Below are 72,089 nucleotides of genomic sequence, written 5' to 3' on the forward strand. Positions count from 1 at the left end.
AGAATTCCAGGGGAGACCCTAGGATTTTGGAGCAAAGTCGTAACTTTTGGTAGTTACTGTTCTAGTAGGCAAGGAAAATGAATAACTCTTAACTATAATAGTAATAGTTAATAACCATAATATAACAGTAATAATAAATATAACTATAATAGTAATACAATCATATGCCACATAATGACATTTCAGTCATTGAAGGATCGCATATATCACATTGGTCCTATAAGATTAGTACCATATAGCTTAGGCGTTTAGTGAACCATACTATCTAGGTCTGTGTAAGTACACTTTATAATGTTCCCACAACGACAAAATAGTTTAACCACGCATCCCTGTCGTTAAGTGACACGTGACCATAGTTAATAACTAATAACTCTTTTTCTTTAGAGAAACAACTCCTGGTCTTACCCTGGACACACATATCAACTGGGTGCCTGGTCATCAGATAGCAGCTGACCCTGTAACCTGAGGTGTTCATTTTTAACTTCCCAGGAAGCTAAAAGTCAGAAGGCTGGCAATATTTTATTATTAATTATAGGTGATAATAGAGACCCAACTTGAAAGCACAAATAAGTAATGTGAGCACCTTTTCTGGGCATACTTCTTGCATATTGTCATTCCTGCCCTAAGCAAGACCTATGGCTTCATAACCTGAAAAGGATGCCACTGAAACCTGGATAACAGAAAATGTTGCACTATGTGATGTCATCAACCAGAGGTAAGTGTTGTTACTTCTGTAGCTGGGGCAATCTGAAGAGCACTGCAAAGGGTCATTCTTCTCACGGTCATAATTCCAGGTGGTGCATCTCATTGTCCACTTGTTTGATAAAGACACGTCTGAAGCTATAGATCACTGATACAGAAGCAGCAGCTAACTGTGTAATTGTGGAAGGAATAAGATTTGGGGTGAAGGGGATGATGATGTTTCATGATAAAGAAGATTGGGTAAGAGCTATCTGGATGAACTTCTCTGAGTTTGAAAATATATGTTTTCCATGTGAGCAGTCACGATGAGGCTCTGCTGTGGAAGAGATTTTCAACTCTCAGGTAGATAATATGAGGTACTGTATGGATGTCAGTCAGCCTCCTTCCCTGGCATGGAAGCCACCTCAATTCTTGTTTGAAGGGGTTATGAAAAATGTGGCCATGGTATGAGTAATAAAATTTTGCATGAGCTTCCCAATAGGTATTTATTTTCACCAAGGCTAGCCTGATGACATCATTCACAGGGAACAAGTTTCCTAGCAACAGTGACAAACTCTGAGACCAGATATGGTCCCATACCTTAGATGACTCAGCCAGCTATAAATGATAGTTCAAATATAGCCCTCTTCTTCTGGAATAGATGACTATCTGTGTTTAGATCCTCTTTCCTTGTCTACCATGCTTCCACCAAGGACCTCACCTGTGGGCCTAGTAGATACCTTGTCCATCATTAAATATGAGGTATCTGGCCTTGTGAAAAGATGGTTGGTCTATTGAAGCCTTAATTTCTGCAATTGCTGAAAGACCTTGTGAGATTGGCATCTGCCCTATAGAATATGATATAGAATAAGTCAATGGTTAGTATTTTGTGATTATTCTCCCACGGCCAGAAAACATGGGTCTAGACAACAGTGAGAAATGAGAGTGGCCTCTACGCTCTTGCAGCCAATGGTTCACTTCCAAAATTTTTGCTCCACATCACCTTTTCCCTAGAGTCTACTGATTTAGATGTATCAGGACTCAATGTGTAGATGCTTCCACCAGGGGACATAGCAATGATTCCACTGAATTAGAAGCTGAGACTACTCATGGACATTATAAGTACCTCATGCCATTGAATAAATCAGCAAAAGAGAGGGTCTCTATGCTTAGAGGGGTCATTTTTCCTACTTATCAAGAGAAATAGGATTGTTGCTAAGCAATGGTAAAAGAAAAGAATATTTTCTTGGGACAAGGACTGCCTCTTCTGTAGAAGATTATATAATATCCACATGGGGAGGTAGCTTATGAGTGACGTTTTGAATAACCTCACCCCACAAAGAAGACTGAATCAGCTGAGGTGCCACCGAAGGAAGGCAAATGGAAGATAGAATGGATAGCAGAAGAAGGAACTTATTAGCGCCAGCTATAACCTCAAAACAATTTCAGAAACAAAGATTGTTTTCTTTACTGCCATGGTTTTCCGCCACCTTCTCTTCTCTTGGTTCCCTACTATCTTATGTAGGGTTTAGTGGAGATGGTTAATATCACAGTGTAACTCTCAGATTACAGTCTGTTGTTATATAGTGATAGAACTGGAATGCTGGATACATTAACTGATGAGAATTTCGATTGTTCCTCTGTGAGGAAAGGAAGAGCATATTTGTGTTAAGAAGTAGCATATTGTTGTTATTGGGATGCTTAAGACTAGAAAATGGTGACAAAGCCAAAGAATGGAAGAAAATTGACACTTGTCATTGTTTTCTGGTTGCCCAGAACCATGTGACCACCCTTCCTATGTTTGATACAGTTCCTGCCCTCTAAGTACCATCACCACAAGTCTGAAACCTGAGAACAGCCTTCCCAGCTTCCTTGAGCATTGTGACCAAAGCCCTGTTAGTCTTCATATGAACTGCTAATTAACTATTAGCTATTAAATAATGATTTTCAACTATTCAAACTACTAATGTTTACTATATTATGCTGGAAATTGTAAGGCATAATATATGATGCCTCAATTGTGGTAACAGAAGTCAAAGAAAGGGTTGACTTTGATTTGAGCCTTATGGAAGAGCAGATTTCCTGAGGGTGAGCAAGGTGGGAGGCCCCAAGGGAAACATGAAACTCACAGGGAAGAAACACTTGGCCACATCAACTGGGTACTTCTTGGCTGCAGACATTCTTGTCACAGCTCACCCACTGGATATCCTGACCCATAAGGAAGAGGGCTGTTCTTTTACACTTTCTCTTAAAAACAAGACAAAAAACTTCTATGTCACATTTTTTTCAACATGAAACTTCTATTTCATAAGTAAGAATATACTGTTATTAATAGACCCAGATATCTCCAAACTGATCTAAGTCCTATAGCTAGAATTAAATTGAGGATTTTTTTTCCTCTCAAAGATATTTTGCTTGCAGAAGCATTTCCAAAGCTGTTCTTGTTATATTTGGAAGAGACCAAGGAGTGTGAATAAGTAAGTGCTCGCTTTTGAGTTATGCCAAGAACTAGTCTAGCATTTTAGATTCCCAGGCAAAATAATTTCACAGGCTCTTGAATGTGACATGAACATGAATGCAACAAATCCCTTTATTATTATTCTTTCTTCACTTACTTGACACGGTTTTTCAAATTGTTTAGGAAAAAAATGCAAAACATTCCAGTATACTCTGAGAGTTCTGCACTCTCTTTTAGGTTGAATCACTTTATTCATTCTAAAAGCTCTAATATTGAAATATTTATTATTGTCTTGGGTTTACATTAGAGTATAAGCATTTTCCCAGGAAAAAAAGTGATTCTGACATTATTCATTAAACAATTTAAAATATAATATGACAACAGTGCAAGGTAAGTCAGTTCTCAGAGGTTCCTAGATTCAGAGTTGAAGATGAACCCTTTTTTTTTTCCAAACAAAAAAACTTTTTCAGGGTTGATTACAGAGAAAAAAATAACAATACTGATAGACTATCAGAGTGAAACTTGGAGTTGGTCTGTCTTTGGACATTAGGAGCACAGTAGGAGTATGCTGGATAGTGGTTGGTTTGGGAAGGGTCATGTGAATGAAAGGATACCAAAATAAATTTTAAGTTAATCTGTAATTTTTACCTAGCATGTGAGAAATGCAAAAGGTACAATCCATGTCTTCATTATCTTTAGATTAAATCTGTTTTTCTTAAAGGAATTCCCATTCTCTCAATCTCCCTCTCTCTCTCCTTCTCTTCTTGTCTCTGGATCTTTCTAACTCCTCTGGCAAACCTATGTCCGAAGTTAAGTTTGAGTTGAGCTGCAGAAATTTCTGGCTTAGGACACATTTGGCTTAGAAAGAAGATTCCCATTCAACTCTTGGATCCAAGAAATCCTGCTGGACCAAAACAAACACAACAGCCGCCTACACACTTATGTTCCTCTCTTAGGGCCCTGACTTTCTGGTTCACAAAGATCAAGAGCAAGCATCATTAAAATGGGCATGCTGGGAAGGGGTAAATAGCTATTTTGCAGTAATTTGTGGTTTAATCTAGTGTGGTAAGTGCAAATAGCTTGGCCTTACTTTACCTCCTTTTGTTACGAATTGTACCCCTTGGTAAACACAAATTTTATTTTTACTTAATCACAGCCCATTACAAGTCCATATGGGAATCTTTCCAGTGCTCCATGCCAGTAATGTTGGTTTAAATGCCTGCACAATTTCCCTAGAAAATCAGACTTCTATTATGTCATCACACAGACTGCCTGGGAAGAATGTTTAGAGAACTAAAGCAGGGAGAAGGGTAGGGGAGTTCTCAAGAGTGTTTCCTTGGAAATATAACTCTCTCTACTTTCTAACTACGACTAAATATTGAGGATAACAGGAACTAACACACACATCTTTGCAACAAATTATTTTTTCTCCCTGGCACATTTTTGGTAACTCCCTCTGTGTCTGTTCAAGCATCGGTTCCCCATATGTTGGAGGTGTCTTGGCATTTATTAGTCAGACTGGGTCAGCTACGATTTGCAATGTTTACTTTCACAATAGCCGTGTGCACTATATAATTTTTGAACGAGAACTCGTGCAATGCTTCCCATTTGCCTTCAATCACTAGCAGATGCAGAACAGTCAGATCATTTCCCTTTAACTGGCCTAAGGGACTAAAGGAATTCAGAGGAATTCTAAACCAAGTGGTTGCTCTGCGTTGCCTGACTTCACTTCTTGAACCTAAGGGTAAGAGTCCCTGGTAACATAATCTGACTCCCTTCTGAAGTATTCATTTCCTTTCCTTTGTTTTCCTTCTGAGCATCAAACTTTATAAACTCATTTATCCTTAGACATTCATGCTACATGTGAATTGGTGTTGGAGGAAGTAGGGCATTGAAAACTAATCTTGAACTTTCTATAAATGCTTCTTCTGTTGTTTTTGAAAAGGCTTTGTAGCATAGCAGACAGGTCCTTGGAGTCAAGAGGCCTGGGGTCAGTTTCTGGCTCTGCAATTAGCCCCCAGATGACTTCAAGCTGATCTAACCCTCTGGGTCTCTGGTTCCTCATCGATAGACTACGGCTCTTAGACACGGTAACAATGACCTCCTTGTCCCTGGTCACCCTGCTCCAACTTCTGCTGTTTGAAGATTTGCAAATCTGTCTATAGGTGTAAATGCATACACACATACATACACTTATCCATTAAGTCCCAAAAGGGATCTGGGAATCTAGGTGGGGAAGGACTCAAAAGGAAAGTTTAAAGAAGGATATGCCGAAGCAGAAATTCATGAAACTGGAGACGCTTTAGGCGTGTTGTTGAATATGGAGATTAGGGAAAAGAGAAGAAAGAAAAGCAAGAATTAGCCTAGAAAAGACAAAAGGGAATTATAAAAAGAAAAGAATGAAATCCCAAACCTCATTTTTCTCCATTTGTTTTCCTCTAACAAGGAAATTCTAGTGTAGAGATTTTTATTGATTTATCTCTGGTTTGGATCCTGAGCTCTAAGCTCTGGCCAAGAGAGAAAATTCGCTGCTCAGGACGGAGACCACATTTCTTTGTTGCCAGAAGTAACTGGTTAAACACAGAATGTGTTGGGGCCTGTAAAACTTATATCATTCAATGGCTATCCTTTCCAAAAGTCCCTCTACAGTGAGGTAAGTGTTGAATTGGATTCGCTCTCGGCATCCCACAGTTATTGCAAAACAGGCTTTTGTGATTTAGGGTGTTGGTGTTGACCAAGCCTTGTTATTTTGTCAAACAAATTGACCCTTGTTTTTAGAGCTGTCTGTATTGTTAAAGAACTATTAATGATATATTTCCTATTCATCTGCTCTTAACTTCTTATATGATTGTTTGGTAAATACTATTTGCCATCCATAGACATTTGAACCTGCAGTTTTGGACAATAGTTATACAATCAGTATGGGTTGCGAGTCCAAATTTATAAAGTAGAAAAAGAGGAATTCTAAATGTCCAAAGCACTGCATTATTTCTAAGCAAAATTATTGTGGTAATCCAGAAAACTCCTCCAAAACCCAGACATTTACCAATGCAATGAAATATTTTCTCCAATGTGTTTATTTCCATTTTGCAAAAAACCCTCAATTTTGAAAATGAATGCAGTTTTGATCAGTAGTCATGTAGCGTGCTGAACGAAGCTTTCTTATTTCTGATTTCTTGTTGAGAAGGTAAACTTTACACATAGCAAACCTCTCAACTTCAAGGATGCCACAGTTGCTTAAAATGCCCCTCTTCATTGTAGTTTAATTTATAGCTAATTACATAGTACGATTTGGAAAACACCCAAGTGTTAAAACTAGGACTCTGAGTATCTCTGAGTTTTTATGTTCATTCTGTTTGTTACATATAAACTCCTGGCTAAGACTGTCATACGGTTTCTGTTTCTCTCACAATGAGGATATGAGTGGCAGTCTTGTTTTTCACCACCACACACACAGATTAAAGAGAAACAAAATAGCTTAATAAAATAGGTAGATTCTACTTTTTGTCTTCTTATCCTGCCCTTTCTGCACACAGCCAAATTTTTTTCCATGCCAGCATTATTTTGGGTTAAGAATTTTTTTGAGTCATATATAGAAATTTATTAGAATGACAATCTGTACCAATAAATATTTTGCTGGAAGAATATGCCCATTATAATGAATTCGTACATGAAGGGTGCTCAGAACGATACTTGGCACACAGTATACTTTCAAATAATGTTAACTATTCTTGTTATATTTTGTAACTATTAACCCAATTATCTGTACCTCCCCAACCCCTACTCATTCCAAAGAAAAAAACAAGTTGGAAATCAGTCTGCCTAACCCATACAGGAAAGAAGAAAGGAGGATATGGGTTGCAGAGAGTGAGTTTAAGTTCATGAGGCATTCTTAATAACAGCTAGCATTTTTCAAGCACTTCTATGTGCTTTTCATGAATTTTATGACACACTTCTCACAAGAGCTTGTAGGGGAGGAAGACAAATCCTCTACCCTCTAGGTTCTTCTGTCTGGTCTACAAATTAAATTGACATGAAACAGAATAACAGGAGAAAATCAAACAAAGCTTTATAACATGTATATGTGGGAGAAACCCAGGAAAACTGAGCAGTTCTCCAGAATGGCCAAAGTTGCCACCTTAAATATCATCTTCAGCTAAAGACAAAAGAGGATGTTGGGGATAGTGGTTTGGGGGTTTAAAGGGGAGGAAAGCAATTCACATGGAAATGGAAAAGCAAATGTTTGGTAGATAGAATGTCGATAAGAATGGACTTAGCAAGGATCCTCCTAGTCTACCAATACCCAGTTATCTACAGTGATGGCCTGTCCTGGGGACAGGCCTTTATCTAAATTCTTCCAGGCAGTTGGGAGGGGAGGTCAAAGTTTCTTTCAGAGTCTTTTGTTCTTAAAAATAATCAAGGCAAAGAGGCACATTTTGAGGTGGCCAATTCTGATCCCTTACAAGCTCCAAGAAGTAGGTATTATTGTTATTGCTATTTTAAAGATGAGGAAAATGAGGCTGAGAGAGGTTAAATTGTCCATGGTTGCAAATTAGTAAGTGAAAGAGCTGGAGCCCAGGTCAAAAGGTTTCAAAGCCCACACTCTTAGCCACTTTTCCAGTCTGCCTCCTTGTTCTAATCACCAGCCATATTCTCAATTCTGTAGCTAAACGGGCAGGGTGCCTGGGACATAGTAAGCCCTCAAGGAATTTGTATTGAATTTATTTGGTCCCTTTGATGTATGTGGGTGTGTATTTATTATTTTGTGAGACACAATGACTTGTAACAAGATCAACAGTTAAACAGAGCCAGGATGGAACCTAGGGCCATTACAACATGCTGCCCAATAGGACTGACTTTTGTCATTAAGGATCTTTGGATGTCAAAGACCTCATCATTTTTATATCCCCAGTAAACAAGACAGTGCTTGGTACCTATAGTATCTCAAGAAACATTTGTTCACTCATTCACTTCAACGAACAGACTGTTTTCTCCCATGTTCATATCTCTGCTTCTATCTGCAGCAGTCTCTACTCTCATCCCCCTGCCTCCCTTTTGGCAAGTCTTTGCCATTATTCCTATATACCTAGCCCTTTCCTTCTCTAAGCTTAAACCCATAACTTTTCAGCTATACAAATGCTTTCCAGGCCACCCTAAACCAAAGCAATGCTTCCCTCCTCTGACGTTTGAGGGCCCTTATTCCCTGCACCACTCACTTGGCACTTATTGCTGACTGTAGCTGGCCATTTTCCAAATTTTGTAAGCTTTTTTCCCTCCTCACTAGTTTATAAGCTCCTCCAGGGCCGGAACTATTTTATATAAATGTATGTTTAACATAGTCGCCAAATTAGTTCTTTTTTACGTAGTGAATTTTCAGTTTACTACAAAGACAGCTTTATTACCTGCTACATTTCTATGTGGAGGAAAAACATTTGGTCCTTGTGGCTGTTCAGTTAACTCACGTGCAAAATGAAATTTCCATCTTAGAGAAGAACTCTTTCAGTTAAATTTAGGCTGTGTGTGTGTGTGTAAATATTCTGAGCATGTGTATTTAGGCTAGAAGAGCTAAAAATTGTAGAATTTTTTAAAAGAGTTTGTGATGAATGTCACATCGCCAGGTCAAATTAGTACTTATTTAGGGAAGGGTGATAACAGCCCTAGTGATGTGAAACTCGGTCTAGATGCTGGCATTTACTATGCCAGCAATCACAATGGCTAATTCACTACTAAATATAGTGAGAATGTGCTAAAAGGAACTTGTTAATCTAAAGGCAATTTCTGATTTGAAATGGGCAAAGAATTGGCCCTAATCTTGTTACACATTGCTGAGGAGTTTCCTTTTAAACCCTGAGTAGCTTCAAAAGACAGTTAGGGCAAAGGATGTTAAATCCAAAAAAAGATATACAAATGAGTCATCTTGATTATTGCCTGACCTCTACACCATTAATCTTTATGTGTTGTTTTCTAGGGTTGATGCCATTTACTTTGATTCATCTATTCAGTTTCTCTAGGGATCCTGCTCTGAACTAAAAGAGAGAGCGTGCTTTGGAGACGTGAAATTCATGCATTCTGCTAGTCACTCTCCAGTGGAGTCCACCCCTGACATCTTTTAAAATCATTTCTACTCTTTCATCCTGCATCAATTTTCCTTCTTTTTTTTTTAACTTCTACTCTTACCACAAGGTTCTCCTGCTAGAAAGCAATGATTGTGCTAATCTCCACCTTTACATGGAATTGAAGATGTTGTGTTTGTTTCGGTTTTGTTTAATTGGGATACTTTAATTTATAGTGCATCCAAGTCTATAATATAAAAGTGGATTCAACTTTTTCCATACTGAAAAGCACAAGTAATTCAGTAGAAGGATAATTTCTTTCAAGTGAATCAGCCATGTTTGAATATCATTGAAAAGCTAATGCTGACTTAGAATTATCAACAATCAATTCCAGGTTTTAAAAAACCACATTCCTAAAATGCTCCTTGCAGTATATCATCATGTCCATAAATTTCAGTGATTCATCTACTTCCTTAGTTTAAATAAGAAATAATTCTCCACCACTGTTATCCTCTTACTCCCCCGAGCCTCCACCAACACGGAAAAAGTGGGAAGTGTGATTGCTCTGTGATCTATGGTTCATCCTCAGAATTTTCCAAAAGGTAGTAGATCTGGGCCATCTGCCTTCTCCTTATCCTACGCTTTTCCTAGTCACTGTTTTATGTTGCTTTCTGTCTGGAAAGCTGCTCTGATTCCAATATCTAAATACACTAGGATATGGCACTTTGGGCTTTCCAAAGTATTTTCTTTATTTCTTAGATAGCTCCTTAAATAAGAGGTAGCTTCAGGGATCTTTTTACTTCAAAGTCCTCAGAACCAGTAAGTACATTCACATTGCTATTCCTCAACAGTAAAATGGCTGTGTGTTATGCATTTAGAAAACACCAGAAATACACGGGTCTTTCAGATCTACTTTCCTTCTTCATAAATCTAGTACCATTTGGAAAGGAAATGAGAAGAAAGGTTGGAGAGACTCCAACTTATCTTTTGCTGAAAGCATAGAAGGATTAATAGAGAAGAGAGTACCCTCCAGTTAGCTTTCTCCTGTTTTCTCTCTGCAAATTCCCCCGAAATTATAGTTACAATGAAATATCACAAAGATATTATGTTAAACAGTCAGAAAGAAGCTATTATTCCATCCTCTCTGTGAAACCTGAGGGAAATTTATGTTTCCTAAACATGAGAATCTTTCCTACGTTTTTCAAGCTATAAAAGAATAAACGAGAGCCACAAAAAAAGATATGTGAGGTATTTGTCAGATTGTGAATCATTTCTCCATTGAAAGTACAATTGTGGCCAGTAGACCTAGCTAAGGAAAGACAAATAATCCAAAAAGACCATTCTGTGGTGACTGAATCAAGGAAAGGCCAGTATCTGCAAGAGTTAACTGCTGCTCCCCTCCTTCCTTCAAACTGCGTTCCACTGGGCTGGAGCTCAGCCTTCTTCAACACAGCTCCTAGGTTTTGCTTTTCTGATGTCTGCTGAGATATATCAGTTTCGGCAAACATCGAGATTACACAAAGCTAAAGGGAGATGTGGCAGATATGAATCCCAAAGCGACAAGGTCTTCCTTGGAGATGTTAATAGTCAACACATTGAGAAATATCACAGAAAAGGAATCAGATCCTTAGCAAGGGCGCATTTCTATCTCCTACACAGCAACAGCTTTAATACTGAACTCTTAATACAGAGAGTTTCAAATCTTTTCTTTCCCTCTAGTGAAGTGGGATTTTTTTTTCAATGGACTGACAAAAGACAGCCATATGGTTTTAGCAGTCCAGGGAAAAATTCTTTGTGCCTGCTTTGGGCTGAATCACACTCTCAGAACTTGTTGTGTGTGCTACTGTGCATGAAAGAGGGCATATTTTACCCCCAAAAAAAATTGGATAGAGAGAGTGCTTGGGGAATAGATTTTGGATTTGAGACAAAAATGACTGTGTCCTCTATTTTTTAAAAAACATACGAGGCAAATAAGCCTACTGCTGGAATATTTTAAAAAAGAAAAGAAACCTCAATTGAATCACCTCAAAAAATATAACCACAATAGCCCAGCAAAAATTGAACGGCGTCAAGTGTGTGAAGCTACTGGGAAGCTGTATCTTGCAGCTCCAAGAGCATATTCTTGATACAGAGGGGCAAGGTTTGCACTCAAAACTCACACCCCACGCCACATGCCACATCACAGCTGCCCCAGGCTTCGTCTCATCTTTTCGCTCTGTTCTCCTTGACTCAGAAATGAAAGGAAGAAACAAGAAAACCTGTCCCCATAAGGCCGGTGTGAGGCAGGAAGGGGGGAGGTGGGGCTGGAGGGGAGGAAGGAGGTTATGGGGCTGTCAGTCAGCACCAGAAAATGCCATTTATGTGGATCCAGTGCTCACTAAGGAAGCAGAAATAAAGCACTCTGATGTGGCGCCGCCCCCTCCCCCGCCGCACTCTCGCTCATTACAGCTCTTTCTTTAAACTGCTGGGTAGACAGCTGGCAGCCAGTGCCTCAGAGGAGGCTGGAGTAAGGGAGCATATAAATTACTGTTGCATTTTACAGCTAAGATAAACTCAAACTGCAGGGTTATAGCCTGAAATGACATGAAGGGAAGGCTCCAGCAGGCCTCTCAAAAGAACAAGGAATAGAAAATGGATGGAAAGAGTTATTCAGGGAATACGGGATCATGGAGAGGGAAAAAAAAAAAAAAAACCTAAACAAGTTGTATAAAATCTGCTGCTTTAGTGGGTCTTAAAGAGCTTATGTCAGCTTAATTCTATGTGGTGGCATAATGTAAATCTATGGGAAATGGGGCTGCCGGCATCTCTGCTCTATTCCATTTCTGCAGATTGCCAAGCATGGCAATAAATGTCAAGTGATTATTTATTTGATCATTAGAAACTTCATTAGATTTTGATTTGATGCTCTTCAACCTCCCCATGCCCCACCAGTACCTCTGAAAAGAAAGCTCAGTTTTGAAATTCAATCCAGCTAGTTTGACTGGGAAAAAAAAAAAAATGTTATGAAATAAAATCTGGTAAATACCAGCATCTAGATGACAACATTCTGCATAAATATAGAATCTCCTCTCCAAGGAGTTTACAGCACTTTGCTAAAGTGATGAAAGATACATTTTGGCGAGAATGGTAAAAGTTTTGGAAGCCTTTTTAGTATTTTGTTAGATGGAAGGCTGTTTCTGAGGTGAGATCAAACCCCTCTGGCTACAGACAGTCTGATTGTATGTTCTTGGCTTGACAGTCTTAGCTTATAATGCATTTGAACTTTCGCTCAGTTTTCTTGGACGTGGTTTATTTGCAGATTATATTACCTGGGAAAAGAGTTTGTGGGCCCCTAGTTGGCCTAGGTAATCTGGGACTCGGCTGGTTGGTGCCTGAACGTTTGTTTCACCCTTGCTCAAAGCATAGAAGCCAAGCCTTATTATCTGCATAAAAAAGGTCTTGTTACTATCGTCAGCAGTGTCAGATATATTGTTTACAGCTGACTTTTACTGCAGTTCCAGTTTCTCCTGTGCCTTTCATGCTGTAATTTTCCTAAGAATCATGAATAGTACGGGAAACAAAGAAAGGATGAGAGAGAAGGTGCTGCAACTGGCTTGCATCCTCAGGGAACAGTCCTTGCATGTCAACTGGCTCGCCAAACAGGGGTTGGACTGACTTTCATAAAACCAGGGATTTAAGCACAGTGTGGGGTATGTATTATTGCCACAGAGCACATGCTGCAAAGAAACATAAAGAGACAGGCTTTATCTCTCTGCCTGAAACCCTCTTGGAACCTTGTGAGAGCGCACATTCTAAATCAAGAATCAAAACGTTTTCCCAGCACAACTGCAAATTGAAAATAGGCACTTGAACAACACAGGCAGAGATGGAGAAGAAGAATGACTTTGAAATGCCTGCATCCCACCTCACGCCACCCCGGGTCTTTCTGTAGACATGAGCGGTATTCATCTCTGGTAAAGGGTATGGAACACTTCGTAGAAACAAATGACAGCTGACAGAAAGATCCATTAGCTGCCTGAACTTGCCCCTTGCCAGCACAGAGTATTTTTCTTTTCTTCTTTTTTCTATCAGAAAGAAAACACAGATATTTTTATGTCAAGAAGCACCCTAGAGCCATAGATTTTTGTTTTCGTTTTCCTGGAGCACTTTCTAGTATTTGCAATTGAAACAAGCTCCTAAATGATGAATTTCTTTCATTAGTCTAAGTGGTGTGAAACATTGAGGAAAACAAGCTTAGGAATACATTACCGTGTTGCATGTTTAAAAACAACAATGACAACAACTTGGAGGTCAGAAGTCCATCCTCTTTTTGTGAGAGAAGTTGCTACCATAAAAACAAAACAAAACAAAATCTTTACTGCTGCCTGTCGATCAATGACATTTATTGAGTGTGTCCTTGATGAAGAACTCGGCGTTAGGCCCAGCTGGCATGATGAAAAAGCAACGGCTTTCAAGGGCCTGGGGTCCAGTTAGGAAAACACAACCCAGGCAAGGAAGGTGAGTCCTTCCTGAATAAAGTCTTGAAGAAAGAGAAATGGAAGTTAAAGGAAGCGTATGAGACCTGGAGCCTTCCTAAGCAGAGAAGGAGAGATCGGGAGAGCGGTTTCTTCTTTGTGCAGGGGTATTTGGAAGAAGCTGAGAGACTGTTGGTAGAGAAAAGGAGAGACGAAATAAAATGCCCTAAGGCCCAGAGGAAGGGGCATGGTCTGGATGAGAACCAGAAATGGCTTAGTTTTCGTTGATCACAGATTCTCTGTGAGAGGAGTGATACCAGCTATGAGAAAGGCCGGAGTTTGGGCAGAAGATCTCCATAACCCGGATGAGGAGTAGCAATTTAATATGCTAGGCAACAGGAAGCAATTATGATTTTGCGGGCAAGAGTGTCATGTCTAGAGCGAGGATCCTCTTGCTGCAGGAGTGTGGGCGGCAGGGGTTGTGAATCTTTGAACCGGGCTTCTCAGGACACAGATTAGCTGCTGTATCTATGCATTTTATTCTAGGTGATTTGTCGATGAACAGGTCGTGACCCCTACATTCAATCTTGTGGGGGTGAGAGATATGGACTTAACTAACACAAGGAAGTGACAGAGGGCAGGGAGAAGAGCAGAGGGAGGGTGAGGGCTGCAAGGGACGGACTTCACAGTTACTCACTGCAGCCCTGGGGCCCTGATGCGGGCCAAAGCACAATTTCTCTACCTGACAGCAACTTGGGTAGAGATGCAAGGAGAGCAGCATGATGGGAAAGGCTAGGTGTAAGATAAAGCCACAGATACAGACAGATGCTAAAGCTCTGTGACCAATCAAATAAGAATGAACATATAACCTGGTGCCTCGCCAGAGGTGAAATGTTAGTATATGCCTAGGCATGTGTGTGACTGTGTGTGTATGTGTGTGTGTGCGCATACATGCACATTTTCCTTCTAACTAGAGAGGTTGCTACCTGATTCTAGGTGAAGTCGAAGACAGAAAATCACCTTAAGACAAACATTCCTTGTTAGGGCTACTAGGGCACTTATTCACGTAAATATAGAACAAGTATTTATATAAATATTTAAGTATTTATATTTATAATATTTATAAGTATTTATTTACATCAATATTTAAATAGGTAAATATAGAGCAAGTTGTCCTGGGTGAATAGCCTAACAAGACACATGTATTTTGAGTGACTTTTTTGAAACTGCTTTATTGATCATAATTGTGGAAGCTAGGTAATGGACACGTGGAAAGTCATTACACCATTCCCCTAACATATATGTATATTTTGGAAATTAACGTTAATATATATATATGTCTAGAAAACAAAGGGAGCCTGTAGTAGACCCTGGAGCAAGTCCACACCTGGCTTGCTCCCTGGCTAGAGACCATGTATTAAAATGACAGAACTGTAACACTGGGGCATGATACTAAAACACAACACAGAAGGATTTCCCTCTCTCTGTACACCATTGATAAGGGTCCCTGTCACAGGCACCCTGAGCCAGAGCACCGTATTAGATGAGGGAGCACTGTAGATGCAGCCCTTCCAGGGTCAGGGTCAGCTGGAGCATCATGGCCCCTCCCTGCAGCTTGAATCTTCCCCAGACAGACTCAGCCTCTGCCCAGCTCCTGGTCACCTAGAGCTTGAGCAGCATGTGGAAAATTTATAGCAGCTTAGCTCTTCCCTACCCCATACCCTTGGTGCAACTCACGCCAAAGCTATCCCATCTCTACCATCAAATAGGTCAGCCAGGGCTAGACGGAAGTGACTGGAAGAGGAATTAAAAGAGTTTTATCCTGAAGGGCTGCGGAGAGCTGGCTACATCCAGGGGCCTGTGGAACCAGCCAGAGCAGAGGGCATAGCTTCACTTTAGTGCTCTGTGTGCAAATTGCGTGCAGAGCTCCATTGGCTCGCATGATCACTCCATCCCCAAATGATTAAAAGGACGCTCCTGTTTCCTAAGGAAACAGAGCCAGGTTCAACTGGGGGATTGATGACCAAGGAAGACTTTAAAAAGGCTGCATAAATGAGGGGAAGGAGAAAGCCTGTATACAGTAGTTTCAGGACTAAGTTCAAAATTTCCCTTTCCTGAGGTCTTTATCACCCAAACTAGAAATAAGTTTTTCTTTGTTTTAACCTTCTTTTACTGGCACAAATATTCCATCTAAAATTGTAATTTTATATGAAGACCCCCCCCCCCCTTCACGTTGACTGTAAGTTCCTGATTGCAGAAGTGTAGGTTAAACAACTTTGTAAATGCCGTGGTCCATAAACCATGTGTACTGAGTTCTTATGATGAGCCAGACACTGTGCTCCATACTTTTAGATGAATGAACTCACTTAATTGTCACAAAATCCTAGGAACTATATGTGATATTATTATCCCCATTTTACAGATGAGGGAACTCATGCACCAAGAGTTTAATGAACTCCCCAAAGTCACAGGATTTGAACCTAGATAATCTTCCTTTGGAGTCTGCACACAATGATTAAGTGTTCTGCCCTGCTCACAACATGTGCATACAGCACGGGCTCAATAAATATTGATGAATGGCTAAACGGAAGTGGGATTAGTCATAGCATAGGGTCTGAACAAGGTGGGACGGTAGTGGTAGACATGAATAAGGAGTGCTTTTTTTCTGTGATGAGAACTGGGTGGAAGTTAGAGGTAATATGAAAATGAACTAATTTAAGCACTTCCTACTTGTGGAGTAGACAGAGGGTAAGGGGGATGAGAATGGTTATTAGGATAGAAGCAGTAGGCAATCAGTGGACAATAGAATGTAATAAGAACAGTTGATAAGGAAATGGATAAAGATTTTGATTAGTGTTACCAAAACCAAAGCGGGTTTGCCTCCTGGCAAGTTAAATCAGACTCTCTGCCAGAAGTAGTTGTCTCATAAAGTAAAGTATATTTGCAGCAAATAGGAGACCATGCAGAATAATTTCCAAAATCATGGCCTCCCCAAACAAAGGGAAGCAAGGACCTTTTATTTGGGATGGGGAATGAATATTCAAAAGGGAGAAGTGGGCATTCACTTGCGCAGACTCAGTTGGAAACATGCTTCCGCAGACACTGCAGGTTATGGTAACAAGGCCTAAGCTCCTCCTGGAGAGATCTTAGCACTAAAAATAAGGCAAAGGCCATAGGCATAGCTCTTGTGGTGAGGCTTGGTCTGGTTCAGGGTGGTTGGTGATTGCATCTCCTTAACAAAACAAAAGGGGGGTAAAAAAACAATTTGGGAAAACAGTTAATTGCTCCCAAACCCACCCTTGAGTTCCTTAGGGCAATTAGCTGGTGACAGTAGGATGTTTTGAGGACTTTAGGGTTGAGCTTCTCTGGCAAATTAAGTGCCAGAGAAAAACAAGACAAGAATGTAGCCAGAGAATAAGGAAAATCTTCCTAATCAGGGAAACCAATGGCATATTAGTTAGAAATATACTTGGCTGCAAGCAACAGTATGTTAACAAAAATTAGCTTAAATGTTGGGATGTACTTTTCCTTACGTAACAAGATATCCAGAGTTTCACTGTTGATAGTGTTGGCTTATTTGCTCAAGGATGTCTTAGGATCTTTTTTCCTTTCTGCTTTGTCGTCTCAGAATGCTGGTTTTCATCTCTGTGCTTGTCTCACGGTCACAAGATGTCTGCTGCAGATCCAGCCATTACATCGCCATGGGAGACAGAAAGAAACAATGAAGAATAGAACCTGCTTCATCTGTCCTCTTTTATAAAGAAATCTTTTTATAACGCCACCTTTCTCAGTAAAGTTTGGTTCAGATCTCATTGGCTAGAAGCAGGTCCCAGGGTCAACTCTACCATGAATAGCTTATGCATTACCAGGGCATATATATTTCCCAGTTAAGATAGGACACTTAAATTCCACTTTATTTTGTCTCAAAACCTGCTGCGTGGTTGCCTATCAAGCGAGTTCTATAATCACAATGATTCACACCCAGAAATGTTCCAACATCATTTTTGGCCATCCTTTGTTGTTTTGCTATTATACGCCTCACGGCCTTGCTGCTGTCCTGGTTTGCCAATTTAAGTAATGTATCATTGAGTAGTTATAAGACACTTCTCTATGGAGCTTTAAGAGTTTTCAAAGATAATATTTATTGTGGCAACTCAGTGTGGTAATTTGGAACCGAAGTCCTGTTGGAGCTAGGAATGGAATCCAGATTCTCCAGCCTGAACTAGAACTGAGCGCACACTCTTATGGGAGACATCCCACAGTCTCTTTCTGTGGGATGAATTCTATCAAACCCCTCCTGTTCTGTGTGTGTGTATGTGTGTGTGTGTGAGAGAGAGAGAGAAATAAAGAGACAGACAGAGAGAAGGAGTGGGCCACATATAACATCTTTCTTAATAAGTTCAACTCTTGAGTGTCAATGTCAGATCCAAAGTTCTTTCCTCCCTTCCTGTCCTCCAATCACTATTGGTATTTCATGGATTCATGGTTGTGATTTTTGTATAGTGTCCATATTTACCATTGTCTTTAATTCTAGTATCAATTTCAATTAGATATTTCTGAAATTGGTTAGTTTGGTCCAAAATCATTCTAGCAATGTGTTTTTTTTTTTTTCTGGTTCTACAACTTTCAAGTTCATGAAGTTGATACAAAATGATCCAAATAAGAGCAGAAGCAAAATACTTTGAATTCTATAATCCTGGAAAATCAGGGTTTCCATTCTACCACAATTACGGATTAGTTCCCATCTCTTTACATTAAACACTTTCTTTCTTGTAAAAAGGTGTCACATTTGTAAGTGACTCTTCAGTCCCTTCCTGTTTTAGTACAGGAGTAAGATGACCACATTTAGAAAATTATTATAAAATAGTTACAACTATTTCATAGCTGCTTGCTGTTCTGTCTTCCCACCTGAAGCATTGGCTTCTTGTTGGCAAGCACTTCACAGTTTTTCTGTTTCCCACAACTCTCAGTTTGCACTTGTGTAAGCAAAGAGACAGATTGACAGGCCCCGGGGGGATAAAACTGCCTTCTGTCCTTAAATGTCTTTTGTTTTAGTCTGGGACCTGTGATAGACAAACATAAAAATGGTTCATATCACTCACCCATTTCTTCTGTTCTTGGGGAAGAGGGAACAACAATGTTAGATGCTTCCACTTAAGTCCTTCATTCCAAACTCTCCTGATTCTGCTGGGCTCCTGAACCATCAATTACACCATCTCTTTAGTATCTTCAATCTCTTCCTCCCTACTTACGCTTTTCTTTTAGACTACAAATGTTCTCGAATCTTTCTAATCCTAAAAATCCTTCCCCTGAATTTATCCTTCACTCTTTCCCATCACTGTCAATGTCTGTCACCACATTTACATGTTTCAATGACTTCTCACTCCTGTTATACCCTGCCTTTTGCTGGATTAACAACTGTCAACAAGAGGCTTGGATGGATGAAAAGGCCTGGCACAGACTCCACTTGGATAAATTTGTTCTAAAGAAAGAGAAAGAAGTCAGTGCCACTGGAATATGTGGCAAGACCAGAAATATTTACCAGCACAGACACAGGGCAAGCCTCTGGCTCCATATTATAAGAACACAATTACTGCTGCTGATGTCTATGGATGAGGGAAGGTCATATTAGATTTATGGGAAGTTTAACTGAACCCCCAGATCCAACATCGGGTAGCCTAACCTGAATCACCTCATGTGGACCAGGTTCATTTAGTCAACATCAGTTTCTCACTGGTATAGTAGGAATTCTAGAGAATGAAGTACATTCATACTCCAACAGTTATTCTCTGGACACTCAAAAATTAAAAGGCATACATTTGCACACCAAACTCACAGGGAGAACTTAAGGAGACTAGACCTTGAGTCCTTACAGCCACCCTGGGTTCTTTTATCAGAGCCCCATGAGGTATGTTATTTTAGGCTAAATAACCCAGATGTGCAGACGTGTTGCTGGGGAAGGAGGAAACCAAGGAGGAGATCAAGCCCCTTGGGAAGTGGCTGTCGTATTGTAACAGATGGCTGTCGAGTCATACAGCAGATTTAGGGGAGGATCTTTTGGAAAGGACAAGCAAAGTTAGAAACTGGGGTGCAATCGGAACACACATCATGAAAAGTTTAGCTTCTAGACTGCTTTTCCCTTGAACTGTGGGAGATTCAAAATCTTTTCTTCACATATTGTGTCTTGTTATTTTTTTGGACACTTCAGTAAAGCCTGATGTACAAGTATGACTTGTGGAATGGATAAGTGGGGAAGACACATAGAGGAGTCCAAGAGAGGTGGAGGACTCAGCGTTGTCATCAAATCCACGCCCTCCCTCTTTCCAGATACCCTCACTGAGGTGAAACTTCATGAGCAGAGCGAAATGAACACATGTCTCATTAGCATTGCTTTGGGTTTTGTGTGCCGCTCTCTCCTCTGCCAACGCGTGCTTCTAGGTATTCTACTTTATAGCCTTGGCCTGAAAGATCACCATCCTACTGACTCCCAAATCCTTACATTCAGTCCAGAGCTTATATTCGATCCAAGCTCAACTTGATCTTGCTCGTCTCCTCCTGGACGTACTCACTCAATCAGCTCCTGGCTGATTTCTTTACTTTCTCTCTATTACTCCACTGCCTTCCTCCCTAAAAACATTCATGTTTGCACAATAACTCAAGATAAACACAAGCTCTTTTTCTGCGTGTGTTTACAAATGTCACCAAATACTTTCAATTTCATCTCTACTATATTTTTCAGTTTTATTTCTTCCTCTGCATCTCACTCTCATACTGCCTCCATTCCCTCTCACTCGATTGATTCTTCCTGCCTCTGTTATCACCTCCCCAAGCCACTTTCCATCAACATTATATTTCTAACCCACAAATCAACTTAAATACAATAGAAAATAAAGTAAATACATAATAAAGTTTAGAATTTCTGTGTAGCATAGTATTTACTGAGTTTCACCAACCGGCCCATTTAGTTTCATCTTCTCTTCCTCTCCAATTCAGTAATGAGCCCTATATTCCAACACTCTGATATCTAGCTATTCTTTTAATATAATATATTCATTATTTTTTCTCCATGATTTTATGTATATTATTCCTTCTAACCAAAATACTGCTTCTTCCTTCCCCCTTTTCTCCAAATATCAAGTGCTTAATCATCCCACAAAATCAAATCCATATGTTATATCCTCAGGAAGAAGCCCCTGACTCTTACCATCAAACTTCCTCAGAAATGCCCTCCTTTTCCCCCAAGTGCTCTGTACACAGCTCTATGATAACATTTTTGGGGGATGATGTCTCAGGGGTTTTTTGACCTAGTTTTTTTGAGCTCAGGTTGTCTTTTAAAGCTGTGTCTCTATAACATAGCACAATATCTTGTACATAATAATTGCCTGATGTGTGTTGAGTAACCAAGGAGAGAGCAAATCTAGGGCCAAGTCCTGAAGTATGGTCAGTAAGAATGGAACTCAAATCACCGGTGGAGACATTTGTTGTCGAACAGAGAGAAATTGCCACCTAATTCAATCAGCAAGCATAATACACATGTATATAAGTGCTCTCTCCCTTAGGTAGTTTTTCACCAGCCCATTAGGATAGAGACAGAGAAAATCTCAACACATATCTCTAATTTTATTTAGGATTAATGTGCATTTTTCATTCCCACACAAGAACAGGATTTTTCCCTGAGGTTGCTGGTGTAAGCGTCAATGATATATTCATGACACTTACCTTCAGCAAGTAATGATTCATCTCCCTGGATCTCGCTGAGTCTGTAGCAGATCTGGAGAATTTTCTGAAGTTTCTTTTATGTCCAGCAAGACTGGCTGAGACTGGACATGAAAGCTGTCTAAATACTATAATCTATTCCCACCCCACGGAAATGCAGGCTTCACGCTCTCTCTGTTCACTGTCATGAATCATGATGCTGACAAGTAAGTCAGATTCATAACATTAAACACAAGCTGATAGGAATAACTTCTTCCTGTATCCATTGGGAAAGGGCATGGTGTTCTTCCATAGATCTGAGCTTCTCCTGCCAAGTAAATGTAAAATTAGAATAGAGCAGGGCCAGTTTCTATTTCATTTCCCTGGCATCAACAAGATTCATTTTTTGCCATGAGAAGTCCCTATCCTGTTTTCTTTAAAGCTGCTTGCTGCCTTCTGTAAATTCCATTGTGTCATTGCTCTAAAGTCTATTCATATTCTATTATTGGGTTGTTATTATCATGGCCTTTGTTATAATGAATAATAATACGCTGTAGCTACATGACATCTTTCTTCTTGGATCATCCTGCTCAGCCGCATAAAAGAAATTAATCAAGTTCCACCTTTAAGGAAAGCATTAAGCTATTTCATTGTAAAAGCGAATTGGCTTTGTTTGCTCTGTTACAATTGTGTGCAGTTTTCTAAAGAGGCATGTTAAAATATCAGGGGAAATTTTGCGTTGGCCGTTACTTAAACTGATTGACTAGTCTCCTCAAAATTTTTTAAAAAAATAGTGTTTTGAAATGCTAAGTATATGAGAAAAACAGATACATGCACCTGAAGCACAACAAAGAGATCAGTGCATACATTAAGTATGTAAATGTAAAGTTAGCCTTTTTCTCATGCAATACACATTTTTAAAGGTTTGTCAAGAACAGTACTGTACCTGGAAGTCTTGAGCTGGCAGTGGTTCTCTTGTTCTCCCTGCTCAGAATACCTGCAGGAGTCTATGCAGAAGCCATAGACAGGAAATGTTACTGACAATATCTCATAATGTGACTCTTCATCACCTCTACCACCTCCCCAACTAGGGTAACTGGTACCGTTCCATCCTCTATAGAAGGAAACAAGAAGGAAGGTAATTATCATATTTAATTTACATATGATGAAATTTCTAATAATATCTTCACTGTTGGGCTTAGATTTGAATTTAGTTTTTTTGTCCAGTGAGTTTTGCTAAGTACTTGGCATACTACCCCATCTCTTAAATTTATGTTTTAAATTTTCTACGTCTGATAGAAGAAAATAGTAAGGAGATACAGAAGAATTTCTGTCTTGAGCTATCTTTAGCTCCATCCACCTGCCATCTGTAATCGTGGTTGTTTGCAGGTTCAGCACCACCTGAGTCCACATTCATGCAGTAGGGTCTGGTAATAGATCATTTTCACATTGGAGATGCTCCATTTACAACCTGGGCTTTTGGCTGTATAGTCTTTGTTTTAGGGTCTATGTGTGTCTAGAAGCAAGTAAGAATTTTCTATGTAAAATTACAGCCATAATCTTGAAGTATATATGTACTAAGAAGACCTCAAAGCACTTTTTTCCATATAAAACAGAGAAAGTATTGATTTAGTCTTATTTGAGAAATGACCCATAATTCAGATGTGAAAAAGTGTGGGAGAGTGAGATCAAGAGCCACAACAATCGCTTCTAATTCCCATATGCAATGCAGATACTTCTCTTTCAAATTAATTGTGACTTACTGTGGTAGGGTGAATAATGACCCCCCAAAGATGTTCATGTCCTAACACCCCAAACCTGCGAATAAATTACCTTACATAGTTCAAGGGGTTTTTCAGTTGTGATTAAGTTAAATATTTTGTGGTGGGGAGATTATCCTGGATTATCTGGATGGGCCCAATGTAGTTAAAAGGGTCCTCTCTCTTATAAGGGAGGAAAGAGAATCAGTTATAGAGGGAAGATGATGTGATGACTGAAACAGAGAGAAATAGACTTTTGAAGATACTACTCTGCTGGCTTTGAAGATGGAGGAAGGGGCCACGAACCAAAGAATGCAGATGGCCATTAAAAGCTGGAAAAGGCAAGGAAATAGCTTCTCCTCTAGAGCCTCTAGAAGGCACACAGCCTTGCCAACATCTTGACTTTAGCCAGTGCAAGCCATTTCAGAAATTTGTGTTGTTCAAGCCACCTAGTTTGTGGGTAAGTTGTTATAATAGCAATGGAAGAGTAATATAGTCGCTAATGATGAAGGAAGTATAGAGGTTGGGATCACATACTCTGGATCTGGCCTATCTGGGTTTGAATCTCGGCTCAGCCATTTATCAGTTGTATGACCTTGAGCAAGTTATTTATACTCTCTGTGAGAATAGTGCCTGCTATAAAATAATAAGAGGTCAACAAATGTTAGCCATTTGAGGAAAAGATAGCAAGAGTTAACCAGTGCATAGATCAGGGGAATTTTGTCTCAGGTAATAATTAGTAAGGAATTTAAAGCTTGCCTTATTAGTCTCCATCTCTTCACATGAAGGATATAGATGTTATGTTAGTAGATGTCTCAATCTCCTGTGAATTTTGACTCTCTGTCCATCATTGTGCTAAGGTTACTATCTACTTGTATTTAGTTCTTTAGTTCATTATACAGGAGTTGTTTGGCTTCTGAGCTCTAACTTACAAACTGAAATAACTTATCCATCCAGGGAGCCTATGAAGTTTGTTAATACTTACATACATTTGGCTTTAATTGATTTTATCAAAATCTTCTGTCTTAGACTAAGTATTATTAATAAAAAAAAAAAAAAAAAAAACCTTGACTTTCATGCCATTTATTGTTTTAATGAGGGAAAGAGTAAAAGCATTAGAGGTAATAAGGGCAGAAGAGTTTGGCTACTTCCAAGGGCGTCTTTGGAGAATTATTGACTGAAGATGTGTGGTTTCTCAGCATGTTATCAAATGTTCTTATGGTGTGGATTTCAGAAAGACGGATGGTGAGAAAAACTAAAATTTACCCTAGTCATGGTCTGAAGACAGCTTTCAGAGTACTGAGTTGAAGATGCAATGTTGACAACCAATCATTTGAAGAAAACCACTGTATAATTACTTTGTGCATCTCAAAAATCGAGACACGAAAAAAATAATCAGATGAGCACAACGTGATCCTTTGTTGCAAAGACAGTATATCACCCTGGTTGGTGGGAGAAGCAAAAAAAGAGAGACAGAGACACATCATTTTTTTCCTTGTAAAAGTTTCAAAGATACTTTAATTTCTAACAAATTACCCATATCTTCTTGAGTAGTGAATTTCTCTTTATCACCACCACCCCCAAAACAAAACAGTGAAGGGCTAATATGAGACTAGGAAAGGCTCAAGGAAGAATGCTGGCAATGAAACCAGACAGAGAATCAAAGTACCGAGGAAGTGAAAACCCAGAGAGGGTCAGATCCTTTCAATGAAGAACCAGTGAGTTCCAAATTGCTCTAGAAAATATGGAGTGATTTCTCTGGACATATTATAGAAAACAAGTGGACAGGAAGGATTTGACTTAATTCCCTATAATTTATTCATAATTTCTTTGAAAGGATTTTTTTTCATCAGAAGGATCACTGAAATAAATAATTTTATACCACAACAACAAGCTAGCATTACATAGAATCACACTATAATTGATATTGATGTAACCTAATTATTGCCTCTGGTTTATTCCCAAAAGTCCTACTCAATTTGCTATATTGTCACAAGGAATTTCAAAGAGGGAAAAAAGATGTAAAGAATTCTTTATTCACTCACTGAAAAGTTATTGTGCAGTATGTGGTATTAGGCACTGTGCTGGTCCCTGGAATGTGTTAAAATAATTCCTTCTAATAATGGATGGAAAAAATAGAAAACATGACTACAGTTGACTGTTAAATGTTATAGTTTACTGTTGAGGAATGTAGCAAATCAACTCTATGGAAAGGCTAGGCTAAGACAACAGACAGCTTCCAAGCTGAGGATTAAAAGAAAGGGCAGTGAAATAATAAGGACGGTTTTGGAGAGAGGCACCCAGTGCAGCTCAAAGATCTTGAAGAGGGCTTTACAAGTCTGAAATCACGCGATCCCACAAAATGGTATGGATATCATGAGTTGCTGAATTTCTTGGGTTCTATTTTATTTTATTTTTAATGTATTTTCTTCCCATTAATGATTATCTTAGGAGTCAATAAATTTTACAGCTTTGACATATTTGTATTAATATTATTCTAGGAGAAACAGTCCTAACTGTTACACAATGTATTTGGAAAAGAAATACCCACTGAGACCTCTACACCTCCATGTCAAATAAGAAAGAGCCATCAATGTGTTTGCTGCTCCACTTGTGGGGCTAATCAGTCTGCGCAGCCTTACAGGATGGTCAGAGTAGTTAATTAAGAGTCAGGGGAACTCAGTGCTACGGAGCAGAGAGCAGTTTACAGCGAAGGCAGGGTGAGGTAGCTTATGGCTAGTGCTAGCACATTAATCCCAAATCGGTCAACCAGCAGAGTTTAAAGAACAACAACATCTAAATTGAGCTTTGAATAATTGATGACAGCAGCTGAACTATTACAGAAAAATGTCTCTTTCGTCAAGGAAGCCTATATGCCTGTAATTGCTAAGCTTATTTTCTCTCTGATTGGATACACGTTCTCACAAGAATATTTTCTTTCCTCTGAAACATGAAGAGGAACTCCAGTGACATATTTTTGATGGAAGTGATAGAAAAATGATATGCATTAAAGAGGCTGCCAAATTAACTGAACTGACTTCAAAAGCTCATGCCCATAATTTTGTTGTACATGTAGGTACACAACAGGAGAAAAATAGAAATTGAAGATTAACTATTTTGCTGAGGTTGTTCGGTGTGAGGGGGGCATGATGAGAGCATCCACCACAACACAGAATTTGAGATAAAAAGGAAATGCTTTTTAAATCAAATCAGAAGACAGACAAGTTTTTAAAATATAGTGATTGCAAAGAATCTTACAAAAGAACTGAGTGTAATTCATTACAAACTTGTGAGTCATTCTCCCAGATGAAACAATGATCTTTCTATCCTTCTAACTCTGTCTAACATTCGGAAAGAGTATTATTTGCTGAATTAGTTCTTGCCGAGCTATGAAACAGTGCATAATGCAAGTGACACTTCTCAATCAATTTTTCCTATTACCTCTTTTTCTTGTGCATTACAGATATTACCTCTCTAATAGTTTCCATAGAAACAGTTAATGTTGGACTTTTCAAACTGCAGTGGTAAGGGATGGAAGAGCAAAGAAGATAGTTTAGGAATGAATGACCAGCAGATGCATTAAAATAAAGTTAAAGATGTGAGACATTTAAGTGCTGAATGAAAAGCAGAAAAATTTCGTTGGTGCAGCATGAGGTTTTGCAAACTTGGTGAGTAAAGATTAGACATGACAAAGTTGCAAGTCAAAAGTCTGGGCACTAAATTCTGATCTTAAATATATATGCATTTATTTATATGTATACAATGTCCTAAGATTCCTTAGTAGTCTTCTACTACTACATGCCTTACTCATTTATGTAAAAAGGCACAACTAAAATTAATGAATGATGCATTCTTTCATTCAGTAAAGACATATAAAATGCCTATTGTATGCCAGGCTCTCATCAAGGTGTTTGGGATATATCAGTCAACAAAGCAGAAAAGATCCTTTCACAAAGCTTATATTGGGGTCAGGGGGTATAGACAGTAAAAGGAGTAAAAATGCTATAAATTGATAAATTCTGTGAAAAAAGGGAAAACTTCAGTGGAGTAAGACAGCTATGGGTTTGGGTTGTAGCTCTAATGAGGGTGGTCAGGGGAAGCCTTATTGAGAACATGAGTTAGGAGTTGAAGGAAGTGAGGAAGTACACTATTGAAATATCTGGGGATATCTGCCCTCCAGGCAGAAGGGACAGCGCCAAGGCAGAAAACTGCCTGCTTATTCCTGCTGCAGGCAAGTGTGTGAAGCCAGTGTGCTGGAGGGGAGCGAGCAGGTTGGAGGTTGGAGGTCAGAAATGGCTGTAGCCAGATCATTTGAGTTTTTAAGCCATTATGAGGATTTTAACTTTTATTCTGAGTAAAATGGGAAGCGAGTAGGTCATTGGTTCTCACAGTATGGTCCCCGGACCAGCAGCACCAGCATCATCTGGGGAATTGTTAGAAACGTGAATTTTCAGGACCTACCACAGACCAGAATTTCTGGGGATGGCACCCAGCAGTCTGTGTTTTAATAAGTGCTCCAAGTGATTCTGATGCATGTTCAAGTTGGAGAACCACAGCACTAGACAATTCTAAGCAAAAGAATATCATGATCTAACCTGATCATTTAAGAGTTCTATAGACGGACCATAAGTAGGATGGCCACATGAGTTACACTCCAAATTTGGACATTCTTGGGAGTAAAAGGGAGCTAAAAATAATCACAGTTATAATTTATCTACTGCAGGTTATAAACTGGGATTTTCCAGGGTAGGCCAGGACATATGAAGTTACAAGCCTCTCATTTATTTCTATAAGATACTACAGGCTTTTTCTCTAAAAAGAGATCTAGTCACCAAGACAGACTGCTACAAGTTGAAAAAGAAGAGGAAGAGAGAAAGTACTGCAAAGCGTCTCTTCCCAGTCTGGAAATTTTCACCCTCATAAGCTATACCCAGCCTGAAGTTCACAGCAAAGACATCTCACTTGAAAATGTGGACAACTCACCATACATAATCTGAAATGATTTAAAACGAAGCCGGAGCTGGAATGGGATTTTTATGGAAGCCTGACCTTTGGTCTTGCTCATTTCATTAGCAAGTATTTTACTGCTGACATTTCATCTGGGCCAAAGTTTGTCCCTGTGCATTTTGAAGTCATGACATTTCATCATGTGGTATTTTGCTTTTGATTAAGGGGCTATAGCGTTAGTTGCCTTATAAATTTAATAGTATTTAAATATTTTATGCGAACATACTCTTTTTAAAAAATTGTGGCCATGGAAAGGTACTAATTTGATATAAAGTATTTAAATGAGGGATCTCTCAAGAGTGGACTGTTGCTGTGATCAAGGCGGGCTGAGACGCACTCTAAACAGGCCCCACCATAGACATCAGACGGGGTCACGTGATGTGCCCAGCCTATGACCTTGCCTACGCCACCCACACCCTTGCTTCCTCCCTCTGACCCTGCGGAATGTTTCAGGTCTCACGAGAGCTCATTTCAACGTGGTTGAACCACAGAAAGTGAAGATGCCAATCTTCACTATTAAAAACGTTGCCTAAGGAAAATGTAAACTAGCTAAAAACTAGAAAGAAATGCAGAATTTAAGCTTGAAAAGAGATTAAGGATTGAATCTAATGCTTCTCAAAGACAGTCCGCAGACCACCTGTGTAAAGGTCACCTGGGGAGCACATTAAATATACAGACACTCACAGACTGCCTGCTAGACCTGCTGAATCGGAATCTCTGGGCAGGGGCCTTAGAAATCTGCATTTTTAATAAGCGCTCTAGGTGATTTTTATGCACCATAAAGTTTGTGAAGCATTATGATATGAACAGTGCCCAACAAAAAATTATTCAGAGCAACAAAAAGTAAAGATAAGAACAGTTAATAATACCAAGATAATTTTCTATATAACTGGGTTTAGTTTGAATGACTGTAAATTAAGGAGAAAGAGAGAAAAAAGAGATATACCAAAACCCAAAGGACTCACTGTGGCAAGTTGCAGGAAATGTTAAAAGCTTGAGAAGCAGCCAAATAATTGCTGAGGGGTGGGAGGTTGGTGGAGCCTGCCTGGAGACCTCTTGGGACTAACTTCCCATCACTAATTTACAATCACATGCTACATCTGTCACTTTTACAAATCACTGGCAATGCCCACCCTTTAAGAGCAGGGGGTGACTTGCAATGGTTGCTGGTGTGGGCCATCCAGACGAGACCTTTCAGGATGTCAGCAAAGAATGTTGGTGACGCACATTAACACACACACGCTCCTTTATGTCACTTTCAATTTACTTTATCTTAAATTGTCAGCAAGAAGAACTCACGCCCATATTAATAACTCGAGGTTTGCATTTAAGCCAAGAAAAATAAACCCCGCTGATAGCTCTGCAGACAGCTGGTTTGCACTAACTAGAGCCAAAAAAAGACATGGCTCTTTGTATTTGTGGAAATTTTATAATCTTTAGGGAAGGGAAGTGGTGGAAGAATGGTTTCAATGTCTTTGTTTAGGAAAGGCATTTTGAAAAAATAATCGAGATTGTCATTAAACATGATTTTTACTGTAAACAGCAGAAAAAATGGAAACACTGTGAAGATAAAGTCATGACGAGTTTCAACCATCTGGGAATCTAATTGTGCTAAAGAAAGGATTTAACATATTCTTTTTACTTTTCTAAAGATAAATGAAGAAATTAAGATGCTGCTTCTGTGAATCTAATTCTGATCAAAAAGCAAGAAATTGTTCATGATAAGAAGTGCTTTAAGAGGAACTAAATGCTGACCCTAACCAGAGATGGGACCAAAATATTTGAAAAGTCAATTTCAAAATTTCTTCAAGGAAAAAAGCAGGTTTGTCTTTTGTACGAGCCTTATAAGGGAATGTTGCTCAAGGAGTAGGGTAGAAAAATGAACTTGAGTTTATAAAACCTCCATTCTAATGGGGAAGAAAATATTTCTAAGGAAACTGATTGAGTTGCACAGGAAGCTTTCTCAAGAGCTGGGAATATAAAAGAACATGCGGAAGAGGTGGAAAGAGGGGCACATAGCAAGGAATGAAAACAAAAGAGCTGCCTAGGCTTAGAGGAGCAGTGTCGAAAAGGTTAGAGGCCAGAGTTACCGTGGCTGGTGGAAATGCTGAAAACAAGAAAAGTCTTTGCAAGCTGTGTTCAGAGACAGACTGTGAACAAAGAAGGAATAGGATCACTACTGGGGAGAATGGTACACTGTTAACAAATGACCGAAATGTTTACCAGACTAGCCATCTATTAATCTTTACAGGCCCCTGCCCCAGCGCATTGCCTGTTACCTATCAATGACATCACGCATGTTGAGGGAACGGATGGATAAAGAATTCAGGTAGTGAGAATGATTTTCAAAATGGAAAAGTAGTAAATATGATTTTTATAGAAGAAATTTTAACACCAAGACAAAACATGAAACTAATAAAGGGACTTGGTTATTTAAAAATTCTCTCTCTCTACAAACTAAGAAGAATGACATCTCAAGAGGCAAGAATCTGAAAATCTGATGTTAGAACTGTCATTAACAATGTTCAGGATCAAAGTGTAGAAGTTTCAAAGATGCAATCAGAGTACTAATCCAAAATTTCAAAAGGGGAAAAAGATGGATTTGGGATATTTCAGAACAGTGATCTATTTCTGCTATAATTTTATAACATCTTATGAAGCAGAGAACTTGGAATGATTTAGATACAAATGATGTTTAGAATTTAACAAAAAATAAAAGTGTAAGAAAAACTAATAGAATTTGTTTTTTGTAGGATTAACTAGTCTATTTATAAAGGAAATGCTGTCGTCATTATGATTTCAGTAGGGCAACCTGTAAAACTTCTCTTTTATACTTAGAGAAAAGATGGAGAAGGGTTAACGTGGTGATGATACAAACAAATGGATTCATAATTCCCAAGTACACTCCACTGGACCAAAATGCAATGAGACATTCACAAGCTGTGCTATATGACTCTGTGTCTGGCCTTGTCTTATTCAATATTTTGATCAATGATTTGAATTAAAAAAAAAACAGAAAAGGTACTTATAAAATCTGAATATGAGGGGCTGGCCCCGTGGCCGAGTGGTTAAGTTCGTGCGCTCCGCTGCAGGCGGCCCAGTGTTTCGTCAGTTCGAATCCTGGGCGCGGACATGGCACTGCTCATCAGACCACGCTGAGGCAGCGTCCCACATGCCACAACTAGAAGAACCCACAACGAAGAATACACAACTATGTACCGGGGGGCTTTGGGGAGAAAAAGGAAAAAATAAAATCTTAAAAAAAAAAAAAATCTGAATATGACACAAAGCTAGAGACAAAAATAATATTAGGCTGCCTGTCCAAGCAAGATGGCATGTACTCATTGTCTTAGTTCAGGCTGCTATAACACGGTACCATGGACTAGGTGGTTTATAAACATCAGAAATTTCCTTCTCACAGCTCTGGAAGCTGAACTTCTGAGATCGAGGCACCAGCACAGTCGGGTTCTGGCGAGGAGCCTCTTGCAGGTTGCAGGCTGCCATCTTCTCACTGTGCCCTCACACGGTGAAAGGGGTGGGGGAGCTTTCTGGAGTCTCTTTTTATAAGGGCATTAATCCCATTCATGAGGGAAGAGCTCTCGTAACCTAATCCCCTCTCAAACTTCCCAGTTGCTAATATCATCACACTGGAGGTCAGGATTTCAACATCTGAACTTGGGAGGGACACATTTAGTCCATAACACTTGTCGCATCTTGCCCCCTGCACTCAGTGCAACTACAAACCCTAGACACAACACAAAAGACAACCAGAGAAGAACTCTGAAAGGTGATGTGATAGCTGAACAATACCCCCCTATAGATCTCTACAGGAGCAGCTCTGGTGGTCTAGTGGTTAAGATATGGTGCTCTCACAGCCACAGCCAGGGTTTGTTTCCCAGTCAGGGAACCACACCACCTGTCTGTCAGTTGTTATCCTGTGGCGGCCGAGTGTTGCTTTGATGGTGAAGACTATGCCACTGGTATTTCAAATACCATGATGAACTGGTTTCAGTAGAACTTCCAGACTAAAAAAGACTAGGAAGAAGGACCTGGCCACCTACACAGGGTCACTAAGAATCGGAATCGATTTGATGGCACTGATAACAGCAAAAGATGTCTATATGGAATCTGTGAATGTGTTACCTTACGTGGCAAAAGGGATGCAGATGTGATTACTTTAAGGATCTGGAGATGAGAGTATCCTGGATTATCTTTGATTATCTAGGAGGGCCCAATGTAATCATAAGGGTCCTTATAAAGGTCAGGCAGGAAGATCAGAGTTAGAAAGGGAAAGCTACATCATGATGGAAGCAGAGAGTGTTTGAAGATGATATGCTGTTGGCTTTGAATATGGAGAAAGGGGACCACCAGGGAAGGGATGCAGGTAGACATCAGAAACTGGAAAAGGCAGAAAAGAGATCCTCCCCTAGAACTTCCAGAAAGAACCAGCCCAACGTACACCTGGATTTCAGCCAGATGAGAAGCAATTTTGGACTTCTGGTCTCTAGAACTGTAGGAGAATAAATTTGTGTTATTTTAAGCCATCGAATTTGTGGTGGTTTGTTATAGAATCAATAGGAAAGTAGCACAGATGGTAAGAAGAGGAAGGACTGATTAGGGACTCCAGAGCTGGAGGAAACACATAATGGAAGGGTGTCTCGTGACTTTCCCTTCATCACCCAACAGAAGAAGATGACTCATACGTGTTCCAACCTTTAACCTAGTAGCCCAGCTGCCCAGTTAAGCTCATTCCTCTAAATGATTGAACAGGAGAATAGCTAAAATAAAATATAATGACAACATTAAATGTCAGTGAAATGTAGGGAAACTAGGTCAATTGTACAGGTTGATAGGAAGGTAAAATGGTACTCCATCCTGGAAAACAGTTTTACAGTTTCCTATAATACTATACATCCAAGTCTGATATGATGCAGCAATTAATCTCTTGGGCATTTATCACAGAAAAATAAAATCCATGCTCAAATAAAAACTTGTATACAAATATTCATAACAGCTTTATTCAAAATAGCCCCAACTCAAAACAACCCAGCAGTCTTTCAACAAGTGACTGGTTAAATTAGCTATGAGACATCTATAGTGTGGAATATTACCCAGTAATAAAAAAGTATGAACTACTGATACATGAAACAACTTGGGTGAATTTTAAGATAATTATGCTCAGTTAAAAAAGCCAATCTTGGGCCAGCCTGGTGGCATAGCAGTTAACTTTGCATGCTCTGCTTTGGCGACCCAGGGTTTCCTGGTTTGGATCCCAGGTGTGAACCTATACATTGCTCATCAAGCTGTGCTGTGGCAGGCATCCCACATATAAAATAGAGGAAGATGGGCACAGATGTTTGCTTTGGGCCAATCTTCCTCAGCAAAAAAAAAAAAAAAAAGGAAGAAAGAAAGAAAGAAAAAAAGAGGAGGATTGGCAGTGGATGTTAGCTCAGAGCTAATCTTCCTCAAAAAAAAAAAGAAGCCAATCTTGAGCCAGCCCTGAGGGCTTAGTGGTTAGAGTTCAGTGCTCTCACTGCTTCAGTAACCTGGGTTTGTTTCCCCATTGAGAAAGCACACCACTCATCTGTCAGTTGCCATGCTGTGGCAGTGGCTTACATAGAAGAATTAGAAGAATTTACAACTAGGATATACAACCATACACTGGGGCTTTAGGGAGGAAAAAAAAAAGAGGAAGATTGGCTACAGATGTTAGCTCAGTGCAAATCTTTCCCAGCAAAAAAGAAGGAAAAAAGGCCACTCTTGAACGGTATTTTGATTCCATTTAAATAACATTCTTAAAATGCAAAATTATAGAAATGGGGAATAGATTAATTGTTGTCAGGGGTTAGGGATGGTGGGAAGAGATGGGTGTGGCGATAAAATGGAATTGTAAGTAATCCTTTTGGAGATGGAACTATTTTTTTTGTTGACTATATCAATGTCTGTATCTTGCTTATAGTACAGTTTCGTAAGATGTCACCGTGAGGGAAAACTTGCTAAAGAGTACACGGGATCTCTCTGCATTGTTTCCTACAATTCCATGTGAATCTATCTCAAAACAAAGAACTTAATTTAAAAAAAAGATTTTGTAAAAAGTAAACCAAAAAAAATTTTGTAGATGGTAGAATATTCAGCACTGCTCCTAATAATGAATTTTCTCAGCTTTTATTTGCCTTAAAAAGATTTTATTTCTTGTATGTTTTTAACAGATATTTTCACTGGGAACGGGACGCTGGGATGACGGTTTTATTTTTCCCTGCCTTAAGAATATCAGTCTGTCGTCCTCTAGCTTGTATAGTTTCTGATGAAAACATTCCTTTGTGCGTAAAGCTTCTTTTTTCTCTCTGACTTCCTGTAGGACTTTATCTTTCTCTTTGATTCTTAGCTGCTTGAATATGGTGCATCAAAATATAATACTTTTGTTATTTTTTCTGCTTAAGATTCTCTGCATCGTTTCAACAATCTGGAAAATCTGAACTAAAATCAGGTTTTGAGGGATAAATCCTTCACTTAGCCACAAAAGTCAGTTGTAGGGAAGTACTTCCAAATGGCAGACTAAGAACCTCTGAAAATCCTTTCCTCCATAAAAGCACTAAGAACCGTGCAAAATGGTCAAAAATCAACATTTTTCTGAACTCTTCAAATTAACCAAAATCTTCCAACAATCAAGGAGCATTTATTCAAGAAAAATGGCTGAATCTTGGTATGAACAGCAAGATAATGGTAATGAACTTGCCTTGTGTCCATTCCCTTCTTCCCAGCTTAATGGAAGCCTCGGAAACTATTAGCCTCACAGCCATGATGGCTACGAAATCCAGAGTCTAGCGGCCACTGTAGGGGCAACATTTGTTTGGAGCTGCCTTACAATCCATATCACCAAAGAATGGTCACTCTTTGCCTTGTATGACAGCTCTCTGAAAAGCTCATTTTCAAGAATTCGTCTTTATTTGACTTGACTCAGAACTCACTCCGTGGGAAAGGCCCTATCCATAGAGTGTTCATTGAAAATAATTTTAAAAGTTTAGAAAAATTCTTTAGACAAAGTGTTAGGAAAAAGAGGAAGAAGGAGAAGCAGGAGACAGATCATCCTGCCTGCTGTAATGAGAATAGAATTTACAGGTAGGTGGGTGGAAAGAGGATAGAGACATAGGGAGTAGTAAGAGGACTGAGAATGGATCGTTGCATTCAGAATGTGGATGTTATTGGGTATTGTACGTAACAAGAGCATTTGTAATGAAGTGGGGAGGGCAAAAGCCTGATTGGACAGAGGTTAAGGGAGAAGGGCAAGGAACTGCAAACAAGAGCAGACAATCTGAGAATCATGATACTTGTGACCTCCCTGGTACCTTAGGTAGATGCTTCATTTTGTAGGTGTGGAGTGGAAACCTTCAAGAAATTGACCACAAAACATATATATAGTTAGTTACTGGCAAAGAGGGAGCTAGCACCCACATTTCTCACTCTCATTTTAAATATCCTTCAATCACACAAGATTGCCTCCTGTTGAAAAAAAGAAAAAAGGTAGATTACTTTTATTTATTATTAGTTAAAAACAGAGACTCTGGACTTTATAAATTAAGTATTTTTGCTTTGTCCAGGAAGAAGCTGCCCATTATTCGGTTATGATATTCTGGAAAAGATGAAAGTACAGAAATGGTTTCGCCTTCCCTTTTCCATCACTGCTGTCTTTTTCAGAGTGGTTTCAGAGTGGTTTTTCAGAGGGGCGATCTTCCCCTTGGTGACTTATGCAGATCCCACATTCAGCCATTGTTTGACCTAGGAATATTAGCAGCAAAAGGACAATTTCATTTTTGTATTTTAGTCACTTTTTTTTAAGCCCACAAAAGAATATTATCTCTGATTCTTAAATCTTTTGCTTAGAATGAGTTATATCCTGTTTTAGAATAATGAGACTTGAATTTCTCTTTTTACTCAAAATCAAAGCCTTCTAAAGACCTCTCTGCACCCCGTTCCCCCAAACTCTTACTCAGTTTTGATGTTCTCCGGAGAATATAGGCGGGTGAATAATCTCAAATTTTTGTCTATGTATCACCCAGCTCAGTGTGATGTCATAGAAGAAAATGGAGAGAATAATCCACAGTGGTCAAGGAGCTTAAGACTAAACTTGATCCATAATTAAATAATATATGCATGTGACTGAGCAAAGAGCTTGCAGCTATTGCTAATCTCTGATGTTCTTTTATAAGGCTTATCTCCATTTGAAAGCTTTCTTTTAAAACATTTCTTTGCCAAATAGTCTAAATTATTCACTGCTTCCAATATTAATTTTTGTTATATATTTATAGTGTTTTCTATACAACGGGGTAGAAACATTTTATGCAGACTTTTAATTAAGATTAGTCAAAGCCACTATGCTAATAATAATAACAAATAGACGCACACCACACATATACACTGTGTAGTTCTGGCTCATTAGACAGAATATGTAGAAAATAGCAATCAAAGCATCATTTCTTTGAACATTTAGTTTAATTATGATACTATATACTACATGTAATATTTATTCTAGGGGTGTGTAAAGGATTTTAAGATGAAAAAGTGTAATTATGGTAATTATGATTTGAGGGCTTTCTTTCTTGAATATTTCCTTTGGAGGTATATGTGCCATGAAAAACTATGAAGTAAAAAAAGGCTCTGGGCATGAACAAACACTTCGTTTTTCAATAATCCTCCTCGTATTCAATGTTGCTGCCATATTAGCATATTGTCATTTCTGCTTTTTTCTTTTCTTAAAAAATCAATTTGCATAATTATGTAGAGTGCAATCTCTCTTTCAGGTTGTTCTTGGGTGTGGCGCACTTAGCATTGCATATTCCTACGGGAGACAAGCTTCTGTAGATATTCATGACTTTTTGGATGTGAAAAGAAAATAAACGTACGTGTTTTCTCTTTTTTGCTGGTTTCCTTGTGAAGAGGAAAGCTTTGGCACATTAGAACAATGAATGTAAATTTGTCTTATTCTCTTTCTGAAATGCCATGTGTCATATAAAAATACATATGTATACACAGGCTTTCATTTTTGTTGTGACGAGAAATAGTTACGTGAAATTCTGACCTCTACATTTCTTTCTGTTCAGATACATAAATGAGTTATGAATACATGATTAAAAAAATAGGAAAAAATTAGTTAACTAGTGGACTTGTGTCCAACGATCCTTAAATAGCACACACACAAACACACTCATACACCCACAAGTATACACTCACATGCGATGAATTGCCTACACAGGGAAAATTATTTTTTTATGTCAATAAATATTGTGAATGAAACTGTTCACTTACACCAATTTTTACTGTAATTATTTATGGCTTTTATAAGAAATATCCACTCATATTTAAAAAGAAAAATAGTAAGGCAAAATGGAAAGTTACAGAAAAGAAAACAAAAATTTATTACAAATCTCATTACTCATCACTCAATAATTAGTTTTGGTGGCCATTGAACTACTCTTCCTTTGTTCACATGTAAGCAGTCTAAAAGACAGGAATAGTTTAGACAATGAAATAGTATCATCACAGTATTTTAAACTTAAAATTAAGTTTAATTTTATTAGACTTTAACTGAAAAAGGAAACTAAGGTGAGACAAAGAAGTAACTAAGCTTGTGTGTGTGCCAAGCACAGACGTGCATGCATGGAAGACATACCTCTTAAAGATAGCCTTTAAATAGAGAATAACAAAATTTAGAGTCCTTTATTTTTAGCAAAAATGTCCAGTCTAGTAAAAGATATTATGTAGCTTACAGAACAGTTGGGAGAGCTGGAGGACCAGGTTTATGACTAAAATTCAACAAATAATATGCAGAACCATATCAAAAATCCAGTGTAATAAGAAGTCACTCCCACCACTTCTACCGTTCATATCTGAGATGCTAGAAATGTTACTTGACAAGTATTACCAAAATCTGAACATCTTTGACCATCCATTCCAGAAAAAACAAAAAACAAAAAACAAACAACAACAAAACTAAACAGCTGGATTTGTTACATTTCTTGATTTGAAATTGAAGACTCATGTGGAAACTTCTCTCTAGCAGATCCTGGGCCACGTGCCTGCACGCTAGCTGCAAGGTGGCTAGAGAGGCCAGCGTTCTGGATGGTACCTGTGGGAACACAGCACTCATAATATGGGAATTTATCATTCTGTTGGGATTTTTGAAGGATTGGATGGTCACGTATCACAGTTATTCATTGCATATCTCTTGTTTCCTGATCTTACAGTTTCCTTTTTCATTACTTCCTCCTTTTCATGGATCACACTCAACAAAACTTACTGAGAAATTGTACATGGGAGGTTTAATTTTGAGCACTTGTATGTCTAAAAAAATAGTTATTTTTAACTACATATTTCAAGCTTGAAAAATATTTGACTCTGCTGAGAAATATGAGGAAAATATCACTAATACTTCCTCCTACATCTGCTCTTTTAGCTTCCATTTTTAATTATATTATCATTTTAACATTTCCAAGAATTATTCACACTAGATCATATAACTATAGTTGCTTTGGTTCTTTAATCTTTGGTGTTGGCATAAATGAATTCAACTCTCCCAAACTGTGCTTTTCTACAGTTTCTATTTTCCTAAGCTCTTTATTTTGTGTTATCTCTTGTTTGGCTAAGTTTCATTATGCAGCTGTCTTTTACTTTAAATATGAAGGACAAATTCACCAGATATAAATCTGGGGTAACATTTTTTCTTAGAAATTTATAGGTATTTCTAGACTTTTTCTGGAACTGAATGTTTCTTTGGAGACCTCTAAAAACTACCTGACATTCCCCCTTTGAATGTGACTTGCTCTTTCACTCTTTGGTAAATACCCATATAATTCTTCCTTTGTTCTTAAAGACTGAGGAATTTACAAGAATGCATGTATTTTTATCAATCCCTTTATATCCATTTTTCCTGGAATACTGTGAGATTTCATCTTTAGATTTAAGACTACCAAACTCAGGAGGCATTAACTATGGACTTGACTTCTATGATACTTGCTCTGTTCTTGAGAACACAAATTGCACATAGCTAGGTATCCTTTGCTGTAGCCATCATTTTCTCCATAGTCATGTTCATGTTCTGTTTTGTTTTCTACTGCTTAATTATGTGATTTACTTCAGCCCGTCCGCTACACTTTTTACTTTGTTTTCAGTGATGTTCATTTTTGTGTGATGTTTTTAATGTAAACTTTCAGAACCATTATATTTTTATAGTTCACGTGATTTGTTTCCTAAGATTTATAAGCTCACTTTTTTTTTTTGTTTTGCTGAGGAAGATTAACCCTGAGTTAACATCTATGCCATCTTCCTCCACTTTATATGTGGGTTGCTGCCACAGCATGGATGACAATTGATGTATGTCTGTGTCGGGGATCTGACCCTACGAACCCGGGCTACCGAAGCAGAGCATGCCAAACTTAACCCCTGCACCACAGGGCCAGTCCCTATAAGTTCACTTTTCAACTCTTTCTTTCTTTTATATTCCTTTATTTGAACATGTCTAACTCTTTTTCCATTTGTTAAATTTAAACTAATTCTATCATCTGTAATTTCCTTCTGTTTTTCTGATTTTACCTGTGTTTCTTTGAATAATTATTTTCTCTCTCTTCTTCATTGGCCTTTTTTAATGCTTTTAATCTTCTATATAAAGTATGCTTTAAAGAGTGGTTTTTATGCTAGAGCCCATCTGATTACTTGATGAGAGACACATCAGGATGGCCCTGGAGCCTTCTCCCTTTTGATAGCTTAGCTGATAGCCGGGTTGGTGGACTGAACTGACTGCAGGGAGCCAAGATCTTTGGCTCATGTCAGCATTCCTGGTATCTAAGACTGTTTCCAGGGCTCTTGGTTTGTATATCTTGAATTTTTTTTAGTAATTTTTATTTAATTAATTTTTGAGGTAACACTGGTTTATAACATTACATAAATTTCAGGTGTATGTCATTATATTTCAACGTCTGTGTAGGCAATATCATTTTCACTACTCAAAGTTTAATTGCCATCCATCACCATACTCAAGTACCCTTTTACATATTTTGCCCTGCTCCTTCCCCCCATCCCCTCTGGTAACCACTAATCTATTCTCTGTAGCTATGTGTTTGTTTGTTGTTGTTTTATCTTTTACATATGAGTGAAATCAAACAGTATTTGGCTTTCTCCGTCTGACTTATTTCACTTAGCATAATGCCCCCAAGTCCATCCACGTTGTCCCAAACGGCAAGATTTCATCTTTTTATAGCTGAGTAGTATTCCTTTGTATATGTACCACATCTTCTTTATCCATTCATCCATCAGTGGACACTTAAGTTGTTTCCAAATCTTGGCTATTGTGAATAAGGCTGCAGTGAATGTAGCAGTGCATGTACCTTTTGAATTAGTGTTTTTGTGTTCTTTGGATAAATACCCAAAAGTGGAATGGCTGGATTATGTGGTAGTCCTAGTTTTAATTTTTTGAGAGATCTCCATACTGTTTTCTCTAGTGGCTGCATCAGATTACATTTCTACCAGCAGTGTATGAAGGTTCCCTTTTCTCCACATCCTCTCCAACACTTGTTATTTCTTTTCTTTTTAATAACAGCCATTCTGATGGGCATGAGCTGATATCCCATTGTGGTTTGGATTTGCATTTCCCTAATAATTAGTGATGTTGAACATCTTTTCATGTGCCTGTAGACCATCTGTATATCTTATTTGGAAAAAATGTCTTTTCAGATCCTCTGCCATTTTTAAATCAGATTGCTTGGTTTTTAGTTGTTGAGTTGTACAAGTTCTTTAAGTATTTTGGATATTAACCCCTCATTAGATATATAATTTACCAATATCTTCTCCCAATTGTTACATTGTCTTTTCATTTTGTTAATGGTTTCCTTTGCTGTGCAGAAGCGTTTTAGTTCGATGTGGTCTTGTCTATTTTTTCTTTTGTTTCCCTTGCCTGAGGAGACATATTCAAAAAGATACAGCTAAGATTGATGTCAAAAAGTGTACTGCCTATGTTTTCTTCTAGGATTTTTATGGTTTCAGGTCTTACATTCAAGTCTTTAAACCATTTTAAGGTAATTTTTGTTTATGGGGTAAGATAATGGTCTACTTTCATTTTTTTGCATTTGGCTGTCCCGTTTTCCCAACACCATTTGTTCAAGAGACTTTCCTTTCTCCATTGTATGTTCTTGGCTCCTCCATCAAAAATTAGCTGTCCATAGATGTGTATAGTTATTTCTGAGCTCTTGATTCTGTTCCATTGATCTGTGTGTCTGCTTTCTGCCAGTACCTTGCTGTTTTGATTACTATACTTTGCAGGACCTTTTGAAATCAGGAAGTGCAATACCTCCAGCTCTGTTCTTTTTTCTCAGGGTTGCTTTGGCTATTCAGAATCTCTTGTTGTTCTGTATAAATTTTAGGATTCTTTGTTTTCTTTCCATGAAAAATGTCATTGGGACTTCAATAGAGATAACATTTAATCTGTAGATTGCTTTAGGAAGTATGGACCTTTTAACTATGTTAATTCTTCCAAAGCATGAGCACAGAATATCTTTCCATCTTTTTGCATCTTCTTTGATTTCTTTCAACAATGTTTTATAGTTTTCAGTGTACAGGTCTTTCACTTCCTTGGTTAAATTTATTCCTAGATATTTTATTCTTTTTGTTGTGGTTGAAATGAGATTGTCTTTTTCATTTCCCTTCTGCTATTTTGTTGTTCTTGTATGGAAACAAAATTGATTTTTGCATGTTGAACTGGTACCCTTCAACTTTACTGTATTTGATTTCTAATAGTTTGTTGGTAGATTCTTTAGGGTTTTCTACATATAAAACCATGTCATCTACAAATAGTGACAGTTTTATTTCTTCCTTTCCAATTTGGATACCTCTTATTTCTTTTTGTTGCCTAATTGCTCGGGCTATGTCTTCCACTACTATGCTAAATAAGAGTGGCAAAAGTGGGCATCATTGTCTTGTTCCTATTCTTAGAGAGGTAGCTTTCATTTTTTCACTGTTGAGTGTGATGTTAGTGGTAACCTTTAGATATTTATTTTCTCTTGAGTACAAGGAAAAGTCAAAATATTTACAGAAGGATATGTGTCATGCTTGAAAATTATTTTAAATTCTTTTACCTTTGTTCAGAATTCTTTGATGTCTAATAAATGTTATTTTCTAAGAAAAGAAAATATTAAAATTTTAAATATGATGAGTCAAAACTTTTGGTTAGCTCTTCTTTACTTCTTCTGTTTCCCAAGTTGAATAGAATTTGTGGGTATAAACAAGAAATTACCAAAGATGGCACAGCACAAATTGGAAAAACCTCTCATTACTAAGACAGTTGAAAAGAGCAAATGTTTATTGGATTCTTTTCTTCCCAACTCTTTAATGAAAAAGGATATCAAGAGAAATTGTTTTCTTTCCTGCCCTAGTGATGGAGAATTATTAAAATGAAATAAAAAAATAATGCACCCTGCAAAGATGTACAAAAATTCCACATTTCTACTGGTCTTAGTTAACGAGAAGTCTTGATATATTCTCACAATGCCAATTCTTTCCACATAGTTTGTCTTCTGATATTTATAGCATTATAACTTACATTTCATTATTAGCTACCACAGTAAACAAGTTCTTTAATATATTTAAGGAGTTTCTCCCTTATTCAAAGCTAAGATTTTTACTGTTTACATATAACTCAAGAATTTTTGTTAACTCTTTTTTCCAATGAGTTAATAAAAAATATTGGTTTGCCTTGTAATATGTGGTTATGGTTATTGGGCTATATTGCTTAAATGGATATCCTACATTGCCTTTTTATATCAAGAGACAACACAATATGGCATAAATACTACACCATTTCTCAATCACAAAGATTTTATTATCTTCATTAAATTGTCTTCTCTTATGTCACTAGCTTATGCATTATTATGAATACTCATAAACGATATTTTCCATTGAGGAGTCAGTCTCTACACAGAAAACATGAAGGTGGGAATGGGGGAGAAGACATTGCATCCATGAAATGGTAATATGTAAGTACTATTAATAAATTATTATATCCCCATTGTAGGAAGGACTACTGAAATAGCTGTGTTGTTAATTAACTGTGTATATCAGAGGAAAAAAGACTTGGAATAATTAAGAACAAAAAGGTATCTGAATACTTCCAAGTTCTGAGAACTACTGTAATCCTATTTATGCAAAATTATGCTACTTGAATTCCAAAACTTCCTTTCCTCAACAGATATTTTATATTCCACAAGACAGGGTGTCTAATGTGAGGCAGTTCCTCCCAAAAGGTGCTTTTGATTCTAATTAGTCGTGAGCAGTAAAAAATGTTTCTTTGGAGTTATCAACAAAATATTAAATTCCTGGAGTAAACCTCTTTCATTTCCAGGTATGTTGAATTACCGTTCTGCAGATTAAAGCTCCTTCTTAGAGCAAATGTAAAGTTAAATAAAACACAAAAGTCTTCTGTTTGAAGGCTTTAGAGAAATTCCAAGGGAAGCAGGCATTAGAATGCCAAGATTCCAGATGGAAGGGAATCAAAGAGTGGGGAATTGACATTGTGTAAGCCACCTTTCTCATAGAGCACCTGCTGATACTTGGCAAAGTTGGAAAGGCTGAGAATATGGGAATAGGTCCACAGACAAGAATCAGAGCAGCCAGCAATGCCTCTGGCAATTTCCCAGGGCTAAAGAGACCAAAATTTGGAGTCTAGACTCTAGGACTGCCAAGATAGTTAGCACTCAAGGGACTAACATCCAGAGGGAAGGAAGATGTGGAAAATTAAGCCCTATGCTTGTCATTTCCCCAAAGTGCACTTCCACATATGTAAACTTCACAGGGAAAATTGCTAAGAAGGTAAGTAGAAAACTTTTGAAAAGCAGAATGAAGTTTTCAGTGGTCTCACTATGCTAAAGAACAAAAATTGAAGATTAGAATCTTCCAGGGAAGAGAGTCACTAGTAAACAATCCTGGATCTCACCTGAAACCTCAAAGAGCTATCCACTGGAGGAGGTGTGAACCAAGGATAGACAAAGTTTTTATGAAAAATATAATCTAGTCTGGTGCCAGCACAGTCTTTGATTTGATTGAGGTAATCTGCCTTCACTTTATCCATCTACCACAAGATAAGGGAACTGTCTCTGGAGGAAGATGGCATCAAGATCCTCAACAAGTTTTCATACACAATGTCTCATATTCAATCAAAATTTACCAGGCATGCAAAAAAAATTTCAAGCGGAAAAATAGAACACACAATAGAAAAAGATACACAGGTGATTCTATACTGGGAAGCAAAATCTTGATATTTAAATCCTAAACAAAATATCTCTTGATAAACTTAGTCATTCTAATAATACAAGGTTGGTTTAAGAATCAAAATCCCGTTTGTATTATTTACCTCATTAACAGAATGAAGGAAAAGATGCGGAAAAAAGCTTTGATGAAATTCAATATCCATTCAAGATAGAAACTCATAGCAAACTTGAAATAGAAGGAAACATCTCTAATTTGATTTTAATAAGATTTACAGTAAGTATCACACTTTACTGTGAAATATTGAAGGTCTTCCCCATAAGACCAAGAACAATGCAAGAAGGCCCCATATCATCATTTCTCTTCAACATTTTAGTGGAAGTCTTAGCCAACGCAATAAGACATGGATAAAGAAGATATGAGGGTTAGGAAGGAAGAAAGAAATATGTCATTATTCATAGATGACACTACCTTTCTGGGGATAAAACAAAACAATCCGAATGTTCATGAGTAGTGGAATGGGTAAATAAATTACAACTGAATGTTACACAGCACTGAAAATAAACAGACTACTGCCACACCTACCACAGATGAATCCTAAAAGTTGGCGTTGAGTGAAAGGAGAATATACTATGCGATTCCCTTATACGAACCTACGGTGTTAGAAGTCAGGATAGCAGTTTGCTTGAAGGGTTTAGTGACTGGTAGGGGCATGAAAGGATTTGTGCTGATAATATTGCAGTTTTGTGTGTTGGTTATGTGGTATGTCCACTTTATGAAAATTAGATGAGCTTTACCTTATATTTATGTACTTATTTATGCATGCTTAAATAAAATTTATTTATAAAATTGAACAACTGGATGAAAAATAAAATGTTCAGTCAATCACCTAGCTATTTCCCATGTAATTCTGCAAATTCTATCACGTTTAAGAGAGAGTCATGAGCCCAAGGACCCTCAGCAAGTCATGGCTTTCACGCAGTACCTTCTTTGTGCCCACTGCTACATTGGCTTCTTGGGGAGAAAATTTTAAAAAAAGAAAAAACAACTCTACACAAACTCACTTTATCCCAAAGGTAGTAACAATTATTTTTGAAAGACAGAGTGAAAAATGATGTGAATATCTTAAACAATTATCAATAGTGTGTAAAAAGGCAGAGAAAAGCAATCATATATTTGGACAGGATTTTATGTACTTCCAAAGAAGCAAATAATGATAGCCAACATGATTTCAACTTTCTTAGAAAATGACATCAAAGTACTTGGTAATGTTATCAATAACACGAAAAGTTAGGAGTGTGCCCGACAAAGACACTGAGACCTCTGTGTAGTCCTTGAAGCACAAAATTATTCTATGCACAGAATTATACTTTTACACACACCACACACAGATGTAAATAATGTAAATATCAATTTTTAAAAAGGTAGAATAATGCCACCATCCTATTCCCTTCACTGAGTTGTTAAAAGGAAGATAATTTGAGGGAAAATCTTTCTAATAATTCCCACTACATAATAATAATTATTATTAAATTTTAGCCTTCACAGTAGCCAAAAACCAGCATAACTCAAATGCTAACTTTGATGTAAATATTATGCTTTTCAATAAAGCTTTATGATACTGGTAATTAACCATATGTGCAGCTAAGATCTACTTTATGGACTTGATAGTAATGAAAAATCAGATGTTGCTGTTTGTTTATTAAGCTGATACTTGCAGAAACATTCCTTGAGGCACTCAAAAGACCAACTGCAAAGGTTTATAGATTTAATTTATGCCCACCACACCTCCAAAGGGATCTGACGCAGCTACAAACTTTAGTAAGTTATAAATTTGGAAAATATTCAGAGCAGCATTTTACAGAATATGTTCTGCATAATATTAGCTCCATGGGAGGTTAAAAGTGTAACAAAGGGGAAAAAAATAAACTTATTTTATTGCAGTTAAACAAATTGAAAAATGGTAGGTTTATTTGGCAACACCGATTTCTTCAGCGTAGGGCTTCATGAACTAATGTGCACTGTGAATCCACAATGGGGGCAGGACATGTGTCTAAGAAAACCTCACAGTTTCTCCTTTACTCACACACACAATACTTAACACACCAGACGTGTGGGGGTTCCCCTCCCCGACAAAACAATTCTCTACAACACCAACGGGGTGTCCTTAATTCAATTTAATTCTGACACTAACCAGAGTTAGGACAGACACCAGGGGTTGAGGGCTCAGTTCCACAAGGCTGCTTCCCACTTCAGACTTCAACCTGGCACTATAGGTCCCCAGTTAGCCACAGCTTCTAACTTGGTTGCAAATTGGAGGTTCCTATGACCTCCCCACCCCCTTTGGATTTGATCATTTGCTAGAACAGCTCACTCAACTCAGAGAAACACATACATTTACCAATTTATTATGTAATAAAGAATATGATAAAGGACACATATGAACAGCTGGATGAAGAGATACCTACAGTGAGGTCTGGAAGGGTCCTGAGTGGAGGAGCTTCTGTCCCCAGGGAGTTGGGGTGCACCTGGCACGAGGATGTGTTCATCAACCTTGAATCTACCCTAACTCCTTACTTTTGGGGCTTTATGGAAGCTTAGTCATATATTCATGATTGATTATTATCTCCATTTCTAGCCCCTGTCCAGGGAATAGGGCATTGGGCTGAAAGCTTCAACTTCTAATCATGGCTTGGATTTTCTGGTGACCAGCCCACATCTGGCAGACCACCAAGAGTAACCCCATTAGAGCAAAAGAGCTTCCTTTCACCCGGGTAATTCCAAGAGGTTTAGGAGCTCAGTGTCAGATGCTCCTATCACTCAGAAAATTACAAAAGTCTTAAGACCTCTGTGTCAGGGTCAAAGGCTAAATATGAGAACAAAAGATCCTCCTAGCACTTCTACTTACAAAGTTTTAGGAACTCTGTGTCAGGAACTGAGGCAGAAACCAATATATACATTTCTTATTATTTCACAACATGTTATGTTTCTCAGATATATTTGGACACTGGAAACAACTTCCTTGACGACACGTCACTTAGTAATATGGTCTGCTATATGCATTTTGGGAAATGCTACTTTAAACTATAATATGAAAGAATATCATTGAGGATTTTCCTAGTTATCCTCTTCAGAGCTACTTTTAATTTTATATCCAGCTACTCCTCAATCCCTTCTGATGACTGGTCAGGCCTGTAACTAACAGGCAGAACTAGGACTAGACTACCAGACCTGTTCTCAGGAGGCCTACAGTTGTAATGTGGTATGGCAGAGAAGGAAAGATATGCAACATTCACAACTTTCTGCCCTTGTTGTACAAGACCTTTCTCCTCCACCTCCTGTGTCACCACCAGCAAACAGTTCTTTAGCAAGATCTCCTTGCCCAGATACAAACCTCTACTTTCTACCATCAGTCTTAGTTGGCTTGCGTTTTAATCCTCAGTCTTACTGTCTTCTTTTTCTCAAGGCGTTGTGGCTATCTGATTTAGCGCGTGTCATAGGACAAACATATCTGAAAGAGGCCACAGCAGGGAAATGATAACAAAAGTGCTAGCAAAGAGCATTACAGCAATTACCTCAGATATGAAATTTCAAGTGTTAAGGCAGTTGGAGGTCAGCGGCAATCTCTGGCACATTTCAAAGGCTTTGGAGCTTACTCTTGCTCTGTGGGAGTATTGTGGTAATAAAAGCATAATACAAGCCTAAGGACCTTTAAATGCCATTAATTAGATTCACCATAAAAGGATTGTGAAATTAGAATTATTATGCTCTCAATTATGATTTAATTCATTAAGATGACACCATTTTGTTTTACAATGACGGTTCAAGACAGTCAGTAGAAAGTGATGCTTTGAATGTAGAAACTTGTTTTATACTAAACTCTCAGAAAAGTATGATATACTGTTCAAAGGAGTGGCTATACCATAAAGAATATGATTACATGAGCTACACATACACAATCACATGGACAGACAATTATGTTTCCTTTGGCATGTGAAAGGATACTTGAAATTAGGTGGTTACTCTTTTTCTAAGAAATATTTTATGTAATTAAGTGCAAAAGAGGGAATGATATAATTTTTAACATGATGTATTGCAACTTGTAAACATCTTATAAAAATTCATTGTAAAAGTAAGAGGTAGAAATTGATACCAAAGTGATACCTTCTAAAACTGTTTAAAAAACATTTCCAAAGCTGGCTTCTGTTCTGACAAACTTTTTATTGCTTAAAAATGATCAAAACTTTAGGGGCTGGCCCAGTGGCATAGTAATTAAGTTTGCACACTCTACTTCCGTGACCTGAGTTTTGCAGATTTAGGTCCCAGGCGCAGACCTATACAACACTTATTAAGCCACACTGTGGTGGCATCCCACATACAAAAAATAGAGGAAGATTGGCACAAATGTTAGCTCAGTGACAATCTTCTTCTCCAAAAAAAAAAAAAAAGAAAGAAAGATAAAAGATCGCAATGCTAAAAACGCTCTGTGACTGATGCTGGTAGTCATTAATGCTATACTTACCAGCTTTAGTTAGAAATAATAGAGAGAACTGAGGTGTTACATTGGGGTGTGAGCATAATGGCAGCCAGGAGAGCAATACAAACCCTCTTACATATTGAAAGAAATACTTGTCTGCCAAAAGCAAGGAAGGAAGGAAATGAGAAAGGAAGGAAGGAAGGAAATAAAAAGGAAGGAAGGAAGGAATGGAAGGAAAGAAGATAGCTAGATCAAGGGAAACAGCCACATAATGAGAAATTAGGTGTTGGTGTGGGTATCTGTGTGTGAGGAGAGGGGTGAGTATATGGTTTTAAGACTATGTATGTGTGTATGTATGTGTAAAGGAAGAAAACCTCTTAATGACATCAATTTTCCCTAAGTTAACTCATAAATTAAACACGATCTCAGAAAAATATCAGTAGATATTTCTTCCTCTGGAGCTAAGCAAGTTGATTTAAATGTTCACATGGAAAAATAAGCAATCAAGAATATCCAGGAAAACTCTCATTAAAAAGAGCAATACATGTATTGGAGGAGGGGGGGCTTACCCCACCTGATAGTAAATATATTATAAAGCCATTATAATTAAAATAGGTTGATATTGGCTGATTAATAGTCAAATAGAAAGTCTAAAAATGGACTTATTTGTTTATGAAAATTTATTATATGATAAAAGGTTGCATCTTCGGTCAGCAGGAAAAATGGACTTAAGTGAGTGATGATGTAGGAACACTGCATAACCAACTGGAAAGAGAGAAAATTGGCTATGTACCTCATGTCTTGCACCATATTAAATTAGGAAGGGATAAAGAACTAAATATTAAAAATGAAATCAGGGGCTGGCCTTGAGGCCAGGTGGTTAAGTTCCCGTGCTCCACTTCGGTGGCCCAGGGTTTCACCAGTTCGGATCCTGGGCATGGACATGGCACCGCTCATCAGGCCATGCTGAGGTGGCGTCCCACATGCCACAGCTAGAAGGACACACATCTAAAATATGCAACTATGTACCGGGGGGCTTTGGGGAGAAAAAGGAAAAATAAAATCTTAAAAAAAACCATGAAACCATAAAAACTAGAGGAACATATGAATGAATATATTTATAATCTGGAAGTAAGGGAAACTTTTCTACCTAGAACACAAAATCTAGAGGCAAAAGCAAAGACAATTAATACATTTGACTACATAAATATTTTTTAAAAAATAGCTTTTGCATGGCAAAAATAAGCAAAGAAAAAAGAAAATAGGTGAAAACATTTGAATATATATCAGAGATAAAGGGCTAATGTCTCTAATGTGCAAAGAGCTCCTACAAGTTCTTAAAAGAAAAGCCAAGAAATCAGTAGAAAAATGGGCAAACTTTATGAACAGGCAGTTCATAAGAGAAGAAATTAACTTGTCTATTAAACCTATGGAAATCTTCTTGACCTAACTCATAATAAGAAAAAAATAAATTAAAACCTTATCTTAACACTATTTCTTACCTATCAGATTAGCAGACGTCCAAGAATTTGACAATATAATCTCTTGGCAAGATGGCAGAGTGACACACACTCTCATGAATGTCTGATCAGAACGCAAAATTTTACAATCCCTCTAAATATTTGACAGCATCTAATAAAATTGCATATTTCTTTGTTCTTCAATCCAGAAATCTTACTTGAATGACTACATCTCAAAAATACACCAGGAAAACTACCAAGGAACTTACACACATGGTTATTCATTGCAGCATTATTTGCAATAGCAAAATACTAGAAATAATAATAATAACCCCACTGTCTTTTAAGAGGGTACTGTTTTAATAAACCAGGGTATGTCCTTGTGATGAAGTACTACGTAATCATAAAGGGAAATAAAGAAGGTCTCTATATAATTGCTCTTCAGAACATATAGTTAAGTGGTAAGAGCAAGAGGCAGAAGGGCAGGAGACTACAAATATGCATATGAATATGTGTATTTATTGTCTATCACCATGAATGTGATAACCAGACATTATTGTCCTGCTGAGATGATATGCTGTGAAGAACGTAGAGCCACCTGTGAAATATCTTATCCAACATGAGCTTGAGTTCAATCAAGCCTTTAGTGATAATATCTAGTGCATATTAGATAGCAGGAATAGAGAACCACAAAACTCTTGACCTGGTGTCTTGAACAAATCATATAAACACAAGAAGTATAAAGTACTATTATAGCTTACAGAGACTCAAGAGTCATAACAATTTTGTTTGGATACCAACTAGATACCAATTTTAAGACATTTTTTAAACAATTAATGAAATTTTAATATGGAATTTTTCTTAACTACCTTAGATAATGTGAAGTAAACAATAGTTATATAAGACAATGTCCCTAAATTTAAGATGCATGCTAAAGAATGAAGAAGTGAAATGACACGATGACTGAGATTTGAATTAAAATACTTTAGCAAAAAATAAGAAGGACTAATTAAAACAAGTGGAGCAAAAACAAATGAACAATAATGAAAAAACTCCACTATTCAATGTTTAGGGTGCAAATATGGAAAAATAGAACTTTGCAGTGTTTCCCTAATCCTTGCTCAAATAGAGTTCATAAGGAAAGGTTTTTAAATTCAATCAGTTAAGAAACGGTTTTTTTTACCCACTGGAAGATTTCAGGGGATATGGAGCTAGGGAATTATGATTTTGGGTGATTTTGCTTTATTGGGATCCCCTAAACAGAAATTTTCAATTTACATGTGTATTAGTCAGCATTCTCCAGAGAAACAGAACCAAAAGGATATATTAGCATCCATATATATGAGGAGATTTATTATAAGGAGTTGGCTCACACAATTATGGAGGCCAAGAAGTCCCACAGTCTGCCTTCTGCAAGCTAGAGAAGCAGAAAAGCTGGTAAGCCAGGTAAGCCAGTAGTTTATTTGAGTCCTAGTCCAAAGGCCTGAGAACCAGGAGTGCCAATGGTGTAAGTTCCAGTCTGAGTCCAAAAGCCCAAGAATTGAGGGGAACAATGGTGTAAGTGCTAATCCTAGACTGAAGGCCTGAGAACCAGAAGCATCAATGTACAAGGGCAGGAGAAGATGGATGTCCCAGCTCAAGCTGGGAACAAACTTACCCTTCCTCCACCTTTTTGTTCTATTGGGACTCTTAGTGGATTGGGTGATGCCCACCTTCATTGGTGATGGAGACCTTCTTTATTCAGTCTACTGATTCAAATGTTAATCTCTTCTGGGATCATCCTTACAGACACACTTAGGAATAATGTTTTGCAGTTATCTTGCCATCCCTGAGCTGCATCGAGTTGACATATAAAATTAACCATTACAGCCTATATGAACTTTCGCTCGCACAGTGGCTGCAAACTGAGAGTGTTGGCATCTGGAGACACTGAAATAGAGTGCCATTTCCCACCCTGCTTATCACTTCTCTAACTAAGATGTTTTCATTTGAAAGCGGTGTTTCATGTGAAAAGAAACTATAAGAGGTAAAATTAAGGAGTGAGGATAAAAGAAATCTGTCAAATAATAAACACCGAAGTCTAATTAACTTAAACTCAAGTAAATAACTTCGTGAAATCTTTGCCTTCATTACTCCATTCTTTCTTCTGTGAAAATGAAATAATGAGCTCTACGTGTGAAACATTACTAAAAAAGTATAGAGACCAGGTCAATTTTATTAATTGCTGCAAATTGCCATATCCATTTGTTGTTGCATAAAATGTGCCAATCAAATAAATAACTTTGTATTCTAGAATAGCTCTGTTTACTTAGCTTTATGCAGGCATAGCCATAATAACAAGCTGAAGGGGATTGTACATACATTAACTGCTACTTGGCTATGGGGATCCTGCAGCCATTCTGGAAAAAATGAAGAAAGGAATTAGTAGACTTTCAGATCCTGGTCTTTTGGGAGTAAGAGCGGTGAAAAGGAGAAAAAGGGACTAATATGTTTGGAGCGCATGCTATAAATGTTAGAGACAGATTTGAGTGTCCCAGGAAGAGATATTTATTTCTTACATCTATTTTGGTAGCTTAGCAAGGGATGGTCTTAGCCATTTGGGTTAGATCAAGAGAAGAGGATGATAACAACCATTGAACTATGGACATGGCCCCTTCTAACAAAGATGCTTTGTCACCCATGAAACATCATTGTTAGGCAGTTATATAGGTATCCTCTGCACTGCACTTCCCTCTCATTCCTCTGCACGTAGATGGTCTATGGAAGCAGTGTGTCGTTCTTGGAGCTTTTGACATGGTGAGGCCAGTTCATTTAAGCCCAATGAAATAATCCTGTATTTAGAATAAGAGCTCAGAAAAATATGTTTGCTTTCCTATCTCTCTGTTTATGTTTCCTAACAAATATGATTTTACCTTACACCATGTGGCACTTGTAGTATGTGTGTCCATCCCCTATTTGCCTCAGAAAAATGTTAGGCTCTTTTACGTATATTATCTTCTTTCAATCTCTACTCTAAGGTGAATTTTGATACCCTCATTTTATAAACAAGGAAATGGACACAAAATTCAGCATTTATTCAGGGGGAAAAATCTACCAACAAACTAGAAATAGAAGAGAATTTTCTGAATCTGATTAAGGGACTCTACAAAGACTTAGAGCTAACATCATACGTGATGGTGAAAGACTGAAAGTTTTTCTCTTAAAAGGGCAAAAGAGCAAGGATGTCTGCTCTCACCATTTCTAGTCGACATTTTACTGGACATCCTAGCCAATGCTACAAGACAAGAAAAATAAATAGAAAGTCATGCAGATTAGAAAGCAAGAAGTAAAACTGTCTTTATTTGAGGGTAATGTGATTGTCTATATATATAGAAAATTCCAAGGAAACTATAAAACAGCTACTGGAATTAACAGATGAATTTAACAACATCTCAGGGTGCAAGTTCAATATTTAAAAATCCATTATCTCTCCATCTTACTTCTATGGTAAGCAGAATAATGACCCCTGCCCCAAAGATATCCACAGCCTAATCCTTGAAACTTGTGAATATGTGACCTTATCCAACAAAGGTAACTTTGCAGATGTGATGCACGATTATCCTGGATTATCTGGATGGGCCCACTCTAACCCTATTCTAAGTGGGATTAAGGTCTAAGTTTATTTAAATCCTTAAAAGTGGGGAATCTTTCCTGCCTCTGGTCAGAGAGATGTAAGGATGGAAGAAAGCTCAAAGAGATGCAAGATTACTGGCTTTGATGATGAAGGAAGGAGGAGACAAGGAAGGAATGCAAACAACCTCTAAAAGCTGAAAAAGGCAAGACAATAGATTCTTCCCTGGGGCTTCCAGAAAGGAATGCAGCTTGACTGACATCTTGATTTTAGCCCTGTGAGACATGTTTTGGAAACATAATACAATCAAAGTTGTTTTAAATCACCAATGTGTGGTAATACGTTACATCAGTAAAAGAGAATTAATATCAATAGCAGTGGAAAATAAAAGTAAAGAACAGTATAATTTATAATATTATCAAAAGTATGAAATATGAAAGGATAAATTTAGCAAAATATATGTAACACCCATAATGGAGAGCTATAAGATTTTGCTGAGAGAAATTAGAGAAGACTTAAATGAATGGAGATAGACGCCATGTTCGTGGATTAGAATACTCAATTGAAAATTGAAATTTTAAAACCAATAGCACTTCCAGTGGCTATAACCAAAAAACTTAAAATATTTGGGAATAAGTTTAATAAAAATGTGCAATACTTTTACCTTAAAAGCTAAAGCATTTCTGAAAGAGTGTAAAGACTATCTAAATAAATGGAGAAATGTATGCTGCTCTTGAATTAGAAGATGATGTTGTTAAATTATCTAATGTCCCAAAATGATCTATAGATTCAATGCAATCCCAATCAAAATTCAAGAAGACTTTTTTTGTAGAAATTGACAAGCTGATTCTAGAATTCATATAGAAATACAAAGGTTTTAAAATAGCCAAAATAATTTTGAAGACAAGAGCAAAATTGAATGTCTCACGTTACTTGATTTCAAGACTCAACCTAAAGCAACAGTAACAAGATCTTGTGGCATTGGTATAAGGTTATACATATAGATCAACGGAAAAAGAATTAAGGGCTTCAATCCAGAATGTATAAAGAATTTATACACCTCAATTATAAGAAGAAAAACAACCTGTTATGGGTTGAATTGTGTCTACTCAGAAGATATTTTGAGCTCCTAACTCCCAATACCTCCAAATGGGACCTTATTTGGAAATAGGGTTGTTGCAGACGGAATGGTTGAGATGAGATCATATTGGAGAAGGGTGGGCCTGACATCCAAGTTGACTAATGTCTGTATAAGATGAGAAGAGACACAGACACTGAGGGGACAATGCCATGTGATGACAGAGGCAGAGATTGAAGTGCTGCAACTACAAACTAAGGAATGACAGGGATTACTGCCAAACCACCAGAAGTTGGAAAGAAGTAAGGGAGGATTCTCCTCTACAGATTTCGGAGGGGATGTGACCCTGCCAACACCTTGAGTTGGACATCCAGCCTCCAAAGTATGAGATGACGAATTTCTGTTATTGTAAGTCACCCGGTTAGTGGTATTTTATTGTGGCATCCCCAGGAAACTAGTATACGACCCAAAAACAACAAAATGGCCACACACAGAGAAATACACAAATGGCAAATAAGCACATGAAAAGATGCTAAAAATTATTAGTCATTGGGGAAACGCAAATGAAACCACAGCGAGAAACCACTCTACGCTCACTAGAATAACAAAAATTTAAGTATTCTCAAAGATGTGATGCTAATAAAATTCTCACACATTGCTGGTTAGAACGTGAATTTTATAGTCACTTGGAAAAACAATGTGACAGTGTCTTGCAAAAGCAAATGTACATATACCATATAACTCAGTCATACTACTCTTTCAGCAGTGTTTAGTATTACCCACACCCCAATACACACACACACACACACACACACACAGTCTTCTCAAATGTAGCTTTATTCAAAATAACCCAAAACCAAAAAAAGCCTGTAACAACTAGAAACAAACTGTCCATCAACTGCAATCTGGACGAATGGCTGTGCGGTACAACCATACCATGGTGCAATATTCAGCAATAAAAAGGAATAAACTACCTATTCCACAACAAAATGGGTGATTATGAAATGTGTTATACTGAGTGAAAGACCCAGACACAGAGCCAACTTGTTGTATGGTTTCTTTTATATGAGTTTCTATAAAAGGCAAACCTATAGTGACAGAACACAGATCAGTGGTGGCCAGTGGGTAGAACTGACAGCAAAGGGGAATGAAAGAACTTGTGTAGGGTAAAAGGGCTCAATATCATGACTGAGCTAGGGGTTACAACACTCTATATATTTGTCAAAGCACATAAAATTGAACAAAGTTGGCAAATTTTACTTTACGTAAATTACATTTCTAGGAGAATTATAAAAATTTCATGGTTTCGTTTTTTATATAACCAGGTACATCTTCCTATGCCTACTTACCCAGCATTTCATGTTTATATGCATAGAGATGACTAAATAAATGTTTCTCAGGGTTAGTAGTCATTTCTAGGTGACACAGTTTGAAGATTTATTTATTTATTTATTTATTTATTCATTTATTTGAGGAAGATTAGCCCTGAGCTAACATCCGCTGCCAATCCTCTTCTTTTTGCTGAGGAAGATTGTCCCTGAGATAAAATCTGTGCCCATCTTCTTCTACTTTATGTGTGGGATGCCTGCCACAGCATGGCCTGATAAGCGGTGCATAGGTCCGTGCCCGGAATCCAAACTGTCAAACCCCAGGCTACCGAAGCAGAGCATGAGAACTTAACCGCTGAGCAACCAGGCTGGTCCCTGAAGATTTATTTTTCTAACTGTGTGTATTTTGCTGCATCACATGAATTCTTCAAAATATATCATTTCATTAAAAAAGTCATTATTTTGGAATAAATGTAAGAAAAGTGCTAACTACATTTTCATATATTGTTGTAAAATATGCCTTTAAAAATTTTATATTGCCATTAAATTGGATCAGAGAGCACATGATACTTGATATTGGATCTATGTATTAATGATTTAGGAAGCATCTACTTTCTAATCTTGTTCGTAAGATCTGGTCTCTGTTATGCAAGTTATTTTATTTCAGCATATATTGGTAGTATCATCTGATGTTATCAAAATGGGAATGCTTTCAAGCATTACTCACAGAAATAAATTCCTCTCTGAGACCATTACTTTGCTCTCAACTTTAATCCAAAGGTAGATTATATCTCATCTCCTTTAGTATTCCAGTGATGTATTATGTTTTTAAAGAGATTCTATGGTGAAATGAGTTTGGATAGCTCTGTTTTAGAAAACATAACCCATGTCCTAATATGCACAATATTGGTAAGTTGTAAAGCCTTTTAGAGTTTCCCAATTTTCCAAACAGTAGCCTATAAAATTGGGAATAACTGCATCTAAAACCTACCCTTTCAGATTCTGGGATATATCGGATACTAAAAATTCTTCAAAAGATATCACATGTTTAGGGGACTGGCCCCGTGGCGCAGCAGTTGGGTTCACATGTTCCACTTTGCTGGCCTGGGGTTCACTGGTTCAGATCCCGGGTGCGGACCTATGTATCACTTGTCAAGCCACGCTGTGGCAGGTGTCCCACATATAAAGTAGAGGAAGATGGGCATGGATGTTAGCTCAGGGCCAATCTTCCTCAGCAAAAAAGAGGAGGATTAGCAGCAGATGTTAGTTCAGGGATAATCTTCCTCAAAAAAAAGAAAGAAAGAAAAGATTATCACAAGTTTAATAAGGTGTTTTCTGTATTTTTCTGACTACCTATGTACATATAATCCATATATATCAACATCTACATGTCTATCAATTTATCTATTGTGATATGTATGTTAAACATCAAAGAGATTTACAATGTAATTGCATGAATATGAGATGTAGGTGTATCTGAGATACAACAATATCTGTGCTGTAGTGAGGACATACCATATGTTTGTGCTTTGTATGCTAAGTACATTCCCATGAGGTTAGATGTGATTGAAATAAAAATACTGATTTGAGTGGCATGTTTACATTGTAATACATTGCTTGTATTTCCCAGGTCTGTCTTTATACATGAGAGTAAATCACCCACTTATTAATCTGATTTTAAGTGTACCCGTCTGCATAATGTTTCAGTTTGGAAGAATTCTAGGTTTGTTTTCAAGGTTCAGGGGTCCCAAAGATATCTTCATTCTTTTTTGGCCTCTTGCCCCACTTCAGTGTCCCTGATTCTGAGGAGGTGGGAAATTCCTACTTTGGAGGAACATCACCTGAAAGTGGAGGTGACATATTTTAGGTCCCAGAAGTATTTATATTTTAAAAATATGCCATGCATGCTAGACCCACAAATGAATCTCTTTGTGGCACTGCAGATCTTTTGAAATGTATACAAAGGAGAGTTTGTGTTAGTGTAAGAGCTTTTGGTCAGCCGTCCGAATACTGTACTAGCATCTTGTCTTTGACGTCTGCAGACAGGAAATCTGACCAAGTTAAAACTTTTTTATTGTAAAAAGTGGAAATATAGCAAGCCTTTGCTTTATTGAAAGTAGAAAAATAATCTCTAGTTATACACTCATCTATGGTAGGACAATAGATGAGAGAATAGAATCTTCTATCCCAGGATACCGTGTAAAACATATTCATGAATCCATGCATTCATATGAACTATGGAGGGTTTTTTTCTCTAATAAAAGCAAATGACTCTAGCATAAAGCAGTCTACACACCAAGCATGAAAGGATTTCACTGAATATGCAAAAAGACACATGATAAAACTGGCAAGTGAGATGTGCGAGTTAAGCTAGTATGTCTTTGGAGCTGGCTGCATATGTAAAGCTTTCAACAGAATAATATTACACTTTACTGACAATGAAATGTCCATTACATAGAAGAATAATCATTATCATTAAGTGAATTTCCTGCTGAGTACATTTTTCACTGTGAGCAGGCTCATCTCTTGGGACATTTGCAAGGTAGTCTCTGTAAAATTGTTTAGATCAGAGAAAGTAAGAGCATTGGTTGTTTGATTTAGTTGTCAAATAAGAAAATAACTTGAGAAATTTTAAAGCAAGCCACCAAGGTAAATTTCTCTTCTGGCCCTTTAGGACAAACTTGTAAACTTCTTCCTTGTATTTTCATCAAAGTAATTTAAAGAGGAGGAGCAGAGATGTTGACGTTCTACTTAAAATAAACCAATCCTGTTACAGATGAATAGTTTCTATCGTCCTTATAGTCACAGACATCTGTATAGCAAGGCAACTGCCCCCAGATTCACATCGGTCAAAGGGAAATTAGAAAAACCCTTTGAGAAGGACACTTTTATTCTAATAACACTTAAAATATGAATAAAAACCAAATATTTTTCTATTTAGTCATGGAAAGTTTCATTTTCACTAAATTATGGGTATTTTCTAGTTGATTTCACATCTTTGTTTGTTTCTGGCCTTCATGACACTTTTGTAAATACATCACAAAAAGACCTCTCAAAATACTTTTATTTCAAGCTCCAATTTTTAAGCATTCCTTTAGCATCAGCGGTGTTAAAGAGTTACGGGAACAGAAATTGTTCAGATTTTGCTTATTCCTCAGCTCTCCTTTCCTTTGATAATAATCTAGTTGGTAGAGTCAGGAATGCTCATATTGGTCAAAGAGAACGTTTGTGAATATTATGGATTTGTGACGTCATCACATTCCAATCAAACACATTTTCTGAAGAAAAAGTGTAATAATGGTAAAAATTAGTTAATATTTTATGAGTGGTTATTATGTCCAAGGCACTACTGTGAGAGTTTTGGTTGAATTGTTTTATTTAACCCTCTCAACCACACTGTAAGGCACTCAAAATAAAATCTTTATTTTAAAGAAACAGAAATTGAAGCTCAGTAGAATTAGGTGATTTTCCGGTAAACAGAGAAGCCAGCATTCCAATCCAAGCGCTCTGATTGTAGAGTGCATACCCTCACGCATTATACTGTTCTGCCTCACTGTGGATCAGCCAGCAACAACCATCCAAGTGCCCATTGCATAAAGAGAAGGAAAAAATGTTTGCTGAGTGTATATAGTTGCGTGGATCGGATCTGTTAGCAGAATTCTTTGATCTTGACCTATATTGGTTTTTCTTATTTGTATCCCACAAAGCAGTTGGAAGGAACATAGATGTAAACAAGCCAAACAGGTTTCCTACAGTAGTCTTCCAGCCATGAACCAGAAAGGTCCTTAAAATCAGATTTTCTATATTTAAACCAAGAGGTTTGTTTTGTCATATAATTTTCTTTTTCTTTAAGGAAAATATTAGTCTTAATAGCTAATAATGATTGTTCTTAATCACAGCAGATGCTGAGTTAAGTGCTCCCCATTCCCTAATTCATTTAACATCTGTGTCTGTTGTGCAGGGCACCAAAGCTCACCCACGTATCCAAATCTGATGCCATAATTTCTTTCAAGGTAAAGCATGTTTTCTAAGAACCAGGATCATATCCATAAGACCAACTATTCTATTGTGCATATATGTGGAAGTGGAGAGCTGGAGTGCAAAACACTCTGTAATTAATGCATACTCCAATGAATTTAGTTAAAAGATGATCACAATGACCAGCCAGTTTTATTATTTCAAACAACAATTGAATTAGATCTACTAAACATTTACCTAATCAACGTCTCAGCAGTAGCCTGTGTAACTGCTAAAAACTATTGGCCGTTTAGTTAGAGCTATATGGATAGGTATTATTTTAATAACGTATTTACTAGCTCACTTTCCAGGATGTAAACTGTGCTTTTTTTGTATGTAAAATATACATGCACTAATATCCAAGGAACAAATCTGTGATTTAATAACTTTCATGCCTTATTTGCAAAAATAAGATCAGTTTATTTCGTAATTGTTCATTCTAATCAACTCTCAATTTTGGTATACTGAGCTGAGTTAGTTATTATACTTTACCTGTGGCCAACTCTGTGTCTTCACTCATGGAAATGGCTGTTCTGTTTTCCTACCAAGTTTTATTATATTTTGCATTTCCACTATATCTTTGCCTTAGAATTAGAATTTCACGAATATCACTGAATTTCATATTTAGGCAGTGAAAGAATTCAGTGCGTTAAGAAATCCATTCTTAAAATTAAAACGAAGTAGATAGAATAAAATGTAACTCTTCTTTGGAGTTAAAACTAAAGATTTTGAATCTTAGCAGATCCTTTTGTTGGAGTGTAGTTCTCTATGGGATCCCTTTCTTTATACACGCAGATTTTTAATAGAGAAATGTTCATAGGACATTTAATCTCTACTATATCAGAAACATTTCACAGGCTCAAAAAGAACCAGATCAGAAAGATAGCTACTCATAGATCATTGAGATAGAAAGAGTCTCAAGAGGTTTTCTAATCCATAGCCTTACAATTGAAATCTGAGTAGAAAAATAATAGTATTCTAACTTTTCCTACGCTTGCTCTTTAAAATCAGCAAGAACACCATTATTTGGTAACACTTAATATAACAATCTCCTTTATATTCAGAATGCTCTTCACAGTTCTCATAAAGCTCTGTATTTAAATTCAGTATTCAAATTGATCTCAATAGAGACCTAAAATCTCATCTTCTATGGAATCCTCACTGTCTAGCCAATACTCCCGAGACAGTTACTGCCTCTCCTCAGTCTGACAGCCAGCAGACTCCTTTTCCAGACTTCTCTTAGGTGTAGTATTACTCTAAATGAGCCCTGAGCAATATCCCCCCAGTGCACAATATGCTCTCATACAGTCCCTAGACCCAGAGGATGTTCCATCTCAGCTCAGTCTGCTAAAATCAAGCCCAGTCCCATGTCACCTCCTTCATAAATGCCATCCAAAAGGGGTATACTCTTTCTGCTTCTCTCTGGCACTGTGTATCTCTCGCTTTTTAATCCAAATATCAAGTGTGTGTGATTTGCTGGACTAATGAAATTGTCCATAGGAGGTGATGAGATGTGCTGGACTTCCTTGAGATCTCTTACTCTTCCTGACATGGAAATAGGATAAGAGAGACTTTTTTAGATATTCTTTTTATTCTTTTAGATGGTCTTTCCCTGCTCATTTCTTAATAATGTTATTTCCTTTTTTTATTCTAACTTTGAGGTATTTTATCTAACTCTGAATTTCAGCAATGCTGACTGTAATTGGTGTGTGTGTGTGTGAGAAAGAGAGAGATGGAGAAACTATATAGTCCCCACAATCCTAGTAGTATTAGTTTTGAATATCTTAAAATGGAAAACTAGACTCATATTCCCACTTAGGTACTATGTAAATCAGTTAAAATTGCATAGCTCTTCACCTCTAAAATAAAAAAAGAAGTAGCAAGACTTCATTACATACACAGAAAGTGGAATAAATGTAGTTCCTAAAAGTGTCAGAATAAAATTTTATATTCTGATAATTTACAGTTGAGTCTATGGTTTTAGTGTGTAAAGAGACACATATCTAGTGGAAATGGATGAATTGGGTCAAGTAAAATTGGAACCTATTAAAATTCCAGCCTGAACTTTTGAGGGATAGAGAAGCTTGGCCACCCAAGTGATATGTTATATAGCCCATTTTTTTTGCTTCTGAGTTTCCTATTTTTCATGTGACCAAGAAAATAGAAGCCTCAAGAATCCTCCCCAGAAACCCTTTATTTTAGAAGGCATGTTGGAACAGTTAAGAAAAGGTTACAAATCACTGAGTAATATCTGCCCATCTGAGGTTTCAAACAAGTCTTTAATGCAAAGAATTTTGAATCACTCAGATTCTTGCATTTATCTCAAAACTCACTTTGTCACATGATGCCTAAACTCTAACGGCATGTTTCCATTCAAGATCATTATTTTGTCATTACAACAAAGGCGCCAAAATAAGTCTGCATTTGCTAACCATTCAAAGAGGAAAATCTGCATGCTTCTCACTTGTTTGGAACAACTCGTTTCAAAAGATGCAGTATATTTATATGCATAAAGCAGTATCCCACTAATTATAATTTCTTTTTGCCTATTCAAGAAAAACACAACAGATGTATTTCTACCAACTCTTGGACTGTCACATTGCAAAAGAACAATTGAATAAATGCTTCAAATACGTATTCAAGCACTTCAACAGGAATAATTTTTCAGCATATTCTTGTTGCCATATTACGGCATTTAACCCTAATACTATCTTTGTTGGGAACGCAGATGATGAACAAGATGGTTTGCATTCTACTCAGATCACTCTCCTCTGTGATCAGCGAGCATCAGAAACAGAATCTACAGATAGCAGAGCAATTGCATTTTAAATGTCACATAGCTGCCTTTATTATTCCAGCTGGCTTGTGGAAAGAAAGGTCCCTCTGTTAACGAGACTAACACTGCCAGTCCCATTATAATAGATTTAAGCAAATAAATAACATGTTTGCCATTTCTTCTCTTGTTTTTCATGCACTATTTTTGTCAGTGATCTCATCGCTACAGACTTTTGAGTGGAATAACTATAATTGTTGCATAGCTTAGGAAATGAACATTACACTTGGAGTCTCTATTTATTTCAGACAATTCAACATATTAATCCAAATTATCCAAAAAGCCTATTCTCCTCATAGTTCTTGCTCACATTTGCCATTAACGCTAACATGACAAAAAGATACAATGGTTTAGGTTTAGTGGTTCACTAATGCGTGGTGGTATCTATTGCACAATTGACAGAATGAGAGGAATAATAACCATGTAACTTCAAAAGGAACAAAGTCTCCTGCAAGCTAGAAAAGGAATAGTACAAGATCTGTCTAAATTATTGCCAAAATTGATTTGAAAATAGAGACCACCCATCTCTGGTGTTATGTAATTCAGGGAAATTAAGAATCCACTGGAAAAAAATTCCCATCTGTATTGAGGAGCCATAAATATCATTTTATGGAAAAGTCTGCTGTCTAATTGCCCACAATGTTAGCATGTTTAACACTGACTCTATGGCTAAATGGGCAAGCTGCACTATATAACCCATACTACCTTAGCCCTTTCCAATTTAGCAGTTCTCATGTAGACACTACATGAGTCGCATAATGGTTCTTCAACGTATTGAGCTTTTCACTATTTACAGGCTCTCTCTGGGCCACCTAATGAGGAGCGTGTCTTTAAATATCACGTTATACTGATGATTCCCAATCTAGAGTTCCAGTTCTACCTGTCCCTATAACCCCAAATGCAAGTATTCAGCTGCTTAGTTGACATTGCTACTTGAATGCTTAAAAGACATCTCATACTAGTGTGGCAAAAATAGAATTCTTTACCTACAGACTGCCAAAACTTTCTATTCTCATCATTGCCATTCAGTAAATAACAGCACTACCCACCCACTTACTCAAGGCAAAAATCTCAGAGTAATCCTAGACTTCTCTCGTTCCTTTCTTCATGCCCTCCCAACACACACACATGCATGTGCACACATACATCAGTAAAACATGCCCGTTGGTTCTACCTCCCTCCTACCCCTCAGTTTGTTCACTTCTCTTATCTCTACTACTATCACTGTGGTGCCAGCTATAGCCTTTCACCTGGACTCCTTCAATAGCGTCTTGTCTGGTCCTACCTACCCCTTCCTCTCTCCCCTTCCTACTCCTCACCTCTCCTCTCCCTTCTCTCCTTTCTTTCTAGTATAGAGAGTTCCCATATGTCATTTTAAAATGAATAATGTCAGAATTTCCTAAACTACTTTTAAACAGAAAAAAAAATAGTGGGAACAGCATATGAGCATTTTTATATTAGAAATATTTAAACTCAGAGAATAAGAAGTGTCTTACATACTCATAGATTTAAACGCAGTTGGGGAATACACCAACAGGTTTCTGTGCGGTGAAGTGAGTCTGGAAACTTCCGTGTAACCTAATCTCTAGCATAAACTCTCTTAATTCTAATTATTTTTAAGTCTATTGTGTTATAATGATTAGATAGCTAATTATAACATTTATATTGCTAAATTATGTATCATTTTACTTTCGTTTAATGAAGATGTAAGCCCTAAAGAGTTCTAAATATTTAAACTCTCAGAGTTATATGTCTAGTTAAGACTGAGAAATACATTGTGCTCGCCATTGTCTTTATTGTTCAATAATTTAGGAATAATGCAGCTTAGAATTGCTTAATTTTAAAAAGGGAGCTCACATTATTTCACCTCCTTGGGATCAGGCAACTGTCAGGTAGGTTTACAAAGAAAGTGAATAGCCAGAGGAGGTAATTTTGTAACGCAAATATAACAAAATTCTTTCTAAATGCACTAGCTCTTTTATTTTGTTGTGGTGCTGGTGGTTGTTTTGATGTATTTGTTCTGGGACGTCTTCAGGGAGAGAGGAGGAGGGAGATCCAGAAAGAGTGACATCTGTGCATATTTCAAAACTGAGTGGTAGAAATCAGTACTACTCAAGAAGCAACACCGAGCATGTTTATCTTCATATATTTTCTTTTAAGCTTCAGTAATGAACCTCTAAAATTGTTATAGTACACACAGATAATAATCAGTGAGGTTTTTCACATTGCTTCTGGAAAAACTGCTTTGTGTTCCAGTTTTAATTAGTGTATTATTATCCATTGCTAATTTGAGGGGTTTAGTCTAGAATTAGCACACAGCTGCAGAGAATGCAAGCACATGAATTGCTGGATTAGCTGGAGGCCACACAAAGGGGAAGGAGTAAATGAGGGAGATGCAACAACCCGTATCCTCCAAATGGCTCCCCAAATTTACCAGCTATTACCTATAATTTAAAAGTGAGTTCCTTGATGGGAAGGAAACTATGTTTCTGTATTTGGGTTGTTTTACAATATAGTAATAAAATTTAGGATTATCTGATTTCCTTTTTTTGTTGTTGTTGGAAAGATTTGAAACACTCAGAAAACTAAAGAGAATAATTTAACAGATGGCTTACCTCCCACCCAGATTTAAGAAACATCAGAATGTTGCCTTTTTGGTGTGGATTTCTTCTAAAAGCGATAAAACTTTGCAGAAGCAGTTTTAGTCACCTCTGTAGCCCTCCTAACCCCTTCCCCCCTTGTCTTCTCTCCCTCCCCAGAGGTAACCAGAATCCCCAGAGTTGGTGAGGGCACTTTCCATCTAGGTTTTTATACTCTTGCCAGATGTTTGTAAATTTATGACATAGCCAGCAGTTTTCCATGTTTGAATCTTATATAAATGATATGCTATATCTATATTACGCTGCTGTGATTTAGTTTTCTCACTCAACATTATGTTTGGATGACTTCTCCGTTGTGATATACATACACTTGAGTTTGTTCATCTTAACAGCTGCAATAAAAATCTTGTCCATGCTTCCAGTGCACATGTGCTGGAATAGGAATCCTTTACAGCAGAGGTTCTCAAATGAGTGTGATGCCACTCCCAGGAGCATTTGTAAATGTAGGGGAGCTTCTTTCTATCACAATATATTAGTTTGCTGGGGCTTCAATAAAAAAGTGCCACAGACTGGGAGACTTAAACAGCAGAAATTTGTTTTCTCACAATTCTGGATGCTGGAAATCCAAGACCAAGGTGTTGGCAGGGTCAGTTTCTTCTGAGGCCTTTCTCCTCAGCTTGTAGATGGTCATCATTTCCCTGTGTCTTCATATGCTCTTCTCTCTGTAACATATCGGTGTACAAATTTTCCCTTCTTATAAGGATGCCGGTCCCATTGGATTAGAGTCCACCCTAATGACTTCATTTTAACTTAATAACATCTTTAAAGAAAGTTTACTCCAGACATGGTCAAATTCTGAGGTACTAGGGGTCCAAACTTTGACATGTGAACTTGAGGGGAAACAAACCATTCCAAAACACACAGCGACTAGGGTTTGCTACTGGGTAGAGAGGGCAGGGGCCGAGGACCCTGACTATCCTGCTCTGAAAGAAGACATTTCACCCGACCCAAGAACACCAATAGGATACTTCTATAGGATAGACACAAAAAAGTGGAATTCCTGGGTTGGAAGCATATGTAATTCATCTTTATCAGATATCATCAAAATGCCCTTTAAATAATTGTGACAATGTAAATTCCCAAAAAGCAGCATATGGAAACTCAGATTTCCCCGTATCCTTGCAAGCAATTGGTATTGCTCTCAGATGTTTAAAATATATGCCAGTCTCATGAGTATGAATCTCATAGGCACGCTCATTGCTTCAATTTTCACTTTGATCCCAAATGAGGTTGGATAAATGTATGTATATGAAGATACATATGTATCATTCGAGTTACCTACTCTGTGAATTACTCCTTAGAGCATTTTCCCGTTTCTCTATTTTATATTTATATTTTATATATCCGGGATACTATCCTTTTGTTGTTTCTATGTTTTTCAAATATCTTCTCCCAACGTGTAACTTGCCTTTACCCATTTTTCTGGCGTCATACTGAAGAATAGTCTAATGTGGTCAAGTTTATCAATACTTTCCTTTGTGTAAGTGGTATTTGAACTATATTTAGGAAAGCTTTCCTAACCCAAAGGTCATGAAGAAATCTCTTGCAGTTTTTTCTAAAAGATTTCAAGTTTTGCCTTTCAAATTTAGGTCTTTACCTAAATGTTATTTTTGTTATTATGCAAGGTAGTAGTTGACTTAGGTTTTCAATATGAATAGCAATTGGCCCATCACCATTTAGTGAAGATGTAATCATTCCTCTACATCTCTCAGATAATAATTTCCCAGTTATGTGTGGTTCTTTTTCTGGGTCCTCTGCTTATACCCATTTGTCTATGTGTTTATGCTACCACCTAGAAGGTTGTGACTGCTACATCTTTTTGATGTCAATATCTCCTAGGGAAATTATCTCTCCTTCTTGTCCTTCAAAAGTGCCTTAATTTTCATGGCCTCTTATTCTTCCATCTGAATTTTTGAATTAGCTTGCCATGTTCATGAAAAAGAGAAATATGTGAGATTTTCTTTGAAAGCGCATTAAACTTATAGATGAATTTGGTAAACAATATTCATCTTTAAGTATTGTTTTCCTATCATGAACATGTTATATCTTATTAATTCAGGCTTTTAAAAACTTATTTCTTTTAGTAATATAATGCTTTTTCCATATCATGCATCTTAAATTAGATTTATTTATAGTTATCGTAAAACATTTATTGTTATTATGAATGGCATCTTTTCTTTGTTACATTACTAGATTGGGTATTAATGGGTTACTTAAAGGATGATTTTGATTTTTGAATGTTAGTCTTAGATTCCAGCAAAGTTACCAAATTCTCATTGTAATTCTAACAGTTCATTTCTAGAGCTTCTTGGATTTTATATGTAGATTATTTGTATCAACCACAAATGGTCAAATTTTCTCTTATAAAATTTTATGCCTTCTTTTTGTATTTTTGCATTGGCTAGGGCCTTCACAAAAATGTTGAGTAGTGTCAATCGGCATATATAATTTTTTGTCTGTCTTTTAGTAAGAATGCTTCTCAAGTTTAACTTTTAAGTGTGATGTTTGTTGTAGATTTTTAATGGATACTCTTTAACAATCCCCTATTCATAGTTTGCAAATTTCTTTAAAGATTAATCAGTTTTTATTTTTGCCAAGAAAATGTCTGTGTCTATTGAAATTATCACTTGGTTCATCTCATTTGGTCACCTAAGGTGGTGAATTTCTTGAATTCTTGGGACAAATCTTGATTGGTCAAGCTGCATTATTGTTTTCTATGCTGTGACAGGTTTGTTTTTCTACTGTCTTATTTACATGGATTTTCATTAGTATATTGTGTCTGTAATTTTCTTTACTTGAACTGTCCTGTCCAGTTTTGATTTTGTATTGAAGTTCTACTTGATTCAGAAAATGATTTGATTAGTGCAGCAGAGGCGTTTACTTACCTCCCAACATCTCTCTCAATCATTTTCCCTTCCCTTCTTGATAATAGATGTCTGATAATATTTGGGCATATTTCCTGTTCACTTTTATCTAGGTGTGACCATGTAGTAAATTCTGGTAGGGCTGTCACCTTACTATGTGAAATGCTTCTCCTGGAATTATGCATGCACAATATTAAAGTCTTATATTATGGCTCTGCGTCTAGTCAGGAAGATACAAACAGAAAAGTTGCATGAGATTTTGGGGAAGTTTTCTTAAAAGAGAAGATATGCACCCTTATTCTTCTGCTTTCCTTCTTCTGTCTGGCACACTAGACATGATTGCTAGAGCTCTGTCTGCCATATTGAATCATAACATGACCTTGAAAATGGAAGCCCACATACTGAAGATGGTGGTGGAGAAAGATTAGAACCTGGATTCCTGAAGATGCTGTAAAGTTGTCCTGGCTTTTAGCCATGAAAAATGTGTGTGTGTGTGTGTGTGTGTGTGTGTGTGTGTGTGTGTGTGTATAATGAAGCTCTATCCCATTTAACCTCCTGATATTTTAAGGTTTTCAGTCATATACAGCTGAACTTAATGCTTATTAGTACTGGCAGTAATTTTATTCTTTTTATTTTATTCATTGAAATAATTTGTTTAAAATAAGAATTATCTATCCCTTAATGGTTTGTTAAGAATATCCTGTAGATCCTCTGGCCTTAAGTTTATAGTTTGTCTCAGTAACTCCCCCGTCCGAGTTTCCTTCTTTGGAAAGGAGGCTCCTGGTAAGCATGGAGTTGCTATTCTCCAAACATTCATGAGGTAGATCTGCATGGTCCAAGCAGTAGACCGTGGACTCAGGAAGTATGCTGCTCATATCTTCCTTCAGAAAAAACTGTCAGGGAAAATGTAGTTGACTGAAAGCCTTCAGGCTTCAGATGTCACCCTTTTGAATCCACTGCAGTGTTCATGCCAAGGATACGCTTACACCGAACTACTACCAGTCAATGATGGAGGATGATAAGAGTGCTGACACAAGTTATTTCTGCCCAACATGGGACTATCCTAAGTGTCAACATTTACTCAAGGACTTCCTTTTGACATGGTCAAGACTTTCTCAGAACTTTCCTGTCATCAGAATCTCTTTCTACTCAGTCCTCATCCCTACCTTCTCCCCTTCCTCAGGAGACAGACCAACATCATATGCAAAAGGCATTCCCTACTTATTCCTCTTTTCCCTTCTTTATTCCTTCACAAGATTTCCCTCAATAACTGACTTACATGTTTAATTTTGTTTTGGTATATGCTTCTCAAAGAACCAGTACTAACACAGAGTCAAGGGGTTAGAAATGAAAAAGGGAGGCACTGCCAAGTAAGCGAAGAAATAATCCACTTAGAAGATCATCCAGATAATTAGTAATAAAGCCACATGGTCTCAATGTATGCAATAAAAATAAAATTGCAAAAAGACCTAAGAAATTCAAAGCCAGAGTGGTAGGCCTATAGCTCCAGTGTCTGCAGTTGGCCTCCAGTCTACAAGCCACCTTGTGTTCATCCTACCTGATAAGCATGATGTCATTGATGAAAGAACTTCATGTGAGGTTCTGCATGATATCCATTAGAGAAGTCCCACTCCGGGCAAAAATAGCCCTTTTCTAGTACCTCTAACATTACTCAGGCTGCTGGCAGCAGTTCAGGGCATACATGGCCTTGGAATGAATCTCATGAGGCATCTGAAGATGCAGCAGCTGTGGGCTGTCAGTCAACTATCTCTCCTCTTGCCCCAGCAGCAAGTCCTCTTGTAAAGAAATCTGGGAGGCACAACTCTCTGTCGCAAACCCTAGATTCCATTTTGTCTAATATTAGTACTGGAGCATCTATGTCCATGTAGAATTTTATACATGCTATATCTGATATTATATTTGATATTATAACTGCTATTAATACTACTGCTAATTATCTGGTTGTTAGCTTATTGATTATCTGGACTACTTGATTAGTGAATTGTTGTTTGGTTATGTATGTCATTTTCTTTATTATTTTTTCTTGTCTTAAATTTTATTTTACTTGTTATTAATGTTGCTATACCTTGTTTAATATCAATTTCCTGAAATTTTATAAATGCAGCAGCCATTCTCTTACTCACTAGTAAATATCATGTATTTTTTTTCATTTTCAAGGATTTAAAAATAGAAAACAAACATTCAAATAGTGTATTTCTTACAATCAAGCATATTTAATCTGAATCTCATAAAATGGAAAAGTAATTCTCAGTAAATAATTCACAAGTACGAAAGCTATTGATGGGGCGGGGCCTGGGAAGGAATCATTGTGATAATAAAACATCAATTATCTCCTATTGTCTTTCAGAGAAAACACACAAAAAGTATTCTAGTCCATGTGGGTAGGTACCAACAAGACGTGAACGAACAGGGGCAGTTGTTTACTTCCACCAAAACCAATTCTGGGTGGAACTAAAGGAGAAACTAATGATATACCCAATCTGAAAATCTTGAGACTTTCCCTCGGGGAGACTGACGTCTATTTGTGGACTAGTTTCTACGTGTTGATTATGTATATGGAGGCAGAGTGTAATAGAGTGAGCAGCCTTGGGTAGAAGTCAACCAGAAGTAGGAGGAGATTTGTCACAGGTGCAAGGTTTTAAGTTCTGCTCTAGCCTCTTTGTCACATTGCCTTTTAACAATCTTTGGCTGTCTCACCTCCATGTAAATTAGGTAGCCCTACCTGCATTGGAGGAATAATAACAGGACGGCAGGGAAGTCCTACTGGATGAAGAGTGATGGAAAGAAGTGATACAGACCCACAACCTTCAGGTCTCTCCCAAATTCTGAATCTCTTCATTTACATTGAAATCTATAGATTATGTATAGGTTTTTTAAATTACACCGGTCCCTTTGAGTCTATTTCCATTGTCTGCCATTTTTCTTAGTTTCATTCAAGTTAAATTATCTTTTTATGGGTGTAATTATTTTTTATGAATATCAGACATTGCATATGAATGAACATTTTTAAACATTAACTTCTCTACAAAATATTGGCAAATCAAACCTAGCGATATAGAAAAAAGGATAATACATCGTGACCAAGTGGGATTTATCCCCAAAAGGAAAAGTTGGTTCAATATTAAAAAATTATCAATCCATTTTATCGTGTCAACAGACTGAACAGGAAAAATAAAATGATCTTCTCAATAGATGCACAAAAAGCATTTGACAAAAATTCAAAATCTGTTAACTATTTTTTGTAAAACTCTTTCAGTAAACTAGGAATTCAAGGAAACTTCCTCAACCAGATAAAAGACATTGATTAAAAAAACAAACAAAACAAAACAATCTGCAGCTAACATCACAGCTAATGGTGAAAGACTGAACGCTTTTCCCTTAAGATTGG

General features: G+C 37.4%; 1 long non-coding RNA gene across 1 annotated transcript; it reads right to left on the reverse strand.

The window, feature by feature from the left end:
- Positions 1-16,620: 16,620 nt before the first annotated feature.
- Positions 16,621-21,779, reverse strand: LOC138917566 (uncharacterized). Its single transcript, XR_011425749.1, has 3 exons — positions 21,366-21,779; positions 17,180-17,322; positions 16,621-16,878 (listed from the first exon to the last, which is right to left on the reverse strand). It is a non-coding gene; the product is annotated as an uncharacterized lncRNA (long non-coding RNA).
- Positions 21,780-72,089: the final 50,310 nt, after the last annotated feature.

This window comes from Equus caballus, chromosome 14 (genome assembly GCF_041296265.1).
Source record: "Equus caballus isolate H_3958 breed thoroughbred chromosome 14, TB-T2T, whole genome shotgun sequence".
NCBI lineage: Eukaryota > Metazoa > Chordata > Mammalia > Perissodactyla > Equidae > Equus > Equus caballus.